General features: G+C 39.1%; 3 protein-coding genes across 6 annotated transcripts in view; 2 read left to right on the plus strand and 1 right to left on the minus strand.

Annotated features, from left to right (window-relative positions):
- The first annotated feature begins 13,066 nt into the window (after positions 1-13,066).
- Positions 13,067-35,589, plus strand: p4ha2 (procollagen-proline, 2-oxoglutarate 4-dioxygenase (proline 4-hydroxylase), alpha polypeptide 2). Of its 3 annotated transcripts, XR_005895060.1 has the most exons (17): positions 13,067-13,202; positions 20,286-20,383; positions 21,659-21,755; positions 22,696-22,847; positions 24,417-24,554; positions 25,498-25,737; positions 27,424-27,620; positions 28,349-28,525; positions 28,869-28,939; positions 29,821-29,920; positions 30,099-30,152; positions 30,699-30,758; positions 30,830-30,895; positions 32,311-32,379; positions 33,104-33,200; positions 34,111-35,191; positions 35,293-35,589. XR_005895060.1 is itself a non-coding variant. In XM_041052066.1 (16 exons), exons 2-16 carry the CDS (start codon positions 20,302-20,304, stop codon positions 34,179-34,181), a joined length of 1,671 nt encoding a protein of 556 aa, XP_040908000.1. In that variant the 5' UTR covers positions 13,067-13,202; positions 20,286-20,301; the 3' UTR covers positions 34,182-35,589. The 3 variants fall into 3 exon arrangements, 2 of the variants coding, with proteins under 2 accessions (XP_040908000.1, XP_040908001.1); XM_041052066.1 differs by having other exon boundaries at positions 34,111-35,589; XM_041052067.1 differs by lacking the exon at positions 30,699-30,758 and having other exon boundaries at positions 34,111-35,589.
- Positions 35,590-41,994: 6,405 nt separating this feature from the next.
- On the minus strand, positions 41,995-54,897 carry LOC121190457 (sodium- and chloride-dependent GABA transporter 2-like). Of its 2 annotated transcripts, XM_041051206.1 has the most exons (14): positions 54,509-54,897; positions 54,215-54,349; positions 53,827-53,967; positions 53,351-53,438; positions 52,897-53,029; positions 50,966-51,100; positions 50,777-50,880; positions 50,251-50,375; positions 48,783-48,895; positions 48,551-48,688; positions 47,079-47,181; positions 46,799-46,899; positions 45,100-45,270; positions 41,995-43,708 (listed from the first exon to the last, which is right to left on the minus strand). In XM_041051206.1, the coding sequence occupies exons 1-14, from the start codon at positions 54,696-54,698 to the stop codon at positions 43,574-43,576; spliced, it is 1,812 nt and encodes a 603-aa protein (XP_040907140.1). In that variant the 5' UTR covers positions 54,699-54,897; the 3' UTR covers positions 41,995-43,573. The 2 variants fall into 2 exon arrangements, 1 of the variants encoding a protein (XP_040907140.1); XR_005894989.1 differs by lacking the exon at positions 41,995-43,708 and having other exon boundaries at positions 45,141-45,270; positions 48,551-48,624.
- Positions 54,898-70,463: 15,566 nt separating this feature from the next.
- jakmip2 (janus kinase and microtubule interacting protein 2) overlaps positions 70,464-72,089 on the plus strand; it is a 15,075-nt gene continuing 13,449 nt past the window's right edge. The window contains exons 1-3 of the mRNA XM_041051221.1: positions 70,464-70,592; positions 71,396-71,650; positions 71,728-71,970. Of these exons, the coding sequence (XP_040907155.1) occupies positions 70,464-70,592; positions 71,396-71,650; positions 71,728-71,970 (627 nt within the window). The remainder of the gene's footprint in view (positions 70,593-71,395; positions 71,651-71,727; positions 71,971-72,089) is intronic.

Raw genomic sequence — 72,089 nt, forward strand, 5'->3', positions numbered from 1 at the left:
AGCACACAGCAACTTATCCCTGCTTAGATAGTGAAAAACATTAGTTAGGTCTAAGCCAGAGTGAAAGTCTATGTTTATGTAACCAACAACCAGACTAGACATGTCTGGGGCTGGTAGTACTGAAATGGTGTTGTTGTAACAAACTACCCACACAGATGAGGTTTTATCTGCTGGACAAATAATTGATTGCAGTTGTGGTTCCATATGTAGGCTGCCTGCCTCCGGAACAAAAGACTTGAGAATACGGATCATCATTCACTCTTTAGAATAAAAGAGATTAAATTAATTCCAGGAACTCCACCCCTGCTGGTGGAGATAAAGAGAACAGAAATGAAGGGACATGATGCTCCAGGCCTCCAGTTTGGCTTTGGAATCATCTGATATTGATTCAAATCTAATTTAATCATTACTAAATGCCCCATACACAGATCAACACTGTAACAATGCATTCATTGTCCCTGTGCTGGATGTTTCTGAGCTGGGAAAGACGCACAAATGTTTTTCACGTGTACACATGCCAGCTGTTGACAACTGAGTTCAGCACATTCACTGCTTTGTTTGTATTTACGGTTGATGTACAATAACAGAGAGTTGAAGGCCGACACCGCTGATGCCAGCCAGCAGGCCTGGCTCTGTGACTGCTTGTTTGTCCCATGGCTTGAAATGTTTATATACATAATACGCGTACACATATAATGTAAAAATAGCACACATACAACATGATATTAATTCATTAAACTATCTACAGCGACAGCATGAATAAATGCACTTAAAACAATGACCCAGCTGTGTAATAAACCAGTCATCACAACATTGGAATGTACATTCTGTTTCATGCATTTTAATAGAAAGTTTGCATGTTAATAAAGCCAAGAACATTCATTTTCTTCACAAGCCAACAAAGAGGTATTTATTGGAAATCCTTGGCTAGTTTGATACAATATTTACCAAACAAATCATGTAGCGATATACTCGTACTAGCATAAAAGTAAAGTATCAACATGTATTTGCTCAAGTACAGTTTTGAGGTAGCTGTACTTCAGTACTATCATTTTGTGCAACTTCATGCTTCTGCTCCAATACATTTCATGGTCTTTGCATTGTTGCACATTAAACAGTGCTATAATATAAGTTGAACCAAACACAACACTGATGCATCATACATATGAATGAATCAGTGCTGCTAATAGTTCCATACTTTTACTTCTAGGGTTTGTTCACACCCAAAAACTAACAACCAAAAAATATTTTCCTGAAGCATCTCTACTGGTATCAAGTTGTGATTCCACAAGATAAGGTAGTTAAGATTTTATTTGTCCAGTTCAGGATATAAGTCTCAGCCTCCACCCAGACTGAATCATTTTCATTAATTTTTCTATCTTTTGTCAGCTTGGTGTTTGGGTTTGGATTTACAGGAAAAATGTAATTTGTGCAAGATGTTTATTTGCAGTTCCAAATTGAAACTCTATAAATAAACTTTGGAAAGAAAGCTCTGGTGAAAACTGTCTACAGCATTTTTCATGTTGTGAGCACCAAAAATGCATTGTCATTCACCTTGACCTCAAAATATGGACACATAAAACCAAATTATCTGCATGGATAGGTGCCACCAGGGTTAACTGAACTCTACTATGTTCCTACTTTCACTTAAAGGATCAGACTACTTCTTTCACCACTGCATACTGTACTGCTGTCGTTACGTGAGGAATTTAAAAGAAGCTATGTGTCAGCAGTCCCTGGTACTAAATGTGTCTTAAGGGATTTAACAAGCTCAAAGCTGTATGATCCCTATGTCTGTTAATTGCGGATAGTAACTGGAAACTTCTTTGTTGTTTATGGGAACGTCACAAAGCTCAATCTGTAGTGTTGTTCTGTAAACTGGGGATTCTCGTTTGCCTGTAAAACTTCTAGGCTTGTAACATGGAGAGTGAATTCTAAATAAGCACACAGTGTTGTGCAGTGTATACCTCAAAACAAAGACAATAAACCATACGAAAGAGTTTGGGTTTGTTTCTAGTGTGAAAAACTGTGTTCCCTGTAGGGTTTGTTTTTTTTTCAAAACCACAACTTTTTCACTTTGCCTTGCTTCAAAGGATGAGCACAAACCACCAAAGACATGACTATCTTTCACTCTGAGGCCTCACAAGAGGAACAGGTGTTGTGAAGCAGAGCTAAAAGATTACACACATCATAAACCACAGGGGAAGTCCCTGGTAAGGGAGTCCATCAGAGTCCTTTTCAGCCATACAAGGCTGAAACTCAAGTACTCAAGTTTTTTATTTTTTTAAACCTGACAGTTGTAGAGAAATTGCATTCACTTTCTGGAATTTGTACTTTGAAGGAAACTGTGCTGAACTTGTGACATGTTACTTGCTAATCCCTCAGATCCTCTCTTCACTGAAAGCTGTTTATGACAAGTCCTAAATTCTGTCTTTTGTGCTTCTGCTTCATTTAATTCCAGATAAGAGAAGAAACACAACTGAGAGCATAATTTAAAAACAGACAATAGTTTTTGCATAGTTTGACTGTTTCTGCTGTTTCAGATGTCAGACTCCATGACCTTAGCTGATGTTAGTGTTCTTGTTTTCTATACAAAATGGATGAAAAAAAAACGGTCTTAAGATCAAAAGTGTCACAAAATGTTTAAAGATCATCTCCAGACATGTAATAAGATGCAATTTCCCCATTGTGGGACTAATAAAGGTGTAATAAATTTAAAGTGAACGCAGAGTCTTTTAGCGTCAGACTCTGAACATCATTGGTCACAGTGAAGGTCTGACACCCAAGTGGAGAAACAATTAGCAAAACACATTAAAACATGGGTCTTTATTAAAGTCAGTAACATCACCTCTTCAAACCTGTCTGACCAGCTGAGGATGAGTGGTGGCTGCGTTCTGGCTTTCTGTTGGTAATGTAATTGTCCAGATTTGGTCATTTGCTTGTGGGCTAATCTGAACCACACAATACTTCTGATCAGCGCGTAGGGTCGAGCCAGCGGTAACCCTCGGAAATCTGGTATATCATTCGTCAGAAGTGTGACATGAGTCTAGCTCCCTGAGATGTAAAAGATTCCTCATGTTTTAAAGTCATCTGAGCACAGCTGCCACTTTAATTCACATTAACTGACCACTGAGTTTGATGTTTTTAATGTTTATTATAGTTTCATGGCCCAATCAGCAATCTTCTACTCAATATAGCTTAACAATGAAACAGCTCAAATCACATGACCAACCCACAAGCAAATGCACACGCAAACACACACCCGCACTTAAAATACACACGTAACGCAGTGCAGGACATCAGCATCAAGGGTTTTGTTGGACAAGTCTTGTCCTGAGTTTGAGACAAGCAATTATATAGTAGACTTAACAAGGCCAGGAGGGAGGAGTGAGTCTTTCACAGGGACAGGTCTACAAGACCTACAAGGGCAAGAGCTGTGTCCACTCACATACACATACACTCACAAACACACAAAGGATTGTGTGTGTCCCTTGAGGGAAAGACATAGAGGCAATGGTAAGTTAGTTAAAGCAATACCTACACTGCTTGACAACAAAGTTGTGATGGTTTGTGCCTGTTGGGATGATTTCTGTGGCTTCGGACCAAATAACGTATGCTTCCTGTACCAGCCCACAGTGAGAAACAAAAAATCTAAACACACACTGTCTTTTAGCGTGAATTTGAATCTCCAACAAAACTCTTCTCAGATTTGGCTTAGAAAAATGCCTGAATGAAGTCTTTGGAGATAGAACATGTGGCTTGAAACTCAGTCTGTAACTGAACGTAACCTTTTTTGGGCCTGTAGTGGAACCCAGGCTGAAGTATGATCATTTCCCTCAAGACCCCTAAATAACTGGTTTTAACCTACGTGCAGCCAACAGTAAGGTTAGCAGGGGAAAGTGTCCACATCGTAAGATCGCAGTGTTCCTCTCTGAGGAGCACTGGAACATGAGATGAATTACAGCTACTGGTCAACAGCTGTTTAACACCCCCATCACCCCTCCACCCCCACACACACACACACACACACACACAAACAAGGAGACAACACACAAGCAGACCTATCAAAGCACACTAAAGGAGTCCTTGTTTAGATAGAGCATAATGTCAGAGTTAAGAAGTTTGGCTTCCAACTAAAACATGAAAAAGAAAGTATTTGTGAATTTCCGGAAAACACAAGTTGAACTGAAAAAGTTTATGTAAATATGATTGCATAAACAGTACAATATATTTTTTCAGTTTCTTCTTCCTCCCCCTCTGTTTCTCCCTTCATCCTTTTTTTTAGCCTTGTACAGGAATGTCAAACAGCACTTGTGAGAAAGAAACATAAAAGAGACCACCAAACAGTATACACTCACACACACACACACACACACACACACACACACACACACACACACACACACACACACACACACACACACACACACACACACACACACACACACACACACAAACCTCCACCTACTCCCACAAACAGCTATGGCACCCACTCACAGGAAATTACCCAGTGTCTGGCTTTTGTTTCATTTTATTTCTTGAAAGCTTGTTTACCTGCCTTCCTGAATGCAAAAGCATTAGCTGAACTAAACCAGCCCACACTACTCCTCCAGTGGCTTCACTGGCAATGTGAAAAATGTCATACACTCCTTACAGTGGAATCACTGGCTTAACTGAAAAAAAGCTATCCTTCATTGCCTTTATCGTTTCGCTTTTAGCAACTGTGAGTTCATATGTCTATCACATGACCACAGGATGTGTATTTGCATGTGCATTGTTTGCACAAGTCGAGGTGAGTATTTCAGAGACATTGTTGAAGAACCTGTATGCAGCCTTGAGGGACTTCAGGGGGACTAAGTGAGGATTTAACTTCTTTTACATAATGACTTCCAGACCATCGCGTGTTGCTTCCCTTTTATGCTGCATTCCCCTGTCAGGGTCCGTCACCGGTGTTAATCCCAAAGTAAACAAACATTTTATGGCTTGGCATGGATTTGGGGTTTGACTGATTTATTTCTCAGGCAAAGCTGAACCGAGACATTCACACAACATGTATTGGTGAACACAGAGCATTTATGTTGGATTAAAAAGATGCCAATAAAGATTTGATCAAATTCAGCATTACTGAAGCAAAACAAGGTTGTAAATATTTAAATCCAATGAGCAACTGAATATCTGCTTTTATTCACCCCTGAATACTTAATGCTGAAAACCAAATAAATTAAATTTATGGGATATTTTGCCTTGATTACCTAATTTTGAGGGTGTGCAATGTCAAAATCTTGATTTAAACAATATTAAGTTGCTTAAACTGCAATTCAGTCATATCATCATCATTTTTTTCACCATAAAACTTCAAATTCAAACTACATCAAGTCAGATAGGTGGTTTTCAGATCAAAATATTTCAATGCTTTGAATTCAATTCATTTAATTTTCAATATCAAGCATTAAGAAGTGGGTAAATCTCACCAATAGGTGCTCAGTTGCTTTTTTTGCTTCCATACAGAGTGTGTAGGACTTGTTTCCTTATGACTGAATAGGTCAGCGCTTTGTCAGTCATGGTCAGGAGCTAAAATGGGTCAGCTGAGTTTTGGGTTTTGTGGCGGATCCACACCTGCCAAGAGTAACAACATGTTTTCATTACACCAGCTCCCACTAGAGACGAAATTTCCCAAATTTAGGTCAACTCCAGTCAAGTCAAATTTATTTCCATAGGACTTTTCAAAAAATAGGTTAATCACAAAAGTGCTTCTTACACACAACAAGGACAGAAATAGACACAAAACCCCAGAAAGCCAACACAGACTGGAAGACTCTCAGTAGCTGAACTTAGACAAGCAGGCCACTACAGACCCACTACATTTACTAACCAGGCTTCCACCGAGAAGTAGTCATGTAATTGAATCTCCGCTCCCTGTATCTTGAAGACATAATTAAGTTACAGGTGCACTAAAGTTTTCCATTCATTTTTGTTTTATTTTATTTTTCTGGAGGGGGGAGGGGGCATCAAGCTACTTAGCTAGATGGTTCTGCTGATGTCAGTGACATCATGTCTGGTCTGGATATATTTAAAATCTTTGCCAGAGGAGAAAAAAAAAAAAATCAGAACCACAGATGTACATGATGTTTTCAGTTTTGTTTTGATGGTTTCAGATCTCCAGAATTAGATTAACTAAGAGTTCCTAGAATCTGACTGAATCTACACCGTCATATCTGATTGGCATGGTTCAAAGTTTTTCCTTTTTCTTCTTCTTCTGCCTCTTTCTGTCCATGTCATTCTCCCAGGAATCGGGCTCTCTTCCTTTGACAGGCTGTGGTTTTAAGATGCATGTGGTTTTTGGCCTCAAGTGATCGGTTGCGATTCAGTATGAAATGGGAAGAAGACCTGGGGGCCTGTACTTTCTCTCTCTCTCCCTCCATTTCTTTCTTTCTCTCTCTCTCAGCTTCTTGATTGCTCCAGCACATGTCTGAGGGAGTGTATTTTTCTATGCCTCCCCGTGCTGTTACCAGTCAACCACCCTTTCCAAATGAGAACAAAGTGCTCTGGATGTTGATGTAATTTGACAACCAGCAGCAGTGCTACAAACCCAAGGTCAGGCAAAACTATGTATTTGTGGATTTGGTGGACTCATCATTTACACAGCAAGGATGATTTGACCTGCTTCCTGACTGGGAACCTCTCGACTGCCAAGCTGTGAGTCAGGTTTAGCTGTGTAGTGCTAAATTACAGAGATGGTCTCAATGGACTTCACAGTTCCCACATTATGGAACAGTTAAAGAAAAGGAATCAAACATTTTGTTTTGAGAATTAAATGGAAATTAAAACTGAATAAACACAGTAGCAATACATGGGTAAAACACTCTGTCTTAACTGTCTGAGTCAAGGCAACAGAGCCAACTGAGTCATGGAGTGCCGTCCATCCCTCGCTACCAGGAGAAGAAGGAAAGTAAAGGACTCTGCCAGTCAGCGTCTGCTAATCTGCCTTTCTCATTCGCATCTTTTATTGCTGTGGGAACTACTGTAACAGCAGACAGGACGGAGGTTTCCAGCCCTTGTGCGGTATGAAGTCCACAATGACCATGGCCCTCTGTGGACTAAGAGTAGCTCTCTCTGGAGACACAACCTCCAGGGTTGTGTCTTTAAAGGGTCTTGATCTCATTCAGTCTTCCCCCAAGTGACAACTGTCTTGTTTGTGTTATAAACTGACTCGGGGCCAGTTCTTGGAAAGTAGTGTGAGTTGGTTCCAGTGTCGTCAGATCATAATACATGATGTATAGGTGGGGAGTGACTTTGTCAGTGATCCAGGACGGAGAACTCTGTCTTTAGTACTTCAGGTGAAAATAAACTCTAAACGTTGAAATCACAGATGTGATCCATTTTACCCTGTTCTATTTTATGTATTACATATACTTGGGGCTGAAGAAAAAAACATTATTTTCATCACTTATTAATTTACTATTTTGTCAATTAGTTTATTCATTGTTTGGACCAATAAAACAGTGAAAAATGCCAATCACAATTTCTGAAAGTGTCTTCAAAAGTTTTGTTATGACCATCAGTCCAGAACAGAAAGAATTTCAACTAACAATCACATGAAAAAAAAGACAGAAAAAAGGCAAAGCATTCCAAATGAGAAACTGGAAGCAGTTGAAGTTTGGCTTTTCTTCTGGAAAAAATGATTGAAATGATTAACTGATTATCCAAACAGTTGCCCTTTTTATTTTCTATCATTGACTAATCAGTTAATCATCTGATTGTTTCACCTCAACATCAAAATTGTACTTTTAGCAGACTGTCGCATGACAACCCCCCCTGCCCAAAAAAAAAACCAAATGAGGTTATCAAGACTTTATCTGTGAATCCATAAAATGCCTGCCATGAGCAAAAGACTACATGAAAATAGAAACCATTGTATAGTGTTTACAGTACATGCAATGAAGAACAACTCTCTATTTTTACGTGTAAACTGAAAGATTGTTTGTTTTTTGCTCTTCCCTTGTATATGAGGACACGTTACAAATTCCAGCTTCGGCCTGGTTGATCAGAAACGAGCTTCATCCGTGAGCCCCTCCTTCTGTATTTCACAGCCATAAAAGGCTGTGACCTGTTTGTGCATCTGCTCGAGCTGCCTTGCTTTTTTCACTAGAAAGAGCTGTGTCAATATTGGTGAAGCCGTAACTCACTGATATTCTGAATTGTTAGATAACGCTTTGGTGACAGGAGCCTTTAGTCAAATGAGACGTGTGCAAACAGATACACTTCCGCACATTCACGCACAAGCACAAATGTACTTACCAGCTTACACAGAAAAAGGAGGGTAAAGGCTGAAATGGAAAGAAAAAGAGATGAAGGCATGTACACCAAATCATCACCATTTCACATTTCCAACTCTTTAGGTTATGTCTGACTTTATCCACACTTTTTCAATGTGAATTCCAAATTTTTGTTGTTGTTTGCCAAGCTTTTGGCATTTCTCCAGAATTTACAAGCTTAATGCATGAGGATCCCTTTTCTTTTTTTTAATCCTCAGCTATTTTTTTAAATCAATAATCAGCACATGTTTTGATCACATTATTCTCAGGATGGAAAACATAGTGACTCAGCGTTTACACAGTGTACAGACATGCAAAGGGTGGATGAACAGGTGAGTCTAAATTGCTCGTAGCTGTGAACATGAGCGTGAATGGTTATTTGTCTGTTTGTGTCAGCCCCGTGACAGACTGCCCAGGGTGTAACCCTCACCCCGATGAGCCCCCTGTCACCCTGAACATGATAAGTGGGTATAGAAAGTGGTTGGATTCACATGCTGTCAGTTAAGCTGTTAATAACACACCAATCAAACCAACTTTGCAATGCGTTCCTGTGTTTTCTAAAGGTATCCGGTGTCAAACACCACCCATTTGTGAGTCCAAGCTCCCTAAAACAAATGTGAAGGATTGCCTCCAGATAGTATTTGACATCAGTGTGGTGGGAGCAACACTTTGTCTCTCCTGTCCCGAGGGGGCTCATTTTGTCTGTGCTGACAGACAGCTCATGTAACCCAATCCTCAGGTACTGCAGCCCTGACTCATTGCTTGACATATACACACAAACACACACACACATGCAGACTGAGAGAGAGACCACAACAAAATGTGCCATGTGTGCTTCACAAAAATGTTAATGCTTCATTCAAATCCACGAATGGTTTAAAGATATCTTTGGATAGATCAAAAAGCTGCATCTTTACCTGACAGAACAGAAACACACAGAGAAACACTCATGGGAATGCTCCCCCTCACACAGCAGAGTGGATAACCCCCCCTGTTTTCTCTGTGTCTTACAGTGTTGTTTAAACTCCCACCAGGGTGGAATAAATGGCACACGGGCTGGAGTCACCATCGAGCCCCTGAGCTCAGCTGATGGGGTTTGATTAAGGCAGCTGAAACCCAAAACTTGCTCCGTGTGTGTTCACTTTCAATCACTCAGGCACACACTCAAGCCAGAGGTCAAATAATACACCAGAAAGAAGACATGCATAACAGCCCACGCATGTATGTACTACACTGCCTCTGTGTGTGTGTCCTCTCTAAATCAGCCTCTGCAAAACAAGGGAGCATCTTTGACCTCCTGACCTTCCTGATGCATGACTTACCAGCCCGAGCCAAGTACAGGATGAGCCTTAATGCAAGGAAGCACTTGAAACATCTGGAAAACCTTAACCTCAGCCCAAATGAATGGGTGGAAGTAGATGCTTGGTTTTCTGTAGTCATTTTGTCATCATGTCACACTCCAAGACATGATACTGCTCATTCTAGACAGTTAGAGAACATATTTTCTTCATTGACGTCACGCTCACAAAACAGTGTGTCCAACACTATTTGTTTACAACTCTCTGTTTGGTTTCTGTCAAGATGTGTGAAATGCCATACATTCAGTTCTCTACGTGTAATTACTAAATCACAGCCCCTTTTTTGTTTTTAGCACAAAGCTGTTGCTCAGGTGTGAAAATTACCTGATGGTTGGGGTGTTATTCCTCAACCTTGACAGCATGGTAAGCAAAATACCTTTGTGTTTAGCTAAGAGCAGAGACGCCCTGTTGTGTCAACAAGTGCAGATTTATGATAGTATTCATTATTCTGCATTGTTGTGGTATATGTGGGAAAGGTGGCTTGCTTCAACTGCAGGTATGAGACAAACAAACAGATGTTTCATCTGTATTTTATTGGGAAATGTAACACGTAATGTGAGACAGTGATTACGTTCAAAGTCCTATAAATCATTACTGTGTTCAGTCTGCAATGGGCAAAGAGTGACACCTGTTGGCAAAAGTATGCATGAAAACAATCTGTGGGTCACTCAAAGTTAGTTTTGTATCCCCTTTTCACAGGTTAGATAGGAGTAGTAAAAAAAAAAAATTAAAAATTAAATTAATCTGATAATCCACAACTAAGAAAGAATAAATGAAAAGGTCTGAAAAAGTGACAGGTTGACAACTTCTGTTGTAAGCCATTATGCATGAGTGAGCTTGTTTTGCTGATCTCTATTGTCAACATACATCAGTCAACCCAGGCCCAGTTAACGAAAACTTCTCTGCACTCTCCCACTGTGAAAAAGGAGCATTACATGTTACCACAAGTAAAACTAGCAGCTTCTGTGGAAAAAAAAGAAAGAAAGAAATGAGAAGTGGTAATCAGTGAGAGAAGAGAAGGGATGGGTTTGCCACATGAACACAGAACCAGAATAAAAACTGTCACATTTATCAGCAGACTCAATCGACAAGGGATTTCTGGGTGCCACAGAGTATCTCAGCAAATTACAACTACAATGGCAAAGGTAATGATGGAGAGATGAAGCAGGGGCCCCAAAGGGTCCATCTGGAAATGGAAATTCTTTTCTCGTGTGTTTGTTTAATATCATCCTCAGGCGGAAACATTAAATTTGACAGCATGAATGCTGGATAAGGATTACACGAAAATGTGTGGTTAAATATATAAATAAATAAATGACACTGAACGTTAGTGACTCACAACATATTTGCAGTGTGTGCTATTTTCATTAAATGCAACTTGCTTCCTGTCCTTATGGGTAATGGTGAGTCACGATGTGGAAGAGATGGCGTAAGAACAGTCGAGCCCTGAGAGAAACAAGGGCATGGATGGTAAGGAAGGACTGTAATTTGTACATTTTTGAAAGGTCAGTTCAAGATATAAAGACTGATGAAGTAAATGCAAAAACACAGTCTGCGTCAGACTAAAATGGTTTTATTCAACAGTTTTATTTATTTAACATAATGTAATTTTGTAAATTTTTCTGTCAAACGAATTTGAATCATCATTCTGCAGTGTCGCTCTGTGGGTACTGATGTGAACCAGTTGTGTTCTTAGGTTTTGACTGGTACTTTGTTGTACTGACCCACACTGACACCTTGTGGTCAAACCATATTACAAACGTCATCATGCAAAAGATTTTCAGCAATATAAAGCAATGAATTACACTGTTAATCACAAACCAGATAGCTTATAGGCCTGCGTACATCATATACTGTATGTTTAAAAGTCAGTATACAACATATACACAATGTGCCAAATCACAAATGAAAAAAAGATTGTATTATTACATTTATAATGAAATTATCTAATAATGGTCCACAAAGGCTTTTCTTTTAAATAAAAAAAAAGTCAAGCTAAACTTAACTGTTTCTTTCATGTCATATTGTCAGCTTAAATATGTAATTAATTGTAGAGATGATCCAATTGTATGCTGCAATTACAGGGAGTGTTTCATCAGATGTCTTTCATCCTTCCACATGTGTATCAGAACCAAGCAAAAGCATTTTGTCTCCTCATGATACTGTGGCTTTAATTACATCACATTAATTTTTATTTGCCATGGCATCAATAAATGCACGTGACGCAGGGAAAGGTCAGAGACAAGGACGAGGCAGAAACGGAAAAACAGAAACTTCAAGAACAGCGGAGTCATGTTAATGTGATTTTCTCCAGATGGTGTGTTCGCTCCATCCAGAGAACAAGCCCTGGAAACCCAGATCCAAGCTGTAAACGTGACGGATTGCATGGATCACATTACCGTAAATATTCTAAAGTGGAAGAAGATGCATGACTGCCCTCCATACGTTATCCTTTGTTTTCTCCAAGAATAAAATTCACACCTTATAGAGGGTTTTTAGGAAACACACCGATTGATATTTGGAGAAAATAAAACGCAGATCTGCAGCAACGTCTTTTGTTGCTGTGGTTTTACACATAAATATTCTACACATAAAAATTGATAAAATCCTTATAATTCTCAGACATTATTTTATTCCCATGATTCTTGTCCTGTCACACAAATAACTTCCATGGTGGTCACTGGAGGTGAACATTTATCAAATTCTTTTATGTGCTTTGCTAATAACTTCGGCTCCCAAGTCAATGAAGTGGAGTAGAAGTATAGAGTAACATGTAATGGAATTGTCAGGACGTTTGAATCATTTCCATCTGGTCATTAGTTTAAGGTTTCAGCAGTGAGGACTAAAGGCACTAAATCTTCCTTTGATTCAGAAGCAGTGGATCTGACTCAAGTTGTACTTTTTCTTAACCGGACTGTCATAGAATTTGAGCCGTGTTGCCTACAGGGAGATTCTCCCATCTGCCTCCTCAGGGAAGGTGTTACTTGTGTCTGTTATCTTGTCTGTGCTTTGCTGTGTTGTGTGATTGACCATTACTGCTTTTGTTTTTCATTGCTGTTTTATAAACCGATGTCACTTGGCTGTATTACCAAATTTTGCCTTTCAGGATAAAAAAGACAGACTTACTGATTGAAGCACATCAAAATTTAAAACTTGTGCAACTGTAAATTGCATGTGAATACACCAAGACATCTTGCACCACTGGCCGAAAAAAACCCTGATAAGATATCACAAAATCCAATTTCGCCCAAAAATGTTAGCTTTGCCTTTTTCTTTTCTGTTCTGTCGAACGTCCAACACGAAGCTCAAATGTCGGAGCTTACCAGCTGCCCGTAAAGGCAACACCATTAACTTCTACGAGGAATTTCACTGCGCTTCTACTCCAAGTATTAAGGACAACCGTCTAGGAGGTTCTGTACGTGGCAGCGACCAAAACCCCTCTCTGTCCTGTTCGTAACCCCGTCAACAAGTCAAACAGTGTCCTCATACCAAAGTGTGACGTTACTCTTTAAAACCCAAGAGAATAAAGGTAAGAAAACATTTAAAAATTGCATGTAATTAGCTACAAAGGCTCTTCTTTACATCACTGGAAGGAGGCTGAAACGTTGAGCTCGCGTGCCTACTGAACATGCTGGGATGGTTGTCAATAGCAAGGTCCAACAGGTTTTGGGTTTTTTTTTTTTTTCTTTTATCAGAAGGGTAAAGTGACACTAGAGCTGTGTGGCACCGAGGAGGTGAAGTAACAGCGACTAGTCATTTCGTGAGGTCTGTGTTTATTTCCGACATGTAACGTTGTAGCGCGCGACTCGGCGAGACTGTGCGGTTACAGCGTTTCACAGCTTAAAGAGGAGAAAGTTTTGAAACTGTGTAAACTTTGTGGCAGAGCATCTCCGACAGTGTCGCTCACATGACGTCGTTTGAGCACGTTTTGCTCTCTAAAACAGATTTTTTTTGTGTTTTTCGCGCAGTAAATATGAGAAATGTGTGCACATGTAGCCTACCGGACACAGTGCAGGACACTGAGAGACCCAAAGAGCTGAAGGCTGGTAGAAAGTTCTTGAAACAACTGTCTCGTGCTGACGCAACAGGCACGGCCACCATCCAGCCGGAGATGATGAGCAGCAGGTTTTGCTTCTGCTCGTACCCGTAGTTTTACCCAAAGTCAGCTGACAGTCAGTCAGGTTTAGACCTTTTTTTCCCCCCTGAAACAGTCGGTTTACACATAGCAGTGTGTTAAAAGTAAGGTCTGTGGATTTTAGCCTAATGAGGGCAGTGCCTCTGGAGGACTTTTTTGAGTGTAATATTATAGCTGTGAGCAATGTGAATAAAATGTGAAATTTCAAAGATTAATATCGCTAAAGCTGCAACTAACAATTATTTTCATCACTGATTAGTTTGCAGATCATTTCCTTGATTAATCCTTTGAGCTATCAAATCCTGAAGCACAAAGCTGCGTCATCAGCTCTCTTGTATTCCAAATGTCTTGAATTTCCAGTGGTTGATCAACATCAATGGTTTGTTCGGAAAAGACACTGGCTTTGTCCTCCTTTAGAAGATAGTATAAAATGTCATTGTACACACAGTCCCAGTTTAAAGTGTTGCATACATGCCAGGTGAGTGTTGCCCTGCGGGGATTTATATCTGGCACAATGGGAGTAATTGTAGGTAGCAGCCATTGAATGGTACATAAATGTATGTCAGCAGTAACTGGGCTGTGAGGCAGGTGGCATGAACACTCAGAGGATGATGTGCAAGAGACCAGCAGAATGCAGGGCGGCTTTATTAAGCCATATGTCATTTGCAGCCAGTGTCCACTCTGATTGCGTGTTTTTATTATAAATATTGAATCAGTACTTGTAATAAATGCCAAGAAGATTTATATTTCAACATGTGTGTCTTTTGTAGACATTATTTAAACTGTATTTGTATGAGCACTCAGTGTTTACAGACCAGAGAGGCTTTTGGAGGTGGATGGTGAGTTTGTATGCTCTTGCACATAGAAAAAAATCTGTGTGTGTGTGGTTGTGTAACGTCCATATGTACACTTGCTTATGCCAAAACTTAAACATGCATCTCTGAGTCTATCTCTTCATCTTAATGCTCAGTCTGAAACAAGTCACACTGTGTAAACACGGACCGTGTGGTATGAACATGCTTATCTACTAGGTAGAGATGAACATGTTAACAACAGCGGCTGGTTACAGATTACTGGTGTTACCGCAGGCTGGCTGCGACGTTGGAATGGTTTTCCCTTAAAGTAATATTGAATATACAGTCTATTTTTAGTTGCAATATGACTTCAGATGTTTTTCAGCTCTGGTTTTATCTGAGACAGATTTGCTTTTAAGTCAGCCACATATGGTCAGCAGATATCTTGGAAAGCTCTTTTTTTAAAATATTTTGCCATACTCAGAGATTTACTACACTGTCCTTCCTTCCTGATATATATATATTTTTTAGTGGACAGGTTCAACTGAACTACGTTGGAAATTCTCACTTCTGTTGTCTCAGAATTAGGGAAATTGCTTCAAGAACTAGAAATGATGCTCTTTATTCACCCCTCATGTGATGTTTAGTGGAAGTGAAAGTCAAAGCACATTTTTGTGCACATGGTGTGGCATAGCTTAAACGGTAAGTGGAAATTAGGACCCCTTTTGTCTTATGAAAATAATTTATCAAAATTTCACAATACTGTCATTAAAACCTAAGATCTTGAACGTTGCATTGAGTGTTACAGATTTTATTTTAGTCACAGACACAGCAACAGCAAAGATGAGCTTCAGGTTTGAAGTTGAAATAGTTTTCTTTGCTGGAGGAGAGTTAAAGCTTCGGGGACTGACAGTGATTGTCTGAGCATGTTCACAGCCTGTGGATACTGCACATGCATATACTGTATGTGGCATATTATGTAACAATAATGTATCTCTCTGTGCACGTGTGTTAGCATGCCTGTCTGTATTTGCGTGGGATGTGCATGCCAGTCCTGTGTACTGATTAACATCAGTCAGAAGAATACCTGTTCAGCATCAACTATTTGCTGCTTATCTCAGTGCTCCATTTGTCCTTGTGTTCAAGGACTTGGCAAGGATCTCCTCTGGGGACTACAGTGTTCTGGTATACGACACCCATTCTTCATTAATATGCTGTAGATAGTTGCTTTTTTACTTCCTGTTAGTTTTATCAAAACACTTCAATTTGCTCTTTGCTGCCAAAATGTAATGTAGAAACACTGTGAACTTTTCCAAACTCTTTCAGACTCTTAGGAGCGAGTCTGAAAGTCTGGCTCTGTCACCTGTTTGAGTTAAATAGTTCCATATTTTGTTCTGGGAACCACTTTTGTGTGTACAGGAATACAATCTTTTTTTTTTTTTATTAACATGTTATCTGTTTGAATCTGTTGAATTTTCCAGTGAGGTTTGAAGCCCTCAAGAGCCAAGCTGCAGTTCAAGTTCAGTCTTTCCTCATCTTTCCCTTTTCACATGCTTTGTCCTGTACTCCTACTCACATCAGTGCCAGTACTTTTTGCTGTTTGGCATTGTTCTTGTTTGGATTTCTTATGACATTGTATTTTTTCAAACTGCCTGGGAAAAGAGATCATTTTTATCAATAATAACATAGGCTTTATCCTTTTATCTTGACATATGTTTCAATCCGTTTTCCCTCAAAACTCAAACAAGATGTATTTTAATAACTCCCCCAGTTGGCACTTGTGTGACCCAAGACAGCTGCTACTTGGACCAGCCAGGCTGTGTTCCATGGATTTGTTGTCAAGCATGGTCCAGCTGAACTGGAGAACAAGAAGAAGAAGAAATGAGGAAAAAGAAAGAAGAACATTTACACTCTGACTAAACTTTCTTCTTAGAAACCCTTGCCCCAGTACAGACCTTGGATCCTGACTGCGTTGCCAGAGAGTGTTTTTCTCTGGTTCTTTATCTCTCTCATGGAACTACACCCCATTTTAAAAAAAAACAATCATTTGGGAAAATTTAATAGTTCGCTAGAAAATAGCAGAGATCCTGGGGGTTGTCATCATCATTCAGTTCAAGCACATTTTGCTCCAGCAGACCACAATACGCTTCTCACTGTTCTCACAACCAATGAAGAAACAACTAAGTGTTGTTACAATCACTTATAAAATGTGAAACACAACGTATGTCACACTTTGATGTAGAGCAAAGTTTGCTGCTTATAAAGCTGATTCTCTTGTAAACGCATCAGCAGATGCACTGAGTACATTTCTGCTCATACTGATTACAGACAACCATTATTTGTTTTCAGTTTGAGGAGAGGCTGGATTAAAAAAATACACCTGTGCTGTCCTGTTCTCTCATGACCTGTCATACCATATCCTGTTCTGTGCTCTGCCCTGTGATATTCGCCAGACTTGCCAGAAATGCCAGGCAAAGGTCAAGACCAGGGAATGCTTGGTAGAAAATGTAACAGGCCCTTTTCCAGGAATGCGACAAGGGCGTTAGAACCTGCAACGACAGGCAGGACTGTGTTTGGGCTGGGTAATCGCACAGAATGTAAATTATAAGGAGAGAGATTTGGTGCTTTCATTTGTAGTTTTGGACTGTGGTGATAGTTATCTGGACTGGCACTCATCAAGTAAACAAAAAGTGCTCCTAGGTTACTTACTGGAAGCTAAAGTAGCATTAGTAGGAATATATTTCGCTGAAAAAAAAAAAGGGCTTGGGAGTTATTTATGAGGCTTTTGTCAGGATGGAGTGGAAGTTATCATTTGAGAGTGAAGGATGTCTCTGTTTATGACACTTAGAAAACTAAACTTAAATCTGTGGTGTTTTCTTTTTTCAGTGGTTGTGGTGTACAGTCAACACAGAAGACCTATTAGCTGATCCTACTCTAGTTGAATGCAGGAAAAACCCCATTACATACAGGAAATAGCAACACTTGCACACGGTTGAAAGCTGATTTTTTTTTTTTACATCAACAAATGCAAATCAGACACAAGTTACTGTTTACTTAACCTACATTTTGAGTTAGCACTGCTTCAGTCAGTATGCATATCTGTTTCTTGTTGTGTTGGTTGCCCTAAATGCGACAGAGTTTTGCCACTGTATATAGTTAAAGCAATTCTTTGGCACTGATGTTCTGCGTTCATGGTTGAGCCCAGTCTGTGCACCATGTGCACCCAAGCCAACTGATCACAACGCTCATGCATGCATAACCAATGTGTGTTTAGTCTTTTCAACAATCATGTTAGGTGGTGGAAAATTAATGAGTATGCATGCCATGGAACCTGCTCCATTGCGTCACAGTCGTATTTTCTTCTGTTTAATTCAACTTAGTTTGTAAGAGTTTTGCCCTATCTCTATCTAATTAGTGAAAAGAAGCTTAAATCTATTTAGTATCTTCGAAGAGGTCAGATTTTTATTTTAAGTGTAGTGTTCTCTATTTCCACATGTGTGGAGTATGTGAGTATGTTTGTCCTGTCATACCTGCTGGCGTCTCCCAACAAGTTAGAACAGCTCTGCTACTCTCCTACACCATGAAGGAGATGGGGTGAATTTTCTGTGTTGTGAAAATTGATAAAGTGCTTTTATTCTCTGAATTCTGGTCCAGTCATATTCTGAAATGTTTGATAAATAGACACTGGTCTATATTCTCACACCCGTTGTGGTATAGTCCAGCACAATAACTGTAATTGCACATGCTAAAGTTGACTCTTTAGAAATGTGAGAGTCAAATAAATTGCAGAAGGAAATTAAAAAAAAAAAAAAGAAAAAAGCATTGTTATAATAGAAGACTTGCAGGACAGAAACACCCAGGAAAGTCGAATTAAAAGTCACAGTGACCTGCTGTATGTTTTAAAGCCATTTCACAGCCCTTTGCTAATAACCCCTTCTGTTGGTTAGTGCCATATGGTGTGGTTGTCTTGAATGTTTGGCTCATTAAAAGTATCCATTTGTCACAAATAAATGAAATTTACAAAGGACTTCACAAAGGATCCTCTGAGCACTGATAATGTCATTGGCAAACAGCTGTGTTGTTGTTCAGCTTTTTTCCTTGAAGCATGTTCACTGACATTTGCCCTTGGAATGTGTACGTGGTTTGATGGTTAACTTCCTCTTCGACATTGTGTTTGTGTCTCTGTGTTTTAAGGCTCAAGCTACATTTCTTCTTAATGCATTAACTTTTTCATAACGTCTTTTGTCATTAACAGAAAGTTGTACTTGTTGTTGTCTGTCATGAAAGTGAAATGATTTCATTGTGCCCTGGAGCAGATTCCTCACCAAATTACAACAACACTGACAATTCAGGTGCCACTTTTCTGCCTCAGATCTTCTGTCTCACTAAGCCTTTGATTAGATGCCGATGCAGACAGAAGTGTGTGTGCGTGCGCTTGCATGTAGAAGTATGTATGCGTATGTACTGTGTGTGCACAGAGTCAGGAGTAAGCAGTCATTACTGAGAAGTGATGTGGTAAAAGCAGGATTAGACGAAATCCAAGAGTAGAAAGTGGAGCAAGTGTCACTTTTCACCTAAAATGACAAACAAAGCTGGTCTCAGTGCTGGACTGTGAGCGGGGAGTTTCTGCCAGGTGATACATCATTGTGTAGTCTTTCAGTTTTTCAGCTCCAGCCCTGTTGTTGGTTCTGCTGGAGCTGAAAGTCCACGCAGCTCATGTTCCTTTCGCCTTAGATAACACTATTACTCATTTGAAAGGATGAATGCCAGTGAAGGCAATGTGGCAAAGTCTGACAAGAAAAATACAATAAATCCATAAGTAATGGGCTTTATACAGCTGTCTGAACTGAAACTGCCAATGATAGCAGTGTAACTGACTGTTTAGTGACTGCTTTCTAATAATTATTGAAGCTGTCACATGTTAAATAGAACTTTACATGTATGTTCAGTATGTGAAGGATAAAACCTGTTGTACTTGGATTGATTTTAACGTTTGTAAAGCAAATTACTTGTGAGTTTCTGCAGTGCAAGCTCTGGTTTATATTCTTACAATGGACACTGAGATTTATGTAGTCATATCATTTGTCAGGAACATTTTTCATGAGGTATCTGGTGACCATGTTCAACTCCACACTAGAACAGACAACGAAAAGTAAAATGCATTCATGCTGAATTTGCACGGACTAGATTTTTTTTCATGTGCTTTGTGATTTTTATCATATAAATATTGTTCATATGGCTTCATCTGCAAATTATGAACGTTTTATTGCAAAAGAACATTATTCGTTTCCCACACTGTCCTTTTATTATTCTTTCATAATGAAAACTGGGCATAGAGGCCAATATGACAGCAGGCCTCCCAGCAGGCATTAGTGACTCATTTATAGGAAAAGTACTGGAAACTTTGGTTATTGTTAGACCATCAGTTAATTTAGTATGGAAACACAGCATCATTGCATAAACTGTTGACTCAACATTATGCAAACTGCAAGTTTGTTATATGTGTGGTTTAAGAATAAGAAGGACAATTTTGTGATTGAAATACTGTTTGTCAGCCGTTGAAAGCAAAACACAGAGCCAATTATGGAAGGACATGGTATCACCAACTATATAGGAGTATTTTGCGACATGGAAAAAGTTTCGGTTGTGTGAATCTATTGTGACCTGATGTTTCTCTTTGCAGGTTATTGAGAAGGACAATGAGGAAGTTCCTGTTTTTCATCTCGTGGGCTCTGCTCTGCTGCTGCTGGACCACACAGGCAGAGATCTTCACCTCTATAGGTGGGTGTGAAGAACTATATGAACTTTTTACTATCTTGTTTTTGTACAGTCAAGACTGACAGTTAGTCTGCTTCCAGCTTTCATTTGGTCCATTGTGAGAGTTTCTTGATTCAGAGTGCTTCTGCGAATATCCAGTTTTACAACTGTTACCAAATGTGAAAACTGGAGAACCAAGAGGACCACTGATGCTGTAAGAGAAACCGAGATTTTTGTTAAGCTGGGCCCCCATGGCCCAAACACATGTGAAAATTCCCAGAAGGACATCAGCCTTTACACATACTCATGTTCTGGATCTCTTGGATTGCCCAACTGGGGAGCCGATCTGCAGCTGGAAGCATGGATCTGTTCTGCTCTGCCCTCAACCATAATGGTTATACTGGTTGTCAGCAGCACCTGGGAGAGTCCTTTCCACCAAGGAGACAGATGTACCTTGCCCAGAGATTTGATTAGTGCAAAATCACCCAAGTGAAATGGATGAATAGGCTCCAATGATGGTTCTCTCCCTGTGAACATGAGGTTGATGAGGTCTCAGTCCTCCAGTTGCATAAAAGGACATGCAACTAGCACTGGCACTGTTGCAAGACTCTGAGTTATCTGTGCCATCAAGGCTGGTCCTCTGTCACTGTTTATTCCCTGCATCCTCTCTCCTATTGGGATATGCTTGTGTACTAGAGGCAGGTTGATATTTTTGCCTTGAATTTTTACTCTTAGAATCTTTTGCTGGATCATTCACAGATTTAATTTTAACTTCTGCTGTGGACAACAATGAAAGTGTTTCTTTATTCCTCATCCCTGGCAACCCCTGAGAATCAATCATGGTTTGGCATTTTCATGGAATTGTTTACCATGCACACAACACCCCAAAAGTCTGAAAGGCTCATGGGTGAGCGCCCCGCCTCATTTGCTGAGTAATTACTCGCCTTTGCTGAGTAATTCTATACAATCTAAGTCCCACAGTTTGTGGCTAAAGATTTAGCTTAAGTCAGCCAAAGTTTGAGGCCAACAGTGGTACCAAAATACATTTTATAGGTTTTTAAAGTAAAGAACAGCTGTGACTCTCACTGTTCTGATTAAATTTAATTAAATTCAAATTCAGTTTTTTGATTAAATAAAGCAAGATAAAAGCATTAATTAGTGAAGCCTCAGATTTATTGATAATTTTCCTTTTTTTCTTAGCTAAAAACCTGCAAATTATCTGAAACTGTTCGCATGAATTCTGAATTCTTCAACTCTCACTCATCTGCAGTATCTGTCTACCTGTCTGTCTTTCTGCAGGCCAAATGACAGACCTGATCTACACAGAAAAGGAGCTGGTCCAGTCTCTGAGGGAATACATAAAAGCAGAGGAGTCCAAGCTTGCTGCAGTCAAAAGGTACATTCTGAACCCCGTGACTTAAAAACAACCCACCTGAAAACTAAGTACCTTTATTCAAGTGCCATACTTAAGAACAGTTTTGAGTTACCTGTGCCACTTTATACAACTACTCCACTATATTACAGAGAGAACATTGTTCAACTCATCTACAATTATCTGAAAGCTACTGCAAATCACTTTGTCACGTTTCAGATGTCTCTGAGTTGTTAGCACTTACACCAAAGATTGTTTTTTTCCCTCCAAAGGTTTCATTTAAACAGTTTGAAGTCAGAAGAGGTAAAATTAGCCAATATTTTGCAAAAAAAAAAAAAACAATTGGAGAAAAGTCTGAAAAATGAATGAAGATTTGTGCAAAACCTTTGTGACCCTTTGGAGCGGCCCAACCCCTGTGCTGAGAACAACTAGACTTAAGCTACCATAATTCTGATGTTGTCAGTTTAAAACCAGGTCCTCTCTGATGTCCTATTATGTTTCATTTGTGATATGTAGTAAGAGTTACCATGGTAATGCTCTTGAAATAAAAAGGTCTCTCTTTGGATTAAGGCATTAAAATCATCTCAATATCACTGACATATTTGATAAACATTATGAATATCTGTTTCAATAACAAGCCCGATAAAGTACATAAAACATTTACATCTGTTCCATCAAGGATCAACAAAGCAATGTGTTCGTATCAACTGTGATTTTAACCATTTAGTGTTTAGGACTGTGGAGTTTTATCACAAGAGCTGTAACATTTTTATTTAATTTATGTGGTCTAACACAACTTTAGTCTCTTTTTCCTTTAGATACTTTTGAAGGTTGAATCAATGTGCAGAAATATCTAGAATGTATACAAAGTCTTTATAACATATACTATATTTGCGTAATTATTATAACTATAATTATTACACTTATTACGCTAGTAACAACACTTTGCTTGTCTGTCCTGTAGCTGGGCCAGTAAACTGGATGCTCTGACCAGAGTGTCCACCTCCGATCCGGAGGGCTACCTCGCTCACCCAGTAAATGCCTACAAACTGATGAAGAGACTCAACACAGAGTGGTCTGAAGTGGAGAGCCTGGTGCTTCAGAACCCCTCCGATGGTAAGAAAATCTTCCTGAGTGAAGGAAGGCTGGACAAGTATGTCCAGTGATCTAGCCTTGCTTGGAGCATTAATGTTTTCTGTGTGATTAGTTATAATACCACCACTCCATCTAATTAGCAAACTCTGTGCAGATAGGGCAAGACACTATTTCTGGTTTTGCTTTATTGTGGAAAATTGACTCCTGCAATAAATATGAGGGTTAGGGTTAGGGTTTACATCAGTTTATGCTACCGTGGCTGAATCTGAATCTGTTAGCCCCCGATTTTACCTTCCTGTTGACACTGCATTCATTCCACCTTAAAATACCTCTCCACATCGTAAAGTGCATCTGAAGGGAAGCATTCACCACTTTTTCTATGGTGCTGCCATCAGCATGAGCAGAGAGAGTGAGTGGTCAGCGTCCAATAAAAAATGCGGATGTGAGCAGTGTGATTACAGCTTTGACTCCAGAGTGGAAATTTCTGCTGGGCTTCTGCCCAGATACTCTGCACCCTGTGTGAACAGAGGGAGAGCAGAGGGTGTCATGTTGTAAATGCAGCTGTTCCTCATCTCCGCATGTTTTGGCCATGTTCTCCCTTTGTGTGTGTGTGTGTGTGTTTGGACCTAGAAGTGTCAGCGTGTTTAGACTTTGGTCCAAGTTTGTGTGAGGCAGATAGACTGAGAATGAGAGTCTGTTGTGGGTGAATCTGTATACGTGGCTATGAGTCAGAGAAAAAGACAGTAGAGACTGGATTTAAACCTAATAAACATAAGTAGAGAGCACTTTAGTCACTTTAGTGACTTTACACTTTACAATCCATAGTACATGCATAATACTTGTTGACCAATTTAGTATACTGTACTACATTTGATTATTTGGTACGGGCAACATAAGGATAATATTGGTCACACAGACTTTTGTCTGAGGACAGAACACAGGCTCTTAATTATTTACAGAAAGTCTGGAAAGGCAGGAAAGTTGGTACTGACTGTGTGTTATAAGCCTGAATACATCAAAGATTTTGGCTACACCTTTGTTGTCTTTGCTTTCATGAATATTTTTGATTGCAGATACGGTAGGACAGGAAAAGAAAATTACAAAGACAATGGCCCAGTAGAAGAAAGAGGGTGATTATTGCTAAATGTGTTTCAATTTGATAAAGTAAAATCAGTATAATTTGTCTTTCACTTCACTGTAAGAGGAAAATTGACACAATCTTGAGAAAAAAAAGTAAAGTATTTAAAAGGCTTAAATAAAACTATGGGGCCTTATGTGTTTAACAGATATAAATGGTAGTCTATTGAAACACCATTGTTTTGTATCAGTGAGTGATACTAAATAACCAACTTGACTTGATTGTTTAAAAAGCATGAAAATTTGAGTGATTTGTATTTATTTCCATGAGTTTACTCCTGGAAATTAGTCCTGTTGCTATGAATGATTTTAGTGCTAAGCTGCTAATTTATTGCAAAGTTAAACATTTAACATCCTTTGGTTAATTTGGTGATTCATTAATTCACTTACATGTTTTTTATAATAAGGCTAAGGTTAAGTTTCCAGCATAACCTTTTCTTACTTTCTCTTCAGGTTTCATTTCCAACATGTCCATACACAGACAGTACTTCCCAGATGAGGAGGATGAGACGGGTGCAGCCAAAGCGTTGATGCGTCTTCAGGACACGTACCAACTGGATTCTGAGGCTTTCTCAAGAGGAAAGCTGCCAGGTAACCAAGTGGTTATGTGAAAAAGCATGAATATGTTAAGAGGGATAGCGTAATGCACACATTTATAAAAGAAAGAGTGCACCCACCCATAGTGATTTTTTTTAACTGGTGTGTTTATATTTCACTTCTTGTGAAAACTGGTTGGAGTTTTGCACCTCCTGACAGTGCATTTTTGTGAAATTAGGTCATATTGACCAGTCCTCACTTCTTCAAGAGTTTGGGTTTGAGTTCAGACTTAACGTTACTGTTAGTCTGAGGTGGTGTTGGAGTTAAGTGTAAGGTTATTTTACAATTATTACTTTGTTTCTGGGACATAACTGGATTGAGGATTAACTTTGTATGTAGTTAAGGTTCTAATGACTGAATCAATCACAGACCTAAGAACCAGTATGCAGTACTGACTTCACCATGGTCTTGTTTTATCCTACTAGGAGCCACCAGAGTTATAAATCCTTAAACTGTACACATCAGGGCTTTAAGATAATAACTAATTATGAATAATCACTTGTTGAGACCCACTTGAAGTGTTGTTGTTGAAGTGTAGTTATGTTAAGGGTTTAGGGTTAGCCAGGTTTGAACTGCAGGCCCATTCTAGTGGCATCTAGATATTATTTGGATACAACACAGGTATGGTGCAGATTTCAGTAAGTATGTGTTTGTGTTCAGGTAAAGAGGCATTTTTTGTCTGTTTTTGAGTGCACTGCAAATATCAGTGTTAGCAACACGTGCTTCACAGAAAAAAACAATAAGCTATGTTTGCAGGAGTTGCTCAAAGCCCATCTTCTTATTCCTAATCCAAGAACGTTTCACTAAAATAAGAAAAACTCACACTCTGTGATAATGCATATGTCATGAAATATGTCATGAAAAGAATGGGATTTTTTGACCATTAAAATGAGAGTACAATATGGTCAGTATTTAAATTCAGTGAATCCTATCTCAGGTATACACTCCAATGCCATGCTGACCGTGGATGACTGCTTCGACATGGGGAAGACGGCTTACAATGACGCAGACTATTATCATGCTGTGCTATGGATGCAGCAGTCCTTGAAGCAGCTGGATGCCGGAGAGGAAGCTGTGGTTTCCAAGGCGGAAATTTTGGACTACCTCAGCTACTCGGTTTACCAAATGGGAGACCTTCCTCGAGCCATAGAGCTGACACGCCGGCTGGTGGCTATTGGTAAGGTGCAACTTAGGCGAGTGTACTGACTGAAGCAGTGTCCAGGCTGATACACATTACACATAATTACACAATCATTTATCTCAGCATGGGCCTCATTATTTGGCTTTCTTGTAACCATAAATAATGGGTGAATGGGTCCATTTTTGAGAAACTAAAAAAAGCACATTTAACGTGTTTAAGAAACACAGTTGAATTTCCCAGTTGCCTCCCATAATACAGAGACCGGTTAACTGACCAATACAGCCACAGTCTTCCTCAGTGCTATAATTGATGGGTTGTCTTCTTGCTGTTTCACTAATCACTACAGTCCACCCTCCTCTCACTGCAGTGGTGTTCTGTGTTTGCCAGAGCAGCAGGGTGTGGTTGTTCCAGAGTAATGGCCGGCGGTTTCTAACTGTTATTTTAGTCTCTGCATCAAGAGCTGTCGAAAGCTTCAGGGCATCTTTTTCGAGCTGTGGTATGCTTGTTTACTTGCCAATTGAAATGAATTGAGGCAGAGCAGATTCAGCAGACATAGACCTACTTTGTGACATCAAGTGCTACAAACACTGAAAATGTAGAACAAAGCGTACTGAAACAATAAAGATCAAGCAAATGAAATCTTACAGTTTTTGTACAGATGAAACAAATGAGATACAGCCTGTTAATTAGTGAGCTTCAGAGACACTGGTCGGCTGATTTTTACCTGTGAACAGAGCGACCCTCGCTTTTCCCCCCTCTTGTTTCCAGTCTTTGTGCTCTTTTTGCTAAGCTGATCAGCTGCCGGTTCCAGCTTTATATTGAACAGACAGTTATGAGAATGGTATCAGTCTTCTCACCTAACTCTGAGCAAAACTGAGAAAATGATATGTTTCTACTATTCCTTTAAAAATCACCATTAAAAAATACAGTGGCTTTCAATGGTTTAAAATAGCTCCAAAAGTAACAATCGAACAAAAATGTACATAACTTATGACAACACATTAAGGTTACTGTACTTTTGGTGCAAAGCATTTCTCCTGCATGGGAAAAAAAAACTGGGGGGCACATCATGTTGCTGCAGTTGCAATTGCAGGATTTCAGTGTATTTGTAAACTCCACAAGATGTATGTTCTTGTTCTGTTATCCAACTCTGTTGCTTTAGTATCTCAAACACTTACCAAAGGACATGAGGCAGACACTAAGGATTGACAATGGTGTATGAAGTACTTAGATTGTTAAATAAAAGTAGCAATACTGCACTATAAAGTACTTTAGTACAAGTAAAAGCTCTGCATTAAAAATGCTATTCAAATAAGATATATATCAAATAATAAATACTTATGTAGGAGCCTAAAGTTGTACTCAAAGTCCTTTGGCCCTTGTCAGTGTGATATTATTGTACTATTAAATCATTATTAACTTATAAGCAGCACTTTAATGTTGCAGTTAATCCATGTGTCAAACATTTAAATACTTTATATACTGTCAGTTAGTGGTAATATGTTTTGTATTAACTTAAAAAATAACTGTTTTTTATTGCTGTTCTGTTATGTGTTGTCTTTAATTAAACCATACAGTACATGGCTCTAAACAAGCTAGAGAGGTAAAACACATCAAGATTTGTAGTGCAATTATTTTCTTTTTATTTAAAATCAGTTGTGGTTAACTGCTTCTCTGTTGAGATCTGAGCCACCACCAACCACATTTTTCTTGTACTGACAGACCCCAGCCACCAGAGGGCAGGAGGAAACCTCCGTTATTTTGAGCGGTTATTGTCCAAGCAACTCAATGAGCTGAACCAGGCTTACCAGCCTGCCTCTGAGGAGCCCATCCAGCTGGGAACCTACAGCAGGCCTAAAGACCATCTCCCAGAGAGAGAGGCCTACGAGGCCCTCTGCAGAGGAGAGGGGATTCAAATGGTGAGACATGAAGAGAAAAATAAAGGCATGTTGAGAATTAGTTGGGATGTAATGTCAATATCTGTAGCAGAAAGGCAATCAGAACGTGATTTTTTTTTTCTGCATATCTGAAGAGTCAACGTGTTGTACCTGATACTTTGATCATATAAGTGAAGTTTATTTTCATGACAATACAAATTTGGTCAACATTAGTTTAAACTGAGCAGATATATCATTTTGATATTAGAATGACAAACAATACAGTGTCATGTTAGGCTGCTTTTCTTGCCTTTTGTTATTAGGTAAGGCTTTTCACAGTTAGAGCTTTAGCAAGGAGTCAAGGAATATATTTTATAGCAGTGCAGTGACACAAACACAAAATATACCATCACCATCCTGAAAATGTTAAAGTTTAGTCAAACAGTGATGAAAAAACAGGCTTTTAAACACACATTTACATGTATTTTGATATTGGCTTATTTATTACAAATTAAAATTAAAAACCTATATGGGTGCAGGAGTATCAGCAACTCATCTTCTTGTAAAATTACATTTTGCCAGCAGAGGGCAGTCAAAATAAATCTCAAGCCTCTCCCAATATGATGGCCATGAATGCATTCTTTGCCATAATTCTTCTTCATCTGAAGAATTATCTGCTTCTGATCTGTTAAATTGATTAAACTGAAAAACTGTATACAAATTAGAAAACAAAGTTTATTATTTTCTGCTTATCTTGTATATCGTACCAGAACGAAGTGAGGCGCAGCCGGTTGTTCTGTCGCTACCAGGATGGTAACAGGAACCCTCGTCTCCTGCTGAAGCCCATGAAGGAAGAGGATGAGTGGGACAGCCCCCACATTGTACGATACCTGGATATACTGTCACATGGGGAGATCGAGAAGATTAAGGAGCTGGCTAAACCCAGGGTGAGACATGAAGCAATGAATACATAATAATTTTTTAAAAAGTCTGCACTTAAGACATAAAAGAAAATTCAAGAGTAATGTTACATTTACAGAGATGATGGTACTAAAAAAGCTTATCGACACCGAAACTATACAGTCACATCTTACGCTGATAACTAGAACATCATTGTTTCTTTGTAACAAGAATGTAGAAAAACTAAAAGAAAACAATATAAGTAATGTTAGATATACGGCTTTTTTGTAGTATAAGATTAATAAAGGAGAGTAAATTAAGATTTTTTTCTTTTTTTGTGCACTTTAAATGTTATACACTTATTTCCTTCCTCTGCGTCTATTTTTTAAGCTTGCCAGAGCCACTGTCCGTGATCCCAAAACAGGCGTCCTGACCACAGCCAACTACAGAGTATCAAAAAGGTAACTCACTCAGGGGAAAAGTTTCCTGGGTACCCTCTTGTGGGTTTCAGTTGTCAGTACGCACTTTGAGCTCATTATTATCAGGTTTTATTATTTACTCATATTGATAATACTTTTTGCAGCGTAAACCAAGGTACTCTAACCATTTACTGTATCACTTTTTGTATAATTATGGGTATGTTTTGGTAAAACGGGTAAAAGCTAAAAATAATCGGCCTCATACAATACGTAGGCCCCTGATAAAATCAGAGGATGCTGTAATGGCAAGGGCCACGAACTGTAGTCAGCAAAATGCAGGTAGGTGGGATCAGCTAAAAGGGAGACTTGGCAGGTAGGACATTAATAAGTTGGCTACAGGTGGCAGCAGGTTTACAGGTTTCTGTTAACAGGAATGATCGCACCACTCGGGAAGTAAAACAACATAGACAGCTGGCCAAGACTGATTCTGAGCTATTGATACAGAGACTTATTGCTGATGAGGAGCATGTGAAAAATGACAGAAACTAGAAGGCCCAATCCCCAGTTTCCACTCCGCAGGCATTAAGCACTGAACACTCAAAGACTTAAGTTAATATTGGGCTCTAAATGTTATTTTAAAGAAATGAGGCACTATTTTATGACACGCTGTTACATACAGATGTTGTCAGATGTCAGTTGTCAGATGCTGTTTCAACAGTGTTGATTACTTATATTGAGACTATATTTTTGGCCTCCTTTTTTTTTTATGATAAATGAAAACTAATTCATTCTTTTCAGAAGTGGATTCATACTGACCTGTATTTTCCAGACTCCCACGTCAAAGAACACTAATTGTTAAGAAGTTGCATGCATGTGTGCACTCTACTGTTTGCTCACACATGTGCACATTTTTGTTGTTTTAGTGCTTGGTTGGAAGAAGAGGACGACCCCGTCATTGCCAGAGTCAATCAGAGAATAGAAGACATCACAGGCCTTACAGTCGACACTGCAGAGTTGCTTCAGGTAATGTAATACATACCACAGAATTAGATCAAATTACTACATCATCATTTCGCATATGGCACAGAAATTTGACACCTATTCCTCTAAATGACATTTATATTCATCTAATTAATATAAATAAATACCCACAATATCAAGTCAATTCATGTCATGTCATCTTTGGTCAATGGCTGAACAGGTTGCTAACTATGGAGTTGGAGGACAGTACGAGCCACATTATGACTTCTCCAGGGTGAGTTCACTTGTACGATCATGTGTGGGTGTGAAAATTTAAGTGACGTCACTTAATGTGCTTCCCACTTTTCCTAACATATTCTCAAATGTCCCTGAGTTTTTGGAGACCTGAACTATGTTCTCTGAGTGTGTTATTTCTGGCAACCATCTATGAGTTTCCTGTGATCTATAGCTGCATGCCATCTGCAGCTGTCTGGTGTTTTGCCACAGAATGACTGATTTTATTATAGATAATAGACCTACAGAGGCGCAAAGGGTTATTAAAAAACAGTCTTCTTGTGTTATCATATCAGCTCAACTGAGGGTGAGAAAGTGCAAATGGTAAAAATGATAAATGGTCATTGTCTTTTGTGTTATCTTTATGTCTATATATACATTATGTGCTATTAATCATATCATTTAAATCTATTATTTTTAACTTCAATAACAAATAGATTTTAGAGTAGCTTTTATTTGATGTGAGAGTGATTGAGTGCCCTTAGTGGCGGGTTCCTGATGTGAGTCTTTTTGGTGATGGGTTAAACATTATAAACATCTGTTGCAGCGTCCTTTTGACAGCAACCTCAAGGTTGATGGAAATAGACTTGCTACCTTCCTAAACTACGTAAGTACATGTGTGTGCGAGTGTGCAGTGTTATCATCATGTATTTTTACTCTTGAATTTTATCTTTATAGAAAGATGAGCCTGATGCTTTCAAAAGATTAGGCACTGGAAATCGTGTGGCTACTTTTTTGAACTACGTAAGTACGTGCATCCAGTCGCCGTTGATTGAAGGCCGGGGTTGGCAGTCACCTGAAATCTACGCTCCATCCCTCTTTTGTTTTAGCTTCATGGGCATAAGCATAAGCTCTGGTTCAATCTTGGACTTGGATTGATTGACTTTCATAAAATTACAACATTTTGGGGACAGAACACCCTGAGAGTGGTTCTTGATAAATATTCCATCATCTGGATGACTGAGAGGCCTTTCAGCCAAATATTTAGGAGTAAAGTTTTTTTTTTCTGTCAATCAGTTCCAGTACATATTGTGGAGAGTTTTCTTGGCCATTCCCCATTAACACACTTAGTTAGGCGGCACTCTTTACCCTTGTTAACACTGGGCTGTACAAAATAAAATTACACTCAACAATAGATAAAACCTTTTGCTTTTAGGTTTAGCATGTAGTTGGATTGTCTTTTTTCCTGTTCAGTTTGGTGTTCACTGTGGTGCATGATGTGGATGTGCGTTGGTAGATTATTGATGTACAGTATATGATAAATGTAAAACCTCTATGAATAAACAAGTTTAAGCTGAACACAAGATCATCATCATCATCTTCAACTGCTTATCCGGGGCCGGGTTGTGGCCGAACACAAGATATGAACTGGATATAACAGGACGGAAAACAATGAAACCCTCGATTCCTGCAGGGAAATTACTGTCCAGAAGCAGCAAATACAACAGAAATAAGATGAAGCAGTTGAATTTTATTTATCAAAACATTGCAGAAAGAGTTAGAAAAAGTGAAAATGTAATAACTACAATGGTGTAGAATATTTATTTTTACACTGAAACATAGCACAAGGAAAACATCTTGAAAAGTGGTAGTACATTACATATTTTGGATAATAGACTATAACTCCAGATCAACAATTATGTTATTATGGGGCACTACTTACAGTCACAGCTAAGTCACACGATATGGGTTTTTGTCTTATATTAAATTGAGTGTGAAACAACTGATGGGTTTAACAGAAAATTCCCTTTTCTTCTTTTCAAGTTTTTCTTCAGTCTTGCTTGACCTCCCTCACCGTTCTGCACATAACCAGCTTTCCTACAGTCAACTGTTGTGTGTAGAAGTTACTTGTCATTTTGCATCCCTCATCATGCTGTTCACGAAATAATTCATATATTTTTATAATTTACAGACATTAAAAAAAACCTTTATGGGTAATTCTATAACTGCTATTTATTTGTCAGTTAATAAGCTTGCATTGGTATTTAGGTAAATATGTATTCCCATCAGCAACATGCATTTTGTATGTTGATTTGTTGCTTTGAAAGGTGAAACAAATGTTTGTTTTGCTAAGCCACAAGCGCCGATGTGTTTTGAAAAATATTTGTCCTTCGAAGGAAAATGCAAAGAAAGTTTCCAACCAGTTGTTGTTTTCTCAGATGAGTGATGTTGAGGCGGGAGGTGCCACGGTCTTCCCTGACTTTGGAGCAGCAATCTGGCCTAGAAAGGTGATAACAACAGTGTGTATGTTTCTCTGTGTGCATGAGAAGAGTGTAGTGTCATCTCATAGTTTCATGAGTTTATCTTATACTGCTAGTATCCTCAGTGGGAAAATAAATCTTCACAGTGTTTGTGGCTGTTTAAGGCCCAATGTGCTGACAGTAGCTATTACAGTAAGTCATGACACAATGATTGAACATCTCATATGAGAGGCAATTTGTCAAAGACATCATTTTTTAGTTAAAGCTGATGGGGAGTAGATGTTTTTCTTTCATGAAAATGTCTTTTGGACTCTCTAAAGTGTATCAGAAGTTTTTACTCATGGTAGTACAAGTTGATCTGAGTAAACAGATACATATTTTTTTTTTCACTGGCCAATCAACAGAGCTGTGATAATAGGCCCAGGCATTTTCCATGCTTCTTCATGCTGCTGTCTTGTTTCACCTGCGCAGTTTTTGTTTTTTTTTTGGGGGGGGGGGGGTTTGTTTAGTTTTTTTTTTTTTTTACAATATCCTTGTGCTTTTTTTGCCAAGCAATAGCATAGTTGTCAAGCAGCCAAAATTCACTACACAGGATTTAGTATATTGCTGCAATAAAGCGCTCAGCTTGAAGCCAGTGCAGGTCTTTTTTTATCCAGCATCTGTCTTATCGTGTGTTGGATCTTAACGTTCCTTCTCTCTTGTGCATGCCAGATGTTACCATCATTTTTTTGCATGTTTTATTTCTCCACAGGGGACGGCAGTGTTCTGGTATAATCTGTTCAGGAGCGGGGAGGGAGACTATAGGACCAGGCATGCAGCTTGTCCTGTCTTAGTAGGAAGTAAATGGGGTGAGTCAAAGTTCATATTGAATGGGAGATTCAGTTCATAGAGGGCCAGTTCATATTGAATTGAATGGGATTAGAAAACTACATACATATATACATACTACATACAGTAATAATCGATTTTAAGATATAGATTTTGCGCTTTTTGAGTATGTGGATAAAGAAAAACAATAATTATGCTTTATTGCACTTTATATTGCTTTTGCTGCTTTTAGCATAATAATAAGTTGAAAATTGTACTTTGGTGCTCCAGATGTCCTGCCTGTTTTATTTGATGGCCTCTCTCAGATTTTCATTCAGTATTTCAGACTTTTATTTCATACTCTCATTCACTCTTTTCAGTTTCAATCTGGTAATGGTAAGGACAGAAAATGTTAGTAGAAAGCTGTAATAAAAAGCACATTTGAGCATTGTGCTGGACTAAAAGAAAAGGCTTTCCCACAGATGTTAACTAATTTTTACTTGTCACATGATTTTTAGTGGGATAATAAGTGGGCCTGTCCGTTCTAATATCTGCATGCTTAGGTGCGGTTTTGCCAGACAGATTCATTTGGTGGTGAGCTGATTGGCAATGATTACAGAATTGAATGAATTTAAAAACTTGAACAAGGAAATTTGCCAAACACTGCAGCTTAATCATGGGTGTCAGTGGTGGCATATTGGGGTGAAACACACCACTGTGAAGAGATTCAAGATCTTCACAGTTCAGGTTCTTCTAGAGGCACATTTAAATCAATACACAAACTAAAATGTTTTGGGAGAATGCCTTTACCACATGCTGACAAGGAAAATTTTGGCAGTGAAGGTTTATAGTGTTTCTTTTATTCAATTACATAGGCTTTACTTAACTGGCTTGCCTATTTTTGGTCCTCACGTTTGTTTTTGTTTTTTGTTTTTTTTCCTGTTTTGTCAGTATCAAACAAGTGGATTCACGAGCGAGGACAAGAGTTCAGGAGACCCTGTGGCCTGACAGAAGTGGACTGAAGTTTGACCCACAAAAAAGGAACATGCTAAACACACTCACACACATACACATACATGCAAGTGTTTCCTCATCTTGCCCGCACGATTAACAAATGCTTTATGATGAAATTATGACACTGGTATGGGAGGTCTGGATAGAGAAAATAAATATAAAAGATGTGGAGCTCAGGTTTCTGTCATGCATCCGCACACCACCTCACTCGATTAAATAAGTGAATTAAGTCAAGAATTCCATTTAAAATATGCGTACCTTTTCTTAAAAAAAGAACGCCTATCAGTTCAACCTTGTTTTTTTCTGTATACACACATTTTATAGTCATTAAAATTCACCTCCAGAATTCAGTCAGTGGTAGATCCACTGCCAAATCTTCCCATTGATACTAAAAACTAATACTTGTGTCGTTTGGATCTCAGGTGTCCTACAGTTTGTCCCTCAGAAAGCAACTTTTAACTTTTCAAAGTTTAAGCATTAGCATTAGTGGTTATACAGTAAAGCTTGTAGAAACTGTGCTAATATCTTTGCTGTTTAAACACCAAAAGACAGAGGATCGTGTGACCTTGCCAAAGAGTGTCAGAGCAGGTTTTTAAATTCTACAATTGCATATTTCATAAAGAGAAGGGGAAAAACATTTAACATTTTTGAAAAAGTTGTAGTTTAATTAATAATGAAAACTGTGTTTTTGGTAATGTACTTTTTAAACCCAGTTGTGGACTTTGTACTACATTCACTTATTACAGATTACACCCGAGTTAACCATTACCTGTTCTATGTAATTTTATGGTATGAAAACATTTTCAAGTTGTTTTGCAACTTTCTGAGTAGAACTGAAAACCTGTTCATACATTTTTGGCTGGCAACTATCAGAAATATCACTTTGGATCCAAAATAAATCTATGGGCTGATATTGGCTCCATATAGAGGGTCATTTGGGAAGCAGTCTAAGAAAAACAACTTCTCTCTGTTGGTTATTTTAAACAAAAATTAAAGATTTTGAGCAAATATTAGGAATGTCACAGGAATGCCATTCAAACGGGTTTATGATGTGGCCACACCTCTTGAACTTTTTGCTGCTCAGCATGCAGCCCTGGGTCTTATAGCAGTTACACAAAGGAATGTCTCTAGTAAAGCATGTTAATGTATTTTAGACACAAACTGGCGTTAATACTGTATCTTCATTGCTAACAGCCTTATTTTGTGATTAAAATGACACCAGTTTCCTTTCATTTTCGTCATTATCATTTGCATCCAAAGTGTTTTCCCGGTTAGACCAGAGAGATAAATACAGTTCCTCCAAATCATCTCCAGGACATTTTTATTTATGTAGTATTTAAATTATTACACTGTTGTTACACTGTGTGCTCCTTCTACAAGATGGAAAACAAGCAAGTCAATAAACAGTGTCTTTTATTAAAATGTTTTGTGCTTACATGGTTTCTCAAACTGCCCTCATTACCCAGCATTTATCAGTCTAAATCTAAACTGGATCCATTTTCTGTGACCACAATTTTCGTACAAATGTGACAATGTGGCTGTATTGGTCAGTTTTCAGGTTTAAGTCCTGATTAATTTGTAAAGTCTGCACCGCATTAATTCATACTAATAATGTGCTGTAATATTGACCAGAATACCTGAAACCGTAGGCAAAACAAAGAAGCATAGTCTGATATTGAGTATACATAGCTTTTTAGTAAATGATCTTAAACGTGTAGGCCCACCGGTGTGGTTACCAGTGGTATGCTGAGGTAATAGCTTGGTGTTGAATCGAGAAAATAGAACAAAGTATAAATCACTATAATGGCAGAGGGATCTCTAGTATATTTCCTGGAAGCCCTTCACAGTGTACACTCTTGCTTAGCATCAAGTAGCTGTGTCAGTCAAATTCTTGCCCCTAGCAAGAAGCCTTGTCCTACCCTATTAAAGTTATAGTATCTTATTAGCGTATTTACAGTAGTATCGTAAGTATGTGAAAATGCATAGCTGGAAGCAGATCTCTCTCACAGGAATGCCATTCAAACGGGTTTATGATGTGGCCACACCTCTTGAACTTTTTGCTGCTCAGCATGCAGCCCTGGGTCTTATAGCAGTTACACAAAGGAATGTCTCTAGTAAAGCATGGAGCTTTTAGCATCCTGAATACCACATGAGAGAGACTTTTGTGTAGTACATAAGGTACTCTGGTTTACCTGTTGAGTACATAGCTCATGTCAAGGGCACAACTTTGGCTAAAACATTGCTGGTCATGCCATATCATTGGACTCAGAAAGAATATTGAAAAATAAATTATTTTTTTGTTCATTTGTTCTTCTTCCAACTTGCTGGAAATTAATTCACTTTACCCTTCTCACAAAGACAATGGCTATAAAATGGTGTATATACATCGGGCTCATGGATGTTTGAACAGGACTTTGCAGGCCTCCTGACCCTCTGCTAAACTGACACTGTCAAGTTTTGTTCGGTTTGAAAATTTGGATAAATTCTATGCTTCTGCACTAATACTGGCAAAATGGAACTTCTTGTGAGTTACTGTACTGCTCACATTTTTTTTTTTTAAGTTTTAATATAAACTCCGCTCTCATAAATTTAATTCACACCCGCTGTGCACCATTGGCTCTGGGCCTGATGGGAAAGCAATCTAATAAACCTGGAATGCTATATGTGAGCCTACGTGACTGTTTAGCTCAGGCTCAGGGGAACTGTGGGCTTGGTAAACGTGTGCTTCTTAGAATTGCCAGGACAAGACTGAGCTACGTGGATTGAGCAACTTAGAGCGAAACACATTTCTGCCACCAGTCAAGAGTCATAAACTGAGCGAGGTACCTGCTGTGAGGGGGGAAGTGGGGGTGTTTATTTCTAAACTTAGAGGGGCCACACTGGGGTGTGGTAAGGTTTTTTTTTTTGGTCACAAACCACTAAAAACATTTTATGTGCATGAACAAACTGAAGAATCTCAGGAAGAAGCTGACATTTGGGAGAATTTGAGAAGTTCTTCTGCTCATCTAAGATGACAAAATACTAAGTTATAACATTATTCAGCGTCTGTCTTCTCACAAATCTAATCTGCTTTTACTGTTTTTTGCACGTTTTTGCATTCAGGTTTCAATATGAAGCTTAGAGTTGAGCTATACTGAACCCTGCAAGGCCGTGGCATGAATCTGGAAATAAAAAACTTCAGCATTGATTTCATCTCCTTTATCCTTTGTCACAGAATGTAAGCAGCCATTTATGGCCAGGAAATCACATTGCTTATTGTTACAAGGCTGGCTCAGTCACTTGAACCCTGGAGTTGATGTTTTTTGAGTGGTTGAGCAATCTAATTTTGTTCAAGCACTTAAACAACCAGCCATGCAGAGTATCAGAGCTATAGAATCAGCAGTATCCATAACAGTAAATCACAGTCACATCTTCCCTTCACCCCCCTTGCATGTTTTAACAAAGAGAGAACGTCTTTCTCAGAAATGACAAACCAGATTAGTGTTAATTTTTCAAGATGTGTGACACCTGCCAGCAGAAGCAGATATCAGGAATTATTTCACAGAACAGTAAAGTAGTCTAATCTCGTTTTTCATAATGATTGGTTTATTGGGTAATGTTGGGGCACTTTTTTTTTTCTTTTTTCACATCAAACATACATTTTTTCACTAACCATGTTGCCGTATGTTGTGCTATACCAAAAACTACTAAAATACAAATCATAAAAAAAAAGTCATAGAACGTAAACCTAATACAGTTCATATGGAGCTCTACGATCTTAGGATATTAAGTCAGTGGTTCCCAAACATTTGTCTGACACACTGCCAAAGTAGTGCGGATGTTCAAGCATCTTTTTTCCCATCATATATTCCAGATGTGGGCCTGTAAATGCATTGAGTATTTTGAACGTTTTGAATTTTCCAGTTTTGGATGCTGCTTACCTTTGAGGCCATAGAGCGCATGACACACTAACATGATATGTCTGTACTGAGTAGATATTAATATGCTTCATTATCCTCCCAAACTATCAAGCTGTTGGCCACATAAAAGTGATAACTAAACAAAAAATCTACCAGTTTATATCTGTGTTGTATTATGACAATAACAGGCACTCAAAGTTGTGTAACTAAATCTACAATATCTAAACTAAAAGTCTCTCCAAAATCCAGAAGCAGCTAGTCTTAGGGAAGACATGTGTCAGTCAGTCACCTACCACACTGTTTAAGCAAGTCAGGCCACAAACTCAGTGTTTAGGTTGGTTTAGTTAAGTTCGCATTTGTATAACCACATTTATCCATCAGTGTTTGGTATCTGTTTCAACTGTTAAAACACTTTCAGCTAAGAATTTCAACCATTTATCTGATGCATGTCAACGTCATTCAGCTATGTCATATCCCAGGTACCCCTGGATGGAAGTTAAAACATGCTTCAGTGGTCCATACCCGTCATTTGTGGAGTACTTTTAGTACCATATAAAAATCAGAATTTTGAGATCATCAGGCTCATTTCATCATAATAAGGCTCATTTATCTCATTTATCAGCATCTGATATTTGAATTAAGTCTCCTTAAGTGTTTCTTGTCAGTACTAAACCCTTTGAAATAACAAAACTTACTTCACAAGCTTGCAGTATCTTTCAAATAACAGCATGTGTCCCCCCAGAGTGCCTGACCACGATGGGGAACCATTAACCCTAGAAAAAGTTTTTGCTCTATTCTCCCCCTTTGTTCCTGTAAATAAACAAACAAAAAAGCTGTGAAATCCCATGTCTTGCTGTTTCAACATCTGTGCAAAATGATCCATAATGTAGCTATAACTTATCATGACATTTTTATGTATCTTGGGATACTTTTAAAAGAAGGATTGTCTGCCTTGTGTTGAAGGTTAAACATATTCAGTTAGTGATCCTTTTTTTTTTTTCACATTCCAGTAATACCCTCCCAGGTGTAACTCCACCTTTAACACAGGGGTTTTACTGTGTAGTGTGTAGTACATTTGGAGAACACAGATGTGTTTTACAAGTGATAGACAGTATTGATAAGATACAGACACAGCAAGAAACACAAGTCAGCCAACGAAATAGTGGCACGCTACAGGAAGAAGAAATGTGTCTTCCACTGTGAAAATAACTGATTTGAATGAACTTAATAAAATAGAGCCAACCCAGATCCAAAAATCAGGATTTTAAAAGATTAAAATAGCTGCTCAGTCACAACTTGAAAATACAGATTCAAGAACCGTGTTTCAGTCATGAATCAATATATTTTTCAGTGTCTGGATAAGTAAGGCAATAACAACAAACTACAGGGGTTTCGATAAGTTCATCAATCAAGATTTTAATATAATCATCTTTAATGAGCTTTGGCTTGCTCTCCAACAGTTTCTCACATTGCTCTCTATGCCTACATCCCCTCAGGTATACACTATCACAAGGCGCATTCCCAAAAATGTGTCATGAATTGGGATGAGCAAACTTTCAGTGAGAAAATCTGGTTGTCACCTTGAGGTCAGAGTAATGCAATAACTTTAAATTGATAAAAAAAAAAAAAAAAACTTCTTAAAAGTCAGTTACTTAAACTTGTAGTGCATTTTAAAACAGTCGTGTATCTTATTTACTGTTTTTATTTGTTTTCTGTTGACCCAAGGCTGTGTCATCACTGGTAATCTGATTTGTGCTTGAGTATTAAATGCTATGCCAGTTCACACACATAAGTTAATGAACACTTTTCAGTGTTTTGACACATTGCCCCAGAGCCTTTCCCATGAATCTTAAGGTATTCAGTAATTTTGAGCTCAACCCTGTTTCATCTGTGTCACGTAGCAGGCTCATCCTTAAACTGGATACCATGTAAATCACCAAACTGCACACATAGAGGCCGCAGGCAGCCAGGTTAAACTTTATTAAATTGGTGGTTCCAATTGAAAAATAACCTTTTTGCTTGTCAGGTTTAGCTTCCTACTGGGCCATTGTTGTAGAATCCCTTTCATCTCACATCTTAAGAACTTAACTCTGTTCTCTTAATTCAGATCATACTGCATGTCACGTAACTCCAGTGAGTCACACAAATGAAGGAATGAATTCGTGAGAAACAGCTTGAAAATACATGTCAGATGTCAGAGGTGAAATGTTTTTCATTTTGCAGTGACAGGGGGAGTGGGACCTGAGAAGTTCATGGACCCCAGCTCTTGACAAGAGCCTGAAGCAGACCTGGGATTAGAGATTATTTATGTTGGTAGGAGGTCCACGGTTCCCTGTCGGAGCATCCCCAACAAGCATGACCTCATGTACAAGTTTTGTAGAGACTGTAAACAAGCTCTCACTTGTCCTGAGGGTTAGGATACAACCCTTAGGATATGATGACCTGGATGAATGAGAACTTCACTCCAAACTGGGGGTTTGGAGTGTTGGGTTGGAGTCATGGGAAACTAAAAATCAGTGTCAAAGCTGCAGAGGTAAAGATGAACGCTATAAGGTGAAAGAAATAAATTAGTTACATGTCAGTTAATAAATGACCTAAACGACAAAAATTCACTTATGAGATGTTTTTGAATATCTGGCAAAGGAAAAATAAAGACCTTTCCCTTGTGATGTAGATTGAAATAATACTTTTTGTCAGAGTGCATGAATTTATCCTTGTGGTAAAGGTAAACTGAGTTTGATATCAAATGAATTTCATGACTTGAGTCTGGTTTGCTATATTTCCAAAGGAATTACAAACATAACTAACAAGACAAATACTGGGGGAAGTACAGACCACCACTGTAACACTTGTATCCATGACAAAAACTGACACAACTGAAAAGCCTTAAAATACAAGTCACAGCATGATCTCAAATAAAATACTGGAAAACTGAAGGAAAAACAGGTGAGGTGCTGGATTGCATGCAAATATCAAAGAATGCAGTAATTTACTGTAAGCTATGAATGGTATCTCTACCTGAGCTCTGTTATTGTGTCTTTCAAGCTGATTTCCCTGGGAGCTCTGACTTGAAACACCTGTTGTAGTCACTAACGTCATTCATGTAACTATTGGAAATTGTAGAAGGAGGTATACCAAACTGCTGATCTATATAACTCATACTAATGCTATTCTTTGCCAGTATGGATTACACTGTGAAACTTTTCAAAAAACCTTTATTAGAGCAATGATGAAAATGTTCACAGTGATGCTTGCACTTCATTGCACGAAGGTGAGGCTGAATCACATTTGCTCATAGCTACTAAAGAATGAATCCTGAGGCTTTGTAAACTGTTCTCTAAAAATGTGAATTGGTGTAAACCTGTCTGGATCCATATTGCGCTCTTACTGTTAGCAAAGATATTTGAATATAATTATATGGAAATTACTGTGTTTTCTGAACCTAAATTGATTACATGAACTTACACTCCTTGTTTACCCATAGTTTGCAGACAAAGGGTAAACACCATACATAATAAAACAATAAACATTTGAAAATACATGACAAAATACATGATAAAATACTGGGTTCTTGTGTAAATGTAAATATTTATTCATGACCAGTGGTCCATTATAAATGGCTAAACCTGGCTTGACCCTATGTTCTGTATCCTGTGTTGTAGGTGTGCTAACACTTTGTCACTCATTACACATTAAAACAACACTAAGAACATCAAAAACAACGTAGCCTTATCATATAGATCACTATTGTCTTAGAGGTATATTTTGTTTATTTATTTATCATGAACCAAGGATCCATTTCATCAAAAAGAAGGTACCTTCTTTATTGCATGGACTGTGTTACCTTATAGTATATAGAATGTCACAGAAATGAATCAGAAATGATGGAATATACTCCAATAGGCCTTTTTTTTGCAATTTTTACAGAGTAATTCCAAGTGCTCAAAATGATACTGAAGTAATCTAAGCAATGCAATAGAAAACCATACATATACACACACTTGTATAGGATAGCTGCAGACAGAGAAATACAACATCATCTGATCAACCCTGTCTTCTGTATTTGGTCACAAGTTCTCCTCAGCGTCACACCTTGTGTCCTCCTGCAAGGTTTGATCTTTGGCAAGGATATTTTTTTTGTCAGATGGCCAAAATAATACACACAATTGTTTTGTATATCTCTTTTCCCATTCCTACGCACACATGCACACACATACACACATAAAGAGCCTGACTCTGCTGCAAGTGTGCTTGAACTAAATATTTCTCTGATTTTAAAGATAATATATTTTTTTAATTAACAGAAATCTATTACTTACACTTCACTTTTTCTCTAAGATGTCTTAATTCACTCTGGGAGGCATTTTCGCCTCACAAATCAGCAAAGACTTAACCACTGAAATTTAAATAACTGTTGTTACTTTTGTCAATTGAAGGTCAACAATGTGTTTGTTATGTCTTTCACTCTTTTGCTCTTTATCACAATAACCAACATTTTATTACTGTAATTCTTATTATTATTGTAAGGCACTTACCATAGTTTAAAGAGGTAAGTTATATAAAGAGGTATATGGTACTACATAGGATTTATACATTGCACATGTGATATTTAGATGCACTGAATATACTGCAGCACTATACAGAGCAAGGTTTGCAACAACAGTGAGTAGTTAAAAGAACTTCACCGATAAATGTTCTAAAATAAAAATACAAAATGGGCTAATGTATCATGCATAAAGAAAAACAAAACAACAACAACAAAAAAAAAACCCACATACCATAATGCCATTTTTATCAATAGTTTGCTCAAGTTACAAAAACAGAAGGAAAATCGGTATAAGATTATTACAAGACTAGGTCAAAACTTAGTACATGGCTGGAGCCCATATGGTCAGAGTGTGCTTGAAAAGTTGCGAGGTGTCGCTAAATGTTGCTAGATGACAAAATATGCTAATTAGCATTTTCATGACATCGTGGAGTTGTATTTGCATTCTAAGTTGGCAACACTGCCCGTAAACACCCCCACCAACACTTCAACTCCAACAGCGGCCAACCAATGGTGTAACTTCATGACTCAGTCAGACAGTCATGGATTTACAGCTGTAACTGCTTGAACAAGTCCACTTTCTCAACAACAAATAAAACCCATCTTTACCATATGAGACACTTTCATTGTGTTAAAGTTAATCCAACAGCCATATTGTAGTGATGAGTCATGGGTCCATATTTATTAAACTGCTTAAAGTGAATTTTTGGACTTCAGTGAAAGGTAAAAGTAACAGTCCTTACCTTTACGCCAACTCTCAAACTTAAAAATGAAAGCTGTTTGTCAAATGCTTTCTGACGTAAAAAAATAACATATTTTGGAACAACATAGCATTACTCAAAATGCTGTCTCTTTTTAGAGCATTCTTCTGTCTCTTAGAAGTTTGATGAATACGAGCCCAGAAGACCACACACTCGTTTACAGTACAACTCTCAGCTGAAAAACTTATTTGTGCTCACTGAATGAGTTCTCCCATGTGGGATGAAGGTTTGAGCTCTGTGTGGGCAGTGGTGTCACTGGTTCCCAGTGCAGGAGAACATTTTTGATCTAAGGGGAGGTCGTCAATAGGCTGGCAGAGCAACAAGAAACGCTGAGGAAAGAGGAGACATAAGAGTAAAGTGAAATTCACAAACTTGGAGGAAAAAAGGCTTTCTATATGACTTATACAAGGAGTAATTCTTTTTTTTTTTTTTTTTACAGTATTAGTGACCCAGTGCCAAAGTGTAATTCTCTGATTGTGCTGCCCTCACCAAGCGAGGCTTAGACAGCCAGATAACATCAAATGACGAATGCGAGGCGTGACTTTTCATACATTACTTGGTCACACACACACACACACACACGTACACACACACTCTCTTTCTCTCTCTCATTCACAGACATACAAAAGAAAAAACAACACAATATCCGTACAATAACTTAAACAACAGCACACTATGCAAAGTATAATGGAGCTAGCAAACAAGCTAAACTAAACAAAAAATGCTAAAAAGAAACACACAAAACGCTAAACATACACACACACAATACTCATAGACTGTAGTGGTCACAGGATGAAGCGTGTGCAAACACAGCCACCAACTTTAAGAACGCGACGCTACGTTACTGCCTTAACTCGTTCACACAGGTAACGTAGCTGAGCGGAGCGGCAGAGATGCGACTTACAATGTTGACGAGAAGAGCGCTCACTCTGTCGCCGTTTCGAAAACCCAAGAAAGGAACAGAACACTCACTCTGACACAATTTTCATGAACTAAAGAAAAATACATCTTTTACATTTTTACACTTTTTAACACTTAACACTTATGAATTTTATATTATTTTTAACCTAGAGACAGCACACTGATGTATATTCAATAATGGAGCTCCCTGGCACAATGAGCTCAATTCAGTTTTGGTTTTGGTTTTTTTTTCGTGGCCTTCGCTGACAATAACAAACATAGAATATCACCACACGTTTCCTTTAAGCAGGGAATGGCATGCTACGTTCAAAAAGTTCATATGCTTCCCAAGAAATATAATCCTATGAGTTATTTCTGCAAAACTGTTCATATGGAAGAAATTCTGAGCCAAGCTGTTCTTAAATCACCCCTGCACGTACTCAGCATCAAACACTCCCCTGTCCCTCACAGCCCTGATCTGAGCGAGGAAAACATAAATTTTCAGCTGTCATTCATCCAGACAGAGACAAAGAGCTCTTTAAGAACAGGGCCCACACAACTTTTTAACAAATTCAAACATGACTTTTTAACCACGTAAAGGTATGCCTCACTGCAGCACAGTTTATATTAATATTTTATTCTGCCAAAAAGCAAAAAATGACCATAATCTATGTGAGGGTAAAGGTTTTACAGATCAACATCAGCGAAGTGATCATTTCGTTAGATGCTGAGTTTTCCATCACAACCTTCTGGGTTCTTTGGAACAAAATTTACTTAAAAGTACTTTTACAATTCAGAGGAACAAGAAGATTACACTCACCTGTCGAAGAGTGCCTTTTCCCTGCATTATTTTATATAACACAAACAGAGGGACAAGCGAGAGGGAGGTGGTGGCAATGAACCATCCCAAGATGTTGGCCCAGAGTGGATAAACATAAGTGTTGCTGAATTTCAGTGGAGAGTATTTAACAATAGAGAAGATGAAGGTGCCCTGTGATAAGAGAAAGACAAAGTGGATTAATATTAAGTTAAACTTTACAGTAAGGAGCAAGATGTGACAACTGAAAAGACATCTCAACCTACTACTTACTTAAATTACCTATTAAATTAACCTTGAGTCATTATATACTGAATATCTTTTAACATGGGATGCAAACCATAACACTGTAAATATTATATATTAAATATGGAACAGTAAAGGACATTGGATAAAATCAAATGTGGATCGTGACCACAATGACAACAAGATTTTAACTTTTGAGCTCCATTTTTAAAAATAAAATAGCACAGTAGAACAACTTTCAATTATATGGCCACTGCTTTTCACGTAATGTGCAATACAATGTTTTCTTTACTTGTTATATCAAATGGGATTAATAATCGCGGAAATACATGGGTCTTTCTTCGTCCTTTATGGCTACTCCAAGCACCCGTGCCGTAACACCACGAGTAGACACGCATCAAAAGCTAACCCGCGGCTGTTCTGACCGGCCTTTCGCAAAGCGACGGCTCACCTGGCCGCAGTTTACAAATGTGTGGGCACGGATTGCGGATTCGTGGATCGTGACCAACAGGTGCATGCTGGGTTTGGCTAAAATGCCAAACGCTAAAACGGCTCCAGCTGTGGCCTCTACCTTTAGTGTGGTGTGCGCCAAGCGTCCTGCTGTTTCTGATCATCCCTGTTGTGAGTGCAGAGCTCAGTCAGTTTCAGTGTTTGATAACGTTGTGAAGCGCGTTGAGACGCGGAGGCTGAGTGGACTGTTAATATTTCACTCTGAGACTGAACTAGCAGAGGAGCTGAACCTGGAGAAGACTGTGGAGGACTCCACGGCGCACAGAGTGACGTTCAGACAGGTGAGTTACAACAACTTCTTCTTTCTTTTTTTAAAATTTTATTGATAGATAGATTGATTGATTGACTTATTGATTTGGGCTTAATTTCATTGCAAGTGGCAGACTGCTATATGTACATAGCTTAATAGTGCACAATAAAGTCTATAGGCATCCGCCATGGCGCCCATGCTTTTTATTTATTGTTGAAAATTTGTGTTTACTTGTCTGAGTTTTATCACCTATGGTTAATCCTAGCAAGGCTATGCTGAGGGCTGCAAAGTGCCTGACTGGAACGTATTGGTTTCAGTTGCTGTTTTTAATGGCATGTATGCATTCATATTGTAATGCACTTTATCTTGCATCCCATAGATCTTTGTCAAGTTAATACTTATACTGTTCAGTTTTCCAGTGCTCTTTCCACCCCTGGATGACAGTAGTCGAGGTTGGGTGTTGAGGTTGTATAGTTCTGCAGACAGGAAAGGCTTGCAAGATAACTTAAGTTGAAAGGGGAAAAGGTAAAGAAGGGGACTTTACGATTATATAAATGCAATAAATCCTCCATCTACATTTGTGTATTCACAGCTGTGCGCATCTCAGGTTTCACTGAGGTGGTCCTCTTTTTTTTTTTTTTCTCTCTCTGGTGAATGTAGGTGTTACATAAAGTGTCATACATCAAATGGACTTACAAAGCAGATGAACGGGGTAATGTAGCTCCAGCAATATTTCATTAATGGGTATGGACGATAACCAATCATGTCGGAGATGTTGCCATAGAAGCGGTCAGCACCTTTAGGGAAAAGGAAATAAAACAGGGAGGTCTCATCAGCATACCAAAGTGCATACATTTGTCCTGGCCCCAATGAAAATAGTTGTAACCCTAGTTTTTCATTATGCAATGAAGACCTGTATCTGTTCTGTTAACAGGATGTAGTGTTTACATAATTGCTTGTCTTGTCTGTGACTTACCGTAGACCCAGGCAATGCTGACAGACTGACAGAGGGCGAGGAGGAGCAGGGTGGTGCCACTGCAGACGTGGTGATCCAACAGCTGGAGCAGGTACATCCCTCCCTAAACACAAGGATAGTGATAACTACTTTCATCAACATAAACATTTTTTATATTGACACTTTCATAAAAAGCATCATGTAAAAAACTGTTGGTAATGAGCTCCAAAAGGACTTTTTATACACTTCTAAATCCTTGCATTGTATCTAATTTTCACCTGTAACGTAAATAAATACAGATAAACCTGGTTATATCCAGACCGTAACAATGAAAAAACTGCCACGATCACATTATCATTTTCTGTAACACTATTAATGCGATACATATCAACGTTAACATCAGCAAATTCATTATCAACAAAAGGCTTCCTCACATATATTCTTAGCTTCAGTTATTAAAGTCAGGCACTAATCCTCTAATCTGATTCTTTATTCAAAATGGGCCATTTAGTGGTGGCTTCATTTGAGATTGTGGTAAGTGCATATTGTCGTTGTTTGATGTGAGTAGAAAATCCCAGTATGAGATGAGGCTCTTTGATAGCTCATTTCTGTCAAAGTAAATTCATAGATTCATACTTATTAGGAGCAAGATATTAATTTGTGTTACGTCAGCAAACTGGCAAGAAAAGCTCTGCAGAGGGTTTGGCATGTTTTTCTGCAAGATCTCTAACAGAGACAGATTTGTGGTGCATCTGAGTCCACTTTCTCTTTTTTCATAAACTGGTGTGCTGTGGCTGTGGCCTGAGTGCCTCTGTTTTTGACAGAAACATTGCTGAGTTCTTACCAGTACTGTAAGTACAGTTTTGTTTGGTTGAGAAACAGAGGTGTCATGTCTTGTTCCCATGAACAAACAGATCTTAATGTGCAAAATATGCTACTACAGTTTGTTTTGGATCGTGTCCAAGTCTAATTATATTTATCAATAAAACCATTAATTTGAAAAGTTGAATTAGAATCGTTCAGCACTTCCTCACAGTTTATTCAAAAGATCCAGAATAATAACTTTGAAAATGCTGTTGAAAATGTAACCAAGGTTTAATTGTACACACACACGAACCAAGAAATTAAAACATTTAAAAATGAGTTTTGGGGGACAAAAGAAGTAGATTTAAAGGAGTAGTTCACCATTTTAGGAAATGCGCTTATTTCCTTTTTAGCCGAGAGTTAGGTGAAAAGATTGCCACCACCTTCATATCTCTAAGTTCAGTATGAAGCTTAATTCAGCAGCTGGTTAATGAAACAAGAGGAAACAGCTAGCTTGGAAGCCAACCTCCTGTAAAACCACAAATTGCCGTTTTTAGTCTTCTAGTTTTTGTGCTGATTAAACAAGTGACATATAACAGGTTAATTTGTGCGTTTAGGGCTGCTGGTAGACAGATTCTGAAACACTGAGGCATGGTTATGCAGTCTAGTCCAGAGTGTACTGTACAAACCTCAGTGACCAGTGAGAATCCCAGCAGACAGCAGGTACAGCAGATAGCCAGCAGAAGCAGTTCACGTCTGCAGCCTTGACGCAGGTAAGTTGGGAACAGATCAGACAGTGATGTCATCAAACACTCAAGACCAACAAACTGGAAGGAGTCAGTGGGAGGAGAGAGAGTCAGAGCTCTGTTCACTCATTCATTCAGTCATTCATTAATTCATTCCGAGGGGTTTTGCTGGTACCTGACTATCCAGTCCAAGCAGAATGATCATGACGAAAAAACACACTGACCACACCTGAGGCATGGGCATCATGGCTACTGCACGTGGGTAGACAATGAAAGCCAATCCTGGGCCTACACACACACACACACACACACACACACACACACACACACACACACACACACACACACACACACACACACACACACACACACACACAAAATGTAACGAAATAAATGACACACAACATGATAAAAATGTCACTTGTATGTAGTACAACACTACCTGATTCTCACTTTCCTGTGTTAAGGATATTTACTTTTTAATGAGTGAGCCTAAAGTAAGCAAATGGAGGACAGATATTCTATAAATTGATTATTTTGATGCTGCATTTGAAACATGGAGATAAAGAAGACACAAGTGAAGACTGAAAACACCTGAGAAACGAGGCAGTGTGTGCACAACAAAACTGGAAATGCATGGAGTGGCAGCATTAGTAGTTTCTGATCAGCTTCTAGACCATTGTAAATTTGACCCTTGATATTGTCTTACTTCCTTGAAAAGGGGAAGTAATTAGTGTTTGATCTCAGGGCCTGACATACTCCAGGAGATTAAGGCGCATACCACAACACTGCAGCGTTAATGGTCTATCTCTCAGTAGGAGAACCCTTGTGGCATGTCACACCCTCCCTCCTCTGCCCCAAGGTAAATGAAACGTGAGAGGATTACCAAAGTGATTACAATTCATCTGGAGGGGAACGTGAATGCGTGTTTCATGGCAATCATCCAATTATCTGAGACATTTTGTACTCTAAACCCAAAATGTCAAGAAAGAAAGAAAGAAAGGTTGGGGATCACCATCAAGTCATCAAGATTCACTATCTGAGGATCATGAATGTCTGTACATGTTTTCATGACAGTGACTCTAGTAGTTGTTGAGATATTAAAGTTTGCACCAAAGTGATGGATCAGCCAACAGATCAACATTTGCCACGAGCAGCAGCAGGCATCAAGCAGAGGCAGAGCTTCACAGAGCAAAAGTTTTTTTTGCCCCCCCCCCCCTCCCTCCAATTCAACTCACGGATTACTTTACGATTCCTACAATGCAGGTCATGGCGACTCTCATTAATCCTTAGTTCTGCATTCCTACTGCTCACTGATTAGCAGTAATCATGCTCACCTGAGCTGAGCTGCATGCTTTAAAGTTAAAGGTTAAATATCGAAAGGAGACAAACAAAAGATGACAGAGGAAGGTGAAAAGTCTGCCAGCAAACTTCTTAGATTGGATAGATAAGGGGATAAGGATTAATACACATCGCATGATTTGGCCCAATTTCCTCAAGGGGTGAAGGGCTAATGTCAGGGCATTGTGCAGTGTTTGACCATTTAGACTACAAGCTTTCCCAAAAAAGCCCCACAGGAAATGTATGAAAACTTTAGCTCTAATGCTCACTCTGAAGTTAAACTGAACTGAGCCAGAACCTACCAGATTGCGCCACCTCCGAAATATCCACTCCTTGTTCGTATGTCATGAAACCCAAAACAGAGAAAATGGCGAAGCCTGCCACAATGCTGGTGGCACTGTTCAGCAGACACAAGTAAAAACAGTCCCTGAAATAAAAAAAACAAAAAACAAATCCAGTTATAAAAATGTACACGCAACTGAGGAGAGGATGCATGGACACAAAGTGTTGCAGAAGTGGATGCTCATTTTAGTAGCCAAGAGAAGAATTTATTTATTCCCCACGTTAATCACTGGTCCATGAAATGTTTTGATCTTGTGCTTAATTCGAATATCGGGCTTTTAATTTCCTTCTGAAGACATTCTTGACTTTATTGCATCAAATTTTACTTAAAAGGAAATAAAAATATTCACAAAAAGCAGTCTGTCTAAAGCTGCAGATAAATTACGTCACAGACAACAAAGCACTTTCCTTAACATTTTTATGGAATAGAGAAGGTAAAATTTAATTCCAAGCATGATAGTTTCAGTAGATTAGCAGTGCACTTACCTGTAACAGTCATTGTTGTAAGTGTTGTAACTCCCAAGAGAGGTTAGGAACCCGAGGCCAATGGCATAAGAAAAGATGATCTGAGTACCAGCATCCATCCACACCTGCAAAGTTCAAACAAATGTGTATGCGAGTTTCTGATCAAACAGTCTAGGGGTTCTGGTGTGAAGATCATTTGTGTGTTCTTACCTGGGGATCTGAAAGGCGAGAGATATCCGGGTAGAGGTAGTAAATGATCCCATCCATTGCCCCCGGTAGGGTAACACCACGTATGAGCAAAACCAACAGCATAAGGAAGGGGAAGGTGGCTGTGAAGAAGGCTGCCTGAAAGAAAGGAGCATTGACATTTGGGGTGTGGGGCTGAAAGTAATGATCATTTTAATTACTTAATCTAGTTCACACTGGTGAAAGCTCAGACAGTTCCTGTATTGCTGACAGTTGCATTCAACACTCTGGACATCTGCAGCCTTAAGTGCCTCTTTAACAACTTAAATATGTGCTGCTGATCATTAGGAATAGGAATAGTTACCAAGAGGCTGTTTCATTGATTGTGACTAGTCTCATATGAACAGCAGTTTCTAACTGAGATATGATCGACTGCAAAATATGTCTTGCAGAGTCACAAGCCTTTAGCCATTTTATGGACCTAAAACCAGCTGTGAAGTGTGACCTCAGATGACATTAGCTGTAACTAGAAGTATTTTAAACACTTTTTGGAGTGTGTGTGTGTGTGTGTGTGTGTGTGTGTGTGTGTGTGTGTGTGTGTGTGTGTGTGTGTGTGTGTGTGTGTGTGTGTGTGTGTGTGTGTGTGTGTGTGTGTGTGTGTGTGTGTGTGTGTGTGTGTGGTGTGCATGGAAAGGCATTGGAGCTTTTGTAAATTTCTGCAATGAAGCAGGTGATGAAATTTGGTTTGAATTTGATAAAACTGATGGAAAATGAATTTGTTCATTCAGAGATGCTAACATCAAGGGACTGGCCATTTATTGATTATGTGTTTCAAGTTATATTTAGCACAGGACTTTGCTTATTTAGAGAGCTCAGAAAACCTTGTGTTTGTATGAATACAACTGGATGGTACTTACCAGCTGAAAGCAGCTTATACTATACCAATGGGCCAGATAAAGAAGCACAAATAAAACAACTTAATTACAATCAGCTGATGCAAACAGGATGTCAGGGTTTTGGCTGAGCAAACACAATGCCCCATTTATCCTTCAGAGAGCGTTCAGTAAAACTCAGACGTAAACAATGCCAGTGGTTAAGACAATGAAACAGGCTTTACTTTTTTACTTTTACAATGGAAAAACAAACACCTCGTAATCCTCCCATTACATCTGTATTTGGCCTAAAGCAATGCTTTCTATGACCACACTTAGATTTAGTTATCTGCTGTTAAAATATGTTTTCCATGTATGAATAATAGGAATCATATTCATAATCATAATAATAATGCACACAATGTAATATTGGTAACAATTTATTACATTTTATGATTCTATGATGATACTTTACAATTTCTGTGGCATTTGCAAATGATAAAAATGTAATAATTTAACATATGCTGTAATATTAAGCCAAAATAAACTACATGGGTGCATTTTGAATGTTTCATGTTTGATAAGCATTTCAGCTGCTGCATGTTACAGCAATGTCAAGCATATTCACAAACAATAATATGTGGTAATATGTGGCCCAGTGCTGCAGAGATCTGTGGCTCAGTAACTGGCAACACGTCCTCTAGTTTGACCATGCACTGTAACCAACACAACTGTTTATGGGTGTGATGCCAGTGAGGGATAATATTTTGTTTTTTGCTACATGAATGTTCTTTGAGGAAAGGTTCTAGGTGAGTTAGCGTAAACTGAAAAATGGATTAAGAAATGTTTGCCTTTTGCTAAATATATTCAGTATATATAAATACAGCTATGGAATACAGCTACAGCTCTGGAATAGTGTGAACTAGATGTGTAGATGTCATATTTAATCAAACAGTAGCTTCTATAACTTGAAATTCATTAAACTATGCACCTGAGCGCCTCATTGGGAGCAGAGTTTTGGGGATATTTTTACAAAAATATGAGAAACATTCTTGAATTCTGCTCAGTGTTTAAGTTGCTAACCTTTCCTGTGGACTTGATGCCCTTCCAGACACAGAAGTAGCAGATTACCCAGGTCAGGATGAGACACAAGACCAGTTCCCACCTCAAGCTGCCCACCTCCTCGATACCACTAGAGATTTGCAAAACCCGGCGCCTGGACAGAAGAGGGGAGCAATGGTGGGGGTGAGAGGGAGAGCAATAAATGAATGACAAGTGAAAGAGAGGTGAAGTGAATTATAGGCAGGGAGGAAAACTGAGTTCCAGGATGCAAGGGTGGATGAGTGACAAGGAGGGAGAGGAGAGAATCAGAGGCGAGTGAAACAAAAAAGTGTGGGTGGGAGTGGAGTGAAGGAAGAGAGGATCTGGAATGATTGGGTTAGAAGAGAGAGGGGAGAGAGAAGAGAGAAGGGCAGGGATCAAAAGGGGTAAAAACAGCATTCAGTTAAACTTGTGTGTGAATTGACTACATGCTTACTCCCAGAACTCCACAACAGGAAGAGTGGCATTGAGTCTGGATGTCAAGCTGAGGCTCAGATTTGAATGGCTGAAGTCCAAGCATGAGTCTAATGTGAGACAATAAAACACTGTGAATGTAAAAACATTTTCAGAGTAAAAGTTGTCCTACATGTATTTCATGTTGTTACATTATAAAACGTGCCCTTTCCCCTTCCTCACAGATAAGATTATTATTTTTATTATTATGCATTAAGCATTGCATGACTAATTTCAAAACAGCAAAAACAAAAACTTTATCCTATCATTGCTGCTATTTCTACTAATCTCAGAAGTTACACATTAAAATCCCATCATTTATATAACAAACGCTTTTTTTTCCCGGTGAAATTAATGATCAAACTTAATGTCTTCATGCCAGGTTTTAGTGATTTTATTAACAATACTTCACACCTACAGGCTTCCGGAGCCCACGCCAATAGCTGCAGGAAAGGTTACCTGTGTTCCACTCGTGTCCACATGTCGCCCAAGGCAATTCCGCACCGAAGGATAAGAACAGGTAAAAGAACGCCCATGTAATGATGATGATATAAGAGGTTGCACTGAATGCGATGATTAAGTGACTGGCATAGCCCATGCCTGAGAAAGAGAAACATGTCAAATGAGTGAGGGAGGCGCAGAGATTCTGCTGTTACAGCACAACACTCACTGTCTGTCGAGTAAAGAGTTGAGTAAAGAGGTCTCTGTTCCAAACCAAACGGTGGCACGGTCAAAAGGACAGTGCGTCGCGTCGAGTTGACAAATATGACAATGCATTGAAAACATTATTAATATTTTCAAGAAGACCTAGGCCACAGGAAAATAACTTAAAACATCACTTAATTACCTTGGAAAAGCGGACAAATCTTTCTCCAGCAAGTGATTCCTCCCTGGCTGGTGTATTGCCCTAAGGCAGTCTCAAGGAAAAATAAGGGGATTCCGCATGTAAGCATAAACAAGATGTATGGGATAAAGAAGACACCTGGAAGAAAGAGAGCATCTTTAGTTCTTAATACGCCGAGATAGAAGAAAATTATCAGTAATCGTCCCAGATTGACAAAATTGTAAACATGCAGATTGACAAAATTGTAAACATGCTCTTGACAACTGAGTGTAAAGGTTGATACGTAAATTTACTCACCTCCGCCGTTTCTGTAGCACAGGTAGGGGAACCTCCAGACATTCCCAGGTCCGATGATCGCGCCCATCACAGTCAGGATGAACTCTGCTTTGGTCCCCCAGTGTCCCCGTCCCTCCTGCTCTTTAGGTTTCTGTGGGTGCTTGCTTGGCACAGCAGCTGTGTAGGTGCCATTCTTTCCGTTCATGGCCATTGTTGCCACCCTTTTAAATCACTTAACAGCTAGTTTCCTAAAATAAAACGCTCTGTGGTGGCTAATTTCTTCTGCACCGACATAAAATTTTGTGATGACTGGCCAAATCCTCACCCACTTTAGTTGGCACAGACTGCGCGCAAATACGAAGCCGAATATGTGCTGAGGATTGTTTTAAGCAATGTGTAGATGTGACATGAGCTCTGATGGTACTGTTTCTGAGAATGGTGTTGCAGCAACTATTTAAGTTGCAGACACGTAGATGTGTGTTTGGGGTAGGGATTGGAGGGGTGGCGGGAGGGGGGTGTCATTGAGTAAAAGGAGCTTGGACACAGTGTACGAGGGGCGGTGCAAATCGACTGTTCCGCCTTAATTCACATGACGCCAAAGCACAACAATAATGTCTGGTGTAGTTAAGTTTCAACTTCCTGGAGCCAAATAAAGCAGTTTTATATTTCCGTGTTTTGGATGTGTTCATTTGGCATCACACAGAGCGGTCAGACTCACAAAACGTGACCTGCAGCCTAAAATAGAAAAGGCTTCAGTCCCGTGTTGCCCCTTTTGAAGTTAAACAAGGAGAACGCAACTTTTTAGACTATTTTAGTTTATATTTGTCATTTGCTTAATTAAAACTTCAGTGTCGGTCTTACTCGCACCTTCACAAAATTACGCAACACCTGTGCAGTGTTTCACCTGAGCAGAATAAAAATGTGATGTCAAAATGTTGTCAATTTTGACTACATAATTTATTTACTTATTTAGATAAATAAATCCGGAGATATCCGAGTTCAGCCACTGAATGGGCGTCTGACAATTACGAACATTTCTGGGACCGACCTTTAGATGGCGCTGCCTCTCACTCAGTGTGTACTGCACCATCCAAACAGCTCACTGCAACACATGACACTGTGTATGACACACATACTAACAATTATTATATTATAAATTTTTATTTTTTCCAGATTAACTATTGGATCAAAGAACATATGTTCATTTCAACTCAGTGTAACTCATGTTGCAAAACCCGTTGCAATTAGCAAAAAGGAAACTACAGCTCCACATTAGAATGGTGTATTTTAAGGTTGATTGTGAACTGTGTTCAAATCATATGTGCATATGAACATATATGTTCAAATATGCATATATCTGAAAAGGCCTGAACAGTTGAGCTGTGAGCAATATCCTCAATAAATACACTCTCAGAATCACTGTTTAGTCAATTAATATTCAGAATAAGTTGCTGTGAAAAGGTTCTACTGGTGTTCACAAATCTTAGCTTTTTGTGGCAGCTTTATAATGTAAGTTCAGTATAATAATTCAAAAATTAAATGCAACAGATGGTCTGCACCACGTGATTTCTATACAATATACACTACACAGCATTATAATATTAAGAGGAGATCCCTCTCCGGGTAGAAATGTTGATGCAGAATGGATTCAAAAAGTACTGATGGTGGGACATTAACTTATTGCCAATATGTGGAAAACGTCTTTTGCCCCTTCTGCTGATGAACTGATTACTCAGGCTGAACAAATACCAGCATCTGAAAAATTGTCATTTAAAGATATTAAAATTGGGTAAAAATGAGAATATTTTTTAAAGGGCCATATTAACGGGAGCCAATTTGATACACTCTTATTTTTTTTTTTTCCCTTTTCACACACTTTATGTAAGTATCATGTGTTTATTTACAATTTTTTGCATTATTGTTGTTTTCTCTTTCCCTTTCTTTGCTGTAACATGCTTCCTTTTTTTTCCCTTTAACATTCAGAACCTGCATAAAACCTCATAGGGATGGTGACAGGAACGTTATGGACGGTAACATGCCTGTTTCCTGTGATCGGGGACGTGAGTGGGACCTGTGCCGTGTACTGTGCGCTGGTGGACTGCTGCGGTACCGGCTTGGGGGACGTGGGGGCGATCCGGCCAAGCTGGAAACCAGTGAGCTCATTCTGCCTGCATGGAGAGGAGGGCGGGGCTCCCAGCATCATCACCACCGGCCATCACTGCTTCATTGTACGGGGCTGCTGCTGATGCTGAGATCATAACGGAGGGGGCGATTTTTTTTTTCTTAAAAAAAGAAAAGGAAAAAAAAGGAGCATGCCATGGACACGATTTCACATAGATTAGGACGCAGCTCATGATGACAATCGATTACAAGGTAAGGAAAAGAAATCAGTTTTTAAATGCTGCTGTTGTTGGGTTTAACATCGTCTGAGCTGGGAATTACTGGGACTAGCGGGCCTGCTGGTTTGAGTCGGGTTGATCATCTCAGCAGCAGTGTGAGATACACTGGACTCGCTTTTATTTCACTGACGCTTTGACCCCCCCCCCTCAAAAAACAAAGGTAACGCCGAAGCAGTTAAACAGCATCAGCGTGTATAATCACATAAAGCCGGAAAGCTGGTCTGATTTGGTCGCGTAGCTTTGCTTTAGCCTGCATGTCGGAAGTGGCAGAGCTCGGCCTACTCTAGCAAGCCCTTCGAAGATGACGGGGATCGAGCCTGTGTCCGGTGGGTTGGGGGGGTGGCTTCATCGCGTCCGTCTTACACACGACGGATGCTCACGCTGCATTGAGCATCGTCTCTCCGTGTATTTGCGGTGGCAGGGCGTTTGGTAGCCGTACTTGTTGTGCAGTGAAGCCTCCAGCTGTTGCTGCTTGTGCTTCAGGTAAAGCCAGATGCGCACTGGCTTCTATACATAATTAGACATGTGTGGCAGGGAGTATGTGCGTTTTTCTTCTTGACAGCTCATCGCACATTACTGGCTGTGTTTTGAAGGGATGCTGCAGTGATGTTGCAAGACGATGCTAGTCCGTAGTAGTGGGCTGTCGAGGCCTTCAGTCTGATGCACAGTGTCTGTAGCCTGCAAGTGCCTCAGGGTGTTACACTGGCCTGATTTAACGCACATCACCCCTGCTGGGAAGGCATTTGTCACACTATTGTTTTAGGGTCAGCACAAATGTAGGCTAGTGACTGCCCCACAAGTTAATAGTTTATAGACTGAATTGCAAATGCGGGAGCCTTTCAATAGTACGCATCGATGGAGCAAAAACAAAGCAGAAAGATCCAGTATAATTAATAGAATAAGTTAGAAAAATCAGGGTAAAATTAAATCACAGCCTGAGCTCCACTGTCACACTAATGGAGACGATACAGCCGGGCAGTATGATTCATCTGTAGCAAAGATGTTTCTCTGCCTTTTGGGTTGGAGCTGTCATATTGATTTCGCGCTACAATTTGTCATAATTTGATCAGATTTTGGAATATGACATTCATCTTTAAGTGGTCCTTCTCTGAGACAGTTTAGCAGAGCTGGGCCTGACAATGTTATGTATATTCCTGTATCTACCTGCCATCAAGGCTTATTAAATTACTGTGCACTGTCATATCATTTCATAGATATCTTCCCCACCATGTGTTACTTCTCATCTTCCATCAGTGGACACCCTCAGTTGTGGAATGTGAAACAGTAAGTTGTACAGTGTACTGCTTTTAAACTGACCTCTAATGAAGGTCAGAAGGTTAATTTTACTGCAAAGAACTAAAAGAAAATGACATTGTGATTTGGACAGTCACATAACATGATCTGTACAAACAGTCTCGACCAGAACATCCCTGTAGATCTGCTGGATCACATTGATTCAGTCATTGTATTTTTTGTTTGAGATCTGTTCTTCACTTTAAGACCATGTAAATGAATAATTTAAGACATGAAAACCATGCAGCAGATGTGAACCTAGACCATGTTAATGCACTTCCTAGCACTATTTCCCGCATTAGTAGAGCTCTGTTAATACACACAGTATTTTGGTATTTTCAGGCACATGGATTAGAAGTCATTTTAGGTCTGAACTAAAAATGTAATCCAGCCAATGCAATGGCACTTTGAACCAACTTACATCACAACCACAGCCCAGACTAGGTTGTTTATTGACATTGGGGCAGCGCTGGCCTCAGTCTGACAAACTTTTGCTGACTCGATTGCATAACCTGGATTAGGACAAAAAAAGTAGTATAGAAATGTAAGATTTTGTTTGTTGAAAAAAAAAATGACCACAACAGAGAGACAGATTAAACCCAGGGTGCATGATGGTTGAGCAGTTATGAGCACGTGGACATTAAATTACTAAAGGGATCTGTAGGTCAAAGGTCAGCTATTAGGGAAAGTTTGGATTCCTGCCCTGCATGTGAATGAGCTGTCGCAGACAGCACTTAGTATCAGCAGTATTAATATCACTATACTGTAGATTTTATGATAAAAGCTCAATGCAGCGATTGACACTATAAAGGTTTATCTATCCAATCTGAGCTTGTGACATAAATTAAACAGAGGCCTCCAAGTTAATGGAAATTATTCAACTTGTAGATGGCTGCAATATTTCTTTACTGTGATAATTCTGAATTAAAAGTGGAAAAATGTATCATGCACAGTCTTGGAAAAAACAATGCATCTATTATTTTATGTAATATCTTTATGACTCCATTTTTATGTAACATGCCAACTGCTTGATTCACAACCAGATTACAGATTTGGAGATGCGTAGTCTTTGGGCGTGCGGTTCTTTTGGCCAGGTAGAATCACATGCACATGCAGCCTTATCCACTGACATTAAAATGGCTTCATGTTTATAGTGCTGCATAGTCATCAAACATCAAACACATCAAACATATCATAAGAGCTTTTCTGCAAATATCCAGTCCTGTCACCTAGAAATTACATTTATGCACTGTTTGTTATTTCTGTTATTGCATTTTTTTCACTGAGGGAAGTGCAGGGTTTTTTATGTACCAATGGCAAGTTACAAGAGGGCCGCTGAGGTAAATTGCAGTTGTCCAAAGTGCAGCACTTTGACACCAGAGACCAGGGTTCACATAATGACTCCTGTAGTTAAGTCTAGGCAACAAAAGCACTTTGGTTGGGGTTGGGAAAACAGTACTGCAAGAATGCTGTGAGTGCCTGAACATATTTGTTAAAAAACAACACACAGAAATAATATTAATGCTGCTATGAGTGGATATTGCAAGAATAGGTAGTGTTGTTTTTCCTGTGCAGTATTTGTTGGTGCAAATTAGTAGGATAAAAGCCTAATTTATAGGAGACAGGGTTTAAATATACTGTATGGAAGGTGCAAGTTTCCGTAAGGTTCACCAGTAGATATTTTTGGTTTCCATCCTCCTGATAAAATCTTACCAAACCTTTGTCAGCTGCCTCACTTCAAAATCTTAGCTGCCTGGTATACTCAACACAGTCCTTGAGGGCTGATTCAGGCTCCAAATATGATCCCCATAAGCAGCCAAAGCCCATTTTATTTCTATAGTACTAACCCTAACTCAAGGCAGAGTGTGGCTTGCACAGTAGTGTGACTGGGTAGTGAATGACAGATGGTAGGTTCTGATATAGAAAATGTTGGCTCCAGGTTGAAAGATTTATTTTGGAAAGGAAAAACTCAGCTTTGCCTCTTGTTTATGAGCAGAAAGGAGGATGCCCACACGTTTAATCTCTATATGTTACCAAGTCATTATGAAATTGATATTTTACCTTGAGTGGAACTTCTAGTATTCTCAGGTGCCTGGTATTGATGCAGATTGCATCTCTGCAGAACCCAATAGCTGAATGTCCATTTCTCTTATGACATAAAATTGAATTGCAATGACTGAGTCAGATTTGGAAAACCAACAATCGTTAAGAGGCAGCTTTTAGTGTAAGACCTCGGTACCATCAGACTAAAGTCGACAGGCAGCAGCGAGGCTAGCGTTTCTATCCTGGTAGACTGTCTGAAAAATCCAGCTCTAACTCCCAAATTTGATGTCTGAGGAGTCAAAAGTAGGTCATGGTGCCAGTGTGCTTCATGTTGTAGTATTTAATGCACACAAGCTCACATTAGCACACCAACACTATGATACATGCGCGCACGCACACACTCACATTCAGTGCACAGAGAGAGGAAATGGGCCACTTGTCTCACTGCAGTCTGTTTTATGTTTTTCCCTACTGAAGATGCTCAGACATGGACTCTTACGCTGCATACATTTTTCTCCTGCCAACAGTTTTTTAAAGCATGCATTCTCTTTTCTAACACCATTCATACAGTTACTCACAGTCACCCATAGGTGACCTCACTCGGTGCAAATAGTATTCTCCTATTGGGTGCAAAGCAGCACTACTTGAAGACTTATGTGATTTTTCTTTTTTTTTCTTTTTTTTTGATGCTTTGAGTGTCCAGGGAGTGGTTGTTAAAGCCTCACTAATCTAAGTTTTTATTGAAATGATGAATCAGTTTACTGCGTAATGTAAAAAGCATTGCCACGTTGAATATCAGACTTACAGCTGTGAGGTGGACCGTAACACGACTCCAAATGAATGCTAACGTTGCTGTGCATCTGCTGGATATGTAAGTGGGCAACGGTTTGTTGTATCAGTTTTATAAGATGCTAATATATCAGCGTTGTGTTAAGAACATGTTTCCAGTGACCGAAGGAAAACAAAATTATGAATACACGATTCCAAAATCGATTTATTTCATTAATTTGACCCACAGTGTTTTGCCAAGCTGTTGCTGAGTGGTGCTCGGTGAGTTTGTGGTATATTTTGGGCCTGTGAATCCTCGTTGTTGGACTGATTGTTTCAGCATAACTAGAAAGATGCATTGTCACTGAGTTTTTAAAATGGAAGTGTTCGGTCTTTTGTGTGCCACAAAACAAATAGCATTGAGCTCTGGAAGATGATGACAGGCGTCTCTACAGCAGACATCTCCAGCCCCCATAGAATTATCATCCTGCTTTGCTCACTTTATGTACACATTGTAGAGGTGATGACAGTTCAAATCCGGCATTTACTGTAAATCTTTAAATTGTAATTTAATAGAGTGGCAGTGTGATGGGTGGGTGATCTGCTTGACCTGCTCACTAGTTCTTAGAGGAGTACTGTAAACAGCATTTGCAAGATCCAGTTCTTTAAACCCTTTTTGGCATGACAGTTGCAATGTCATTAACTTGTGTCAGTCTCTGAGATTTCTTGGGAGCCCATATAAAATGGTCCTCTCCTCAATTCAGTCAGATGGGGCCACTTCTACTCGGAGAGACTTCTACTGCACTGTAGCTGTTGGATGTTGTACAGTGTCTTTTGACATCTACAGGGAGTGTTGTGTAAGGTATTGATACTCTAACGTGTTTCTTCTTTTTCCAGTATGTTTACTTATTTTTTAAGTCCTTCATGGATGTTGACTGGGATGTTTTTCCCTTTGGAGAGATGCTGTATGGTGGTTGGTGTTGTTTTAACTCTGTTTGAGTGGCTTTAAATGACCAGTCTGTCTTCATGCTAAGTTAGGATTATGTCACTTATGTCACACTAAAACAAAATTAGCTTCTTTGTGATCAGTAGTTCACTGTTGTGGTCTTTTGGTCCAGAGTTTCTCGTGTTTGCTGTGAAGGGATTGAAATCAGTCTCCAAGGTTGCTTATCCTCTCAGTGTCTTTAAGCAGTGAATTCTTGATTGAACTGTTTTCTGTATATTGTGTGAGGTTTTTCTGACTTTTAATCCATGGCAGTACAACGTCTACTGCAAAAACAGCTTGCATTTAGCTACTAAATGGTTTGCAACCACTAGACCATTTTTAAACTTAAGAGGAAGAAAAGATCCATTAAAATACAGTGAATTGCTGTCAGTTTGTGTGTCTCATGAGAACCATGGTGTCTGTGAGATGAAGATTGCTAAGTACGATATTGGAGTGTGACTAAGATGCCTCTAATGTTGATTAAGCTCAGTTGGAAGCCTGTTAACTAGCACATTACCTGCTATAGAAGGGAGTAGTTGCTTTAAAGGAACAGTTGCTGAAAGAATGTGACAAAAAACCCTTCCCCTGTTTAAATATTAAAGCTATTCCTATGCACAGGCTGTTGTTTGAAAAGAGCAGAGTGCTGAGTAAGAATTTTCCTCAGGCAACAGAAATCACAGGAGACAGAAGGTTTACGAAGGATTCGCTCAATCTGTTAATCTCAATGAGGGAACGACACAGTCAAATTAACCTTAATCCTAAACCTAAAATCAGTATTCAGAGAGCAGAGTGATAAACAGGGAAAGTGATACTTTAAAAATAGAAATGGATGTCAAAATAGGTTAGACAGTTCAGGCTACATCCGGTGCATGGCCCAGTGTTGACCGTGATGCCTGTGTGTGGGTGTGTTATGTTCATTTGACCAGCCAGAGGATTATTTCTCAGTGCAGTTTGAAAATTGACTATGACAGTAATCAGATTGACTTGGGCTGACGGTAAATTCATATCTAGTCTCACCCTGCAGAACAGTGGGTGCTGCTGGCTGCTGTGGACAGTTTGTAGGTTAATACAGTATTAGTAGTCATGGTGAGCTGTGGTTGGCTTTGGATGATGGTGATATGTTCAGCAGGACCAAGATGAATATAGATGAATCATCAGTTAATCATCATCACTACCACTGTACTGTTTGCTTCCTCCATCTGAACTAGTTTTTGTACATATTGTTGCATAGCTCGCAGCCAAAGAACAAAAATGAAAATGTAGTAATAACACCAAAATGTAACAGGGTTACTACCAATGATTATTTTCATATTTGATTAATCTGATGATTCGTTTCTTGATTAATAGTTTATAGAAATGTAAAAAAAAAAAAAAACAGTCAAAAATGTCGATCAGATTTTTCCAGAGTTGAGGAAGACGTCTTCAGATGTTACATTCAAACAGAGCTGGGCAACACCTCTGCTCAAGAAACCTTCACTCGACTCTGCTCAAGTTGAGAACAGCTGGCCATTTCATTACCTCCATTCATATCTGAGGCTATCGAAAAGGGTAGTTTACAAACAGGCCTCTGAATTCCTCTGGCAGAGCACCCTGTTTCATCCAGATCACTCAGGCTTTAAGAGCGGCCACCCGACTGAAACAGCTCCGCTGTCTGTGACAGAAGCCCTAAGGGCAACCAGAGCGGCAGCTCAGCCCTTGGTCCTTATCTTGCTGGATCTATCAGCTGCCTTTGACACAGTGAACCACCACATCCTGCTGTCTGTACTCTCCAATATGGGAATCTCAGGCAAAACGCTTTCTGGATTTGAATCCTATCTTCCTGGGCATTCATTCAATGCATCATGGCAAGGACACACGTCCTTGGTCATTCCCCTTCTCCACTGGGGTGCCCTAATCCTTGCTCCTGGGGCCCCTTCTCCTTGCAGTATACACTACCTCCTTGGGTCCACTTATATACTCTTATGGCTTCTTATATTACCACTTTGCAGACGGTACCTGTCTGCACAGTACGCCACCCAGCTCTTGGTACAGGCCATGGCTGTCTCTCGCCTCAACTACTACAATGGCCATCTAGCGGGCCTCCTTTTATGTGCATTGAAACTCTTTCCGATAGTCCAGAATGTGACAACATGTCCGGTTTTGAACAGCCTAAAGGGACACATGTCACTCCACTGCTCATTGACTGCCACTGGCTACCCGTGGCTGCCCAAATCAAATTCAAGTGACTCATGCTTGCCTACAGAGTGACTTCTCAGTCTGTACCCATCTACTTCAATCTACTTGAACTCAATCGTACATGCTTATGTCCCTCCTTGGCCACTGTCTTCTGGCATGCCATACATATTTTTGTACAACCTGGCAACCCATAAGATGTTTTTATTAATGCCTTATATCTGCTCTGCAACACTTTGCGCAAATTATTTATTGATAATAAATAAGCTATTAATTACAAATTTTAAACTCTATGAGGGGTTTTATACATGTACTTTTTTGTAAAAAAAAAAAAAAAAAATAGCTACAATTTGAAGATACAGAACTGTCTAAACTGAAGTGTGGTCCTACAGCATCTCAGGTATATTATGCAAAGACTGGTACAGTAGCTGCAATAACTATCCTTTGTGAGAGAGAACCAGCAGGTCTGTGATTTCAGCCCAGAGCTGGGAATCACGGTTCCAGACCTGGTCACAAGAGAAATGTGTAGGCTAGGTTGACAAAGCTCAGTTTTTGCCCCATCATCAACTAAAAATTGCATGTTAAAGAGGCAGTCATTGGGTAAACCTTCCCTTTATGCAAGAGAAATCTGCTGCTGTAGCTGTGTGTGTTCAAATATTAAACCAGTCCGTACAGTCTGTCAGGTGGAGAAGGGACTGCTGAGCAAAGCAAAGGAAGCAAAGCGTTCCACAGCCTGGCTGGGATGAGATTTTTTGGTCTGGTTCCTCGCCACCATTAAGTGTGTGTTATGTAAGAACACGTGTTACAGTGCAAAACAAAGTAGTGCCATGATTTTTCCACTTAAACTGGTACAGTGAATGTATGCAGGATGTTAAAAGGATGTTAGGAAAAAAACATTTTGTACATATTGCACAGTTTTTTTGGCTGTTGTGATTAGTTGGTTTGAATTTTCTCCTCCATACGAATTCTGCAACTATTCATTATTTTTAATGCTGATTGATTTTTTTCAATTAATCAATTAATCTTTTATGTATAAAATGTGAAATGTGCCTGGCATTTCCCAGAGCCCAATGTGATGTCTTTAAGTTCCTTACTGTTGGTTCTGTTAACTTCTAAATTAGTTCTTCTTATCTTTTGTGCAGTGCAAATCTGCTGCAGCATTGGGAAAAGACGTAAGGGTCAGGTGGTCTAATGCAGACAAAGTGTCACTGATGATTTTTACAAGGGCAAGTCCAACTAATTTATGAGCCAAGTCTAATCCTAAATGATTTGGTCTTTTTATTGTACAAAATACATTTTCCACTGACTTTGATCATGAGTTTAACTAAAGGGTCACTGTGAGCTCAGAGAAAAGATTCAGCCTCAGGGGCCGTATGGTCCCCTTCACAGCAAACAAAGATAGTACGTCCTGTGTTGGAGCACAAATTCCATATGATAACGGCAAATAGAACTTAGTTCAGTATATTCTAAACCTCCAAAGGTTCAAACAAGATACGCTATGATGCTGCTACAGTGACACTCAAAAACCAACCTACTCACCTTGTGTATTTTATGTGAGGTCAGAATTTGTTTACACTTTGTGTACTTACATCAGCTAGGTAAATGTGCACATAGCACAGACAGCAGATAGTCCTACACAGACAGAAACAATTATGTAAGCGGGACCTTAAAATGTAGGTCAAGAGACCCAGGCAAGGTTAGCAGGAGATGAGGTGAGGTGTTTAAGCCAAGGAAAGCATCCTTTTTGTAACTATGGCTGTCATTTATGGGTGACACAAAAAAAACACTACTTGCAAGCAAAATACTGTATATTTCATGGTGTAAATGTAACTATACAGACTTTGCCTCTGTATTATGCTTAAATTTGAGAAAATATTCAAGGTGTGTCATTGCCCCTTTTATGTTTTTGTGCAGAAAATGGAAAATGACCACTGGGACCTCATTATGCAATGACACCCATAAGCAAACACTAGGTCAAGTAAAGTGATTATCTAATTGATAATAGGCTCAGAGTGTTGTGTTACCCTTTTACATTACAGAAGTTTATGAAACTCATTTATGTTGTAAATCATCTTGGAACTTGTTACTTTGCCAATCTTTTCCACATGATATGCTGACATATACAGTACTTTGTGTACATCCACTGATCTGGTGGTTTTCATCAGCGTCTCCTTGGAGATCCTCCATAAGTCATACTTAAAAAGAGCAGCAGCACTTTTAAGGCCCCCGTAACGCCGCAGAGTTAAAAGCCCATGTGGACTAAACGTGATGATGACGGCAGCTTCAACTCTAATCTGCATCTCGAAATCTTTTAAGCGATGTTATGTCATTCCTCTTCAAATTATCACGGACAACATCCAGCTCCTCCTGAGTCATCATTGTGATGCACGATGGTGTGCACGTTTACATGCACGTGCACTTTTGTATAGTCTCAAGTATACAGTAAGGAAACCCATCAATATACTTCAGAAACATTATGAAAGATCAGCCTATCAACCTTTGGAAATACTGTAGTGGGAGATTAGCATGTGCAGTACTTTTCATATCATCTTCTGACATCTTTTTCTAAATATAACAGCATTTTCAGATTGAAATCTAAGACATACATATTATACAGACAATCAAATAAACATCTGAAACTGAGCACATTACTCTATATCACATCTGTAGATTCTTCAAACAAATGTACTAAACCAGTGATCTTTCCACAGTGTTAGAGTCTCATGTATTTGAATGTAAACAGTTGTACAAGAAGTCATTTCGATATGCAGCACAGTCATTCTGTGAATTTAATCAGCTGACTGTCCCAGACCACAGTTTTATGTGTGTCATAATGTGCAAAAGGGGTGGTGTGCAAGTGCAATATACACTTTTAGTCTTACTGTGATTGTTTTAAGTAGCATGACATGTAATGATATGACTTGTGATTGCCATAATTGATTACCATAATGATTTTTTATGGGTCTCATAACTTCTTCTCTCAGAACCCTAACCCTTTCTTGGATAGAACTATACCGTTTATCAGAAACATTAAGTTTTTCTACAGTACACATAGTTTAGAAGCAGTTCTTCATTCCAGAGGAATTTGTGGGAAAAAAAATATTAAAGATTAGAAAAAAACTGGTGTCCATTGCCTCCTGAGAAACTACTTATTGGATTTTTTTTTTTTTACGGCACTGCTCCATATATAATTTTTCCTGTAATTTACAACTACTGTGCACAGGAAGATACATTTTACATTTTTGCATGTTCAGTAGACTGCTGTTGAATGCTGCTTTAGCAAAAAAAAAAAAAAAAAGAAGATTAGTTATTAATTGGAAATAGTAATGTACCAAATGAACACTGTGTCTCAGGTTTGTTTTGTAATTAGTAAATTACACAGGCCTTTTGAAGAGCCTTCCTAATAATGTCCAAAAAAAGGACTGATATGTAACTGTAAATCTTTAACAAGTTTTAAGTTCTTGTGTGTGTTTGTTGTGTTAGATAAATATTTGAACAGATCAGGGAAGGAGCTGTAAGTAATATACAAACTATTACAGTTCATGCAGATAATATGTGCTGACTGGTACCATAACGTAGGTAGTGGCAAAACCAAATTTTGATGCCAATGTCAGTAAAAAGTTGTCATTTCATAATTAATCATTAGAACAGTCACAGTGTTTAGCCCACCAGTAACCACTTGAATTCTGGTTTAATCCAGGATGGTGATAGCAAAATATATTCCAACTGGAGGATGACTGATAATTCATTTGTAAGAGATCCATTTCTCTGCAGAGTGCCCCTGAGCAATGCACCGAAGCCTTATATTGCATGGAGGACATAGCCCTGTTGAGCCATGCCATGATGTCTGAATTGCAGTGTTGCAGTGTACTCTCAGAGATTCAAACAACTAAAATGTTCACAAAGTCATGTGGGCTCCCTTACAGGAGAATTAAGTCTGAGCTCTCCTGTTTGAGTATAAGCCCGAAGCATGTCTGTCTGCTGCACTCAGCAGGTTGTTGGCTTTCAGCTGACCTCACACAGCACATGAAGAAAAGGAAAATAGTGGGGCAGGAAGGATTACCACTGAGTCTGCATACCCAGACAACCATCTGTTCCAAAAAACACTCTTCTGGTATGTTACCCATTCATTATTATCAGGACCATTTCACTAATTCCCTCAGATATTTCACGCTGCCTTCCCTATAAATTATTATTATTGGCCACTTATTCTGTTTAGGCAAGCTTTCTCATGGTACATTGGATCAGCATGATGCTTGATGCTCCCATTAGAGCAGAGGCGCCCAAAGATTTGATGACTGAGTGCCGATTTAGGGAGCCAGCATATGACTTAGGGCCGCACAGGAAAAACACTCAAATCAAACAAAACAATAATAATAATAATAATAATAATAATAATAATAATAATAATAATAATTATTATTATTATTATTATTATTATTATTATTATTATTATTATTATTATTATTATTATTATTATTATTATTATTGTTGTTGTTGTTGTTAATAAATTTACAGTATTGAGTCTCTCTGATCACCATTGTCCTGTCGTCCATTGTCTTGCTTCATCCCTGTCGGAGTCAGCTTGTCAGAGTCCAGCTTCCCCAGCAGGACAGAAGCGTCTGTAGAGTGAATGAGACAGAGATTTTCACTCTTAGCACTTTTTCACTAGGAGCTTGCATTACACATCAACCCATTATTGCTATTATTAATAATAGCGATAAGGTACAGTGATTATGAATTTGTTATTCTATCAGTAACTTCTCTTACTTGTTCTGATATCAGTGCGGGCAGACTAAATATAAGAAGCACCTCTCAGTACTTTAAAACACCACATTGTCCAATAGCACCAGAAACTACAGCCTCCAAATGACCCTAAAGTTAAATCAGCCCTATCTAAAACAATATCAACTGTTATGAACTGTATTAGACTGCATCATATTGAGTTAGGTGCACCTGATAAACTTGCAGTTGAGTGTATTTCTTTCTAGTTGCTTTACAGTTTTTTTTATAAAACTTCATTTATTGTTTTGAATTGGTGAACTTGTTCTTTTAGATTTAATCTCTGGTAGCATGGAGTCATCCTGCATTCTTGTGTAAACTCGAGAAGCGTGACAGCTGTGACAAAAAAATTTTGATAAAGTATAAATTAATGGTGTTACTATATGATGCGCATGTGATCTGTTTTCTCAAGATCAAAGACATCATCTAACAACAAATTCATAGAAATGGAGAATGAAATAATACAGAATTAAATCTAGAAAATAACTGGTGCCGACATGGTCTTTTTTTCTTTTTATTACTTCTTCCTCCATCCATCCATCCAACCATATACAAACAGGAACAATCATTCTGTTATTCCCTCACGATCTTAAACATATTTGTTCTTCATGTTTTTTCACTGTTCTTCCAAGAAGATTTGAGTCTAAATGTCGTATTGAATTATGTCATGTACTCATGTATACTCGTGTACTCCTTCCCCAGTTTGTTTGATGCTGTCTGCTGGTCAGTTGGTTGACCACTTTGGTTGAGACGGAAATGCCTCAACAAATGTTGGCTGAATAGCCATGAAATTTGGTTCAAACGTCAAGATCGTCCAGTGGATGAGTCCTAATGATTGGTGAACTGCCTCTGAAACTAATGTATGGATTACTATGAAATTTCGTACAAATATTTATGTTCCCCTCAGGATGAATGTAGTTTGTGTAGAGAATGTAGTTGTTTAAAATTTATGACTAAATACCTTCAAACCTAATGTCAAACCCGTCAGCCTCAGCTGTGCTTTGTACCTTTGTTGAGTGCTGATTAGTAATTGTTAGCATGAAATGCTAAAGTGAAGATGGTGAACGTTGTGAAGATTATACCTAAACACTGGCATGTTATCATTATCATTTTGAGCATGTTAGCATGCTGGCATTAGTATTTAGCACCACTATGCATAAGTACATTCTTAGAGCATCCTGTGACTGTAGACTTGTTTACATATAACCTGGGGATTAAAACCAGCAGTCAACCTGTCTCTAGCCTGCATCTGTAATTTTTTGCTATTGCTCCTTTTCAACTCATGCTCACACAAACACACACATAATGTGTTGAAGTGAAATCCACACATGCACAAAGTCTCAATTATGTCATCTCCACAGTCTCACTTTGTCCCTCTCTGCCGCCCCCCCCCCCCCCCCCCCCCCTTCCCCCAGCCCTTTTGTCTAATAGGAGAATGAGGAAGAGGAGGACCTGGAAAGCTTAGGAGCACCTTGGAAAGTTACTGTAAAGTCTCAATGACAGCACTGGAAGAGCCTGTCTAGTATTTGACGCAATGGCCAAGAAAGGGCGTACGAAGGGCGAGAAGCCTGAAGCGCTCATCTCTGCCCTGCAGGCAGCCAATGAAGATCTCAGGTCCAAGCTGACTGACATTCAAATAGAGCTACACCAAGAAAAATGCAAGGTACCGCACAGCATAACTTTCTCCATAACTGATCTAGAAATTTAAAAATACAGTATTAATGGTCACTGTCAGTATAAACTATAAACCTAAATAATTACAAAAAAATCTGAAGTCACAGCTTACTCTTTTTTTTAGTTTTTTTTTTAGCAAGTCAGTAAATTAAGGTCCCCAAAAATATAAAACTTAAAAGGATCCTTAAAGCAACCTTTAGACACGACCAGTACATCTTGGATGTTCTGCATGTATGTGTGGCCTGTGTTTAGTTAATGGTAAAGCACTGCATGAACTGCATGTGCTTCCATACAGTGAACTATAACATATTGCGAAATGAGTTAATGCACAGCCACGCTACACATGTATTTCTCTTATGTGGACATTTTAGTGACATTTTAGCCTTTGTAATGTACTTGTTAATATACATTGTTGAAGTATGCCGGTCGGGTTAATTATTGACATTGTGCAGATAGCACACGCTGTGCAGGATGTTTTACTTACTTTGCTTTGCGTTACATGTGCTAAACTAAACAAGTGGAGGTTTTTTTTTGGCTCACACTGACTCATCTCTCCTACATTTGAGATTATCATGAGTTTGAGCTTTAATTTATGCAAGAGTTATAATGTACTTATAATGTACCAGATTTATTTTTGAGAACAATCTGAAGAGCTGCACAGTTGAATCAAAGAAGATAAAAATGAAGTTAAACCACAGAATTAAATGTCCAAAAACAAGTGTACTGTATGTGGAGTACTGTAGCATCAGATACGTAGCATAACCTAATTCATGTCTCCTCTTCCTGTCAAAGGTGAGCAAGCTGGAGCGCGACAAGGTGCAGGAGGTGAAGAGGGTGCGAGAACAGGAGCAGCACCGTCACACTGCCATGTTAACGGAGCAGCGGGCCAAGTGGCACGAGGAGAAACAAAAGGAGCTCCAGGCTCTCAGGGAAAACCTGACCCGGCAGCATGAGCAGGAGCTGGCCCGCCATGCCAAAATCAAAGACCAGGAGAACCAGAGGCTCAAAGCAGCACTGAGCGCCATGCGCGATGGCAGTGGAGAGAAGGTGAGGTTTAGATATGGGAGTGAAAGAGGGAAAAATGCAGTTGGGAAACAAATATCAACACCTATCCTCTTGTTCAGGTGCGCACAGCACTCACCCTGGAAGCCAAGGAGGAGGCACGTCGCTTCTTTGACCAGGAGAGAGTGAAGCTTCTGCAGGAGATAGCGGAGCTGAAGGCTACTAAGAAGCAGACCGACGAGGCTCTCAGCAACATGATCCAGGCCGACAAGATGAAGGCTGGCGACCTGCGGGTGGAGCACCAGCAGCACCAGGAGCAGATCTCCAAGATTAAGTGGGACTGTGAGAGGGACATCCGCAGACTGGTATTGGATACTATAATGAAAGATACTATAATGCTAAATACTTAACACTTAAATACTTTAAAAAAATCATGTTCCATTAGCTACATTTCTGTTGTATGTGAACTGTATAACTGTTTCCT

Source organism: Toxotes jaculatrix, chromosome 12 (genome assembly GCF_017976425.1).
Source record: "Toxotes jaculatrix isolate fToxJac2 chromosome 12, fToxJac2.pri, whole genome shotgun sequence".
NCBI lineage: Eukaryota > Metazoa > Chordata > Actinopteri > Toxotidae > Toxotes > Toxotes jaculatrix.

Excerpts from the sequence above, each read along its gene's own strand:
- p4ha2 (XM_041052066.1), top strand. The coding sequence starts at position 20,302 with ATGAGGAAGTTCCTGTTTTTCATCTCGTGGGCTCTGCTCTGCTGCTGC. Across the intron at positions 28,940-29,820 it reads AACTACAGAGTATCAAAAAG|TGCTTGGTTGGAAGAAGAGG; the intron begins GTAACTCACTCA and ends TTGTTGTTTTAG. Across the intron at positions 30,896-32,310 it reads TGGCTACTTTTTTGAACTAC|ATGAGTGATGTTGAGGCGGG; the intron begins GTAAGTACGTGC and ends TTGTTTTCTCAG.
- LOC121190457 (XM_041051206.1), bottom strand. The coding sequence starts at position 54,698 with ATGGCCATGAACGGAAAGAATGGCACCTACACAGCTGCTGTGCCAAGC. Across the intron at positions 48,896-50,250 it reads TTCGGAGGTGGCGCAATCTG|GCCCAGGATTGGCTTTCATT; the intron begins GTAGGTTCTGGC and ends GTGTGTGTGTAG. Across the intron at positions 47,182-48,550 it reads GATTCTCACTGGTCACTGAG|GGAGGGATGTACCTGCTCCA; the intron begins GTTTGTACAGTA and ends CCTTGTGTTTAG.